Consider the following 57,500-nt stretch of genomic DNA (forward strand, 5'->3'; position numbering starts at 1 on the left):
GATCGGCTCGGGGCCCCCAAATGGATCGGATCGGGGCCTCCCAAAGGATAGGCTCTGGACCCCCCAAAGGATAGGCTCGGGGCCCCCTAAAGGATCGGATCGGGGCCTCCAAAAGGATCGGATCGGGGCCTCTAAAAGGATCGGCTCGGGGTCCCCAAAAGCATCGGATCGGGGTCCCCAAAATAATCGGCTCGTGGCCCCCAAAAGATTCGGCTCGGGGCCCCCAAAAGGATCGGATCGGGGCCCCCAAAATAATCGGCTAGGGACCCCCAATAGGAACACCTCGGGGCCCCCAATTGGATCGGATCGGGGCCCCCAAAGGATAGGCTCGGGGTCCCCAAAAGGACCCAAAAGGATCGGTTCGGGGCCCCCCATAGGATCGGAACAGGGGCCCCCAAAGAATCGGATCGGGGCCCCCAAAGGATCGGCTCGGGGCCCCCCAAAAGATTGGATCGGGGCCCCCCAAACGATAGGCTCGGGGCCCCCAAAAGGATCGGTTCGGGGCCCCCCTAAGGATTGGAACGGAGGCCCCCAAAGGATCGGATCGGGGCCCCCAAAGGATAGGCTCGGGGGCCCTTAAAGGATCGGATCGGGGCCCCCCCAAAGGATCGGATCGGGGCCCCCCAAAGGATCGGATCGGGGACTCCAAAGGATCGGCTCGGGGCCCCCCAATAGGATCGGATCGGGGCCCCCCAAGGGATCGGCACTGGGCCCCCCAAAGTATCGGCTCGGGGCCCCCAAAAGGATCGGCTCGGGGCCCCCCAAAGTATCGGCTCGGGGCCCCCAAAAGGATCGGCTCGGGGCCCCCCAAAGGATAGGCTCGGGGCCCCCCAAAGGATAGGCTCGGGGCCCCCAAAAGGATCGGCTCGGGGCCTCCAAAAGAATCGGCTCGGGTTCCCCAAAAGAAACGGCTCGTGGCCCCCAAAAGGATCGGATCGGGGCCCCCAAAATAATCGGCTAGGGGCCCCCAATAGGAACACCTCGGGGCCCCCTAATGGATCGGATCGGGGCCCCCAAAGGATAGGCTCGGGGTCCCCAAAAGGACCCAAAAGGATCGGTTCGGGCCCCCCAAAGGATCGGAACGGGGGCCCCCAAAGAATCGGATCGGGGCCCCCAAAGGATCGGCTCGGGGCTCCCCAAAAGATCGGATCGGGGCCCCCCAAAGGATAGGCTCGGGGCCCCCAAAAGGATCGGTTCGGGGCCCCCCTAAGAATTGGAACGGAGGCCTCCAAAGGATAGGCTAGGGTCCCCCCAAAGGATAGGATCGGGGCCCCCCAAAGGATCGGATCAGGGCCCCCCCAAAGGATCGGATCGGGGACCCCAAAGGATCGGCTCGGGGTCCCCTAAAGTATCGGATCGGGGCCCCCCAAAGGATCGGCATGGGGCCCCCAAAGGATCGGCTCGGGGCCCCCCAAAGGATCGGCTCGGGGCCCCCCAAAGGATCGGATCGGGGCACCCCCCACAGAATCGGCTCGGGGACCCCCAATAGATCGGCTTGGGGCCCCCCAATAGATCGGTTCGGAGGCCCCTAATAGATCGGCTCGGGGCCCCCCAGAAGAGTGGCTCGGGGCCCCAAATTACAGCGACGCGGGGGTCCCACAAGATCGTCGCGGGGGCCTCCACAGGATCGACGCAGGCAGGGCCCCCACAAGAACGACGCGGGGGCCCCCAGAGGAGCGACGCGGGGTCCCCAAAGGTGCGACGCGGGGCCCCCCACAGGAGCGGCGCAGGGGCCCCCCACAGGGGCGACGCGGGGGCCCCCACAGAATCGGCTAAGGGCCCCCCACAGAGACTCGGGGGCCCCAAAGGAGAGCATTGGAGGGTCCCCAGAAGAGAGACTCGGGAGGCCCCCAAAAGGAGCGACTCGTGGGCCCCCAAAAGGAGCGACGCGGGGGATCCCAGAGAAGCGACGCGGGGGCCCCCAATGGAGCGACGCTGGGATCCCCCACAGGAGAGACGCGGGGGCCCCCAAAGGAGCGACGCTGGGGCCCCCCCACAGGAGCGACGCGGGGGCCCCTAAAGGAGCGACGCTGGGGCCCCCCACAGGAGCGACGCGGGGGCCCCCCACAGGAGCGACGCGGGGGCCCCCAAAGGAGCGATGCTGGGGCCCCCCACAGGAGCGACACGGGGGACCCCCACAGGGGCGACGCGGGGGCCCCCAAAGGAGCGACGCTGGGGCCCCCCACAGGACCGACACGGGGGACCCCCACAGGAGCGACGCGGGGGCCCCCAAAGGAGCGATGCTGGGGCCCCCACAGGAGCGACACGGGGGACCCCCACAGGAGCGACGCGGGGGCCCCCAAAGGAGCGACGCTGGGGCCCCCCACAGAAGCGACGAGGGGGTCCCACACAGGAGTGATGCGGGGCCCCCAGAGGAGAGACGCGGGGCCCCCCAAAAGAGCGACACTGGGGGCCCCCACAGAAGCGACGCGGGGGCCCCCAAAGGAGCGACGCTGGGGCCCAAAAAAGGAGCGACGCGGGGGCCCCCACAGGAGCGACGCGGGGGCCCCCAAAGGAGCGACGCTGGGGCCCAAAAAAGGAGCGACGCGGGGGCCCCCACAGGAGCGACGCGGGGGACCCCACGGGAATGACGCGGGGGCCCCTAAAGGAGCGACGCTGGGGGCCCCCAAAGGAGCGACGCTGGGGCCCCCCACAGGAGCGACACGGGGCCCCCACAGGAGCGACGCGGGGACCTTTACAGGAGCGACGCGGGGGCCCCCACAGACACTCGGGGGAGCCCCCAAAAGAAGAGACTCGAGGGGCTTCTACAGGAGCGACCCGGGGGCCCCTACAGGAGCGACGCGGGGGCCCCACAGGAGCGACGCGGGGGCCCCCACAGGAATGACGCGGGAGCCCCCAAAGGAGCGACGCGGGGGCCCTCACTGGAGGGACGCGAGGGCCCCCACTGGGGCGATGCGGGGCCCCCCACAGGATCGCCTCGGGGCCCTCCACAGGAGTGGTTCGGGGCCCCCCATAGGAGCGACTCGGGGGCCCCCAAAAGGAACGACTCGGGGCCCCCCAAAAGGAACGTCTCGGGGGCCCCCAAAAGGAGCGACTCGGGGCCCCCAAAAAGGAGCGACTCGAGGGCCCCAAAAAGGAGCGACTCAGGGGTCCCAAAAAGGAGCGACTCGGGGGCCCCCAAAAGGAGCGACTCGGGGGCCCCCAAAAGGAGCGACTCGGGGGCCCCCAAAAGGAGCGACTCAGGGGTCCCAAAAAGGAGCGACTCGGGGGCCCCTAAAAGGAGTGACTCGGGGTCCCCCCCCCCACAGGAGCGACACGGGGGACCCCAAAAGGAGTGACTCGGGGGCCCCTAAAAGGAGAGACTCGGGGGGCCCCCAAAAGGAGCGACACGGGGGACCCCAAAAGGAATGACTCGGGGGCCCCTAAAAGGAGCGACTCGGGGGCCCCCAAAAGGAGCGACTCGGGGGGCCCCCAAAAGGAGCGACACGAGGGCCCCAAAAAGGAGCGACACGAGGGCCCCAAAAAGGAGCGACTCGGGGGCCCCCACAGGAGCGACGCGAGGGCCCCCACAGAAGCAACAATAAGATGAAATATTAACAATAACAATAATAATAATAATGATAATAATAATAATAATAATAATAATAATAATAATAATAATAATAATAATAATAATAATAATAATAATAATAATAATAATAATAATAATAATAATAATAATAATAATAATAATAATAATAATAATAATAATAATAATAATCCTTTGTACTTGGGCCTGAGGTCAGGAGTAAAGGTGGTTTGAAGCATCCAGGTAGAGTTCATAGTGAAGGCATACTTAATCAGTTCACTGCTTCAGAAAGACCCCTGCAAGAAGGCACAATCCTAGTCCTCTCTGAGAGAGTGTTTGTGATGTTAAACCAAAAATCTGCTTTGCAATGAAGTAAGATTTTCATATAGTTTATGCAGGATGCAGGGAAAGGGACAAGAATCTTCCTATCTTTCATGCCCAGCCACCTTATTTAGCAGGTGTACATCCATTCCAACATACCTCTCAAGACACATTTCAATTCCCCAAGGCATTCACTTGTTTCCCTCAGTCCACAATTCACCTCCATCTCTACTCCTCCCCTTCCTGCCCACATGTGACCCCAAATACCCAAAACTATCCACTTCCTCCAGCCTCTCTCCTTTCTGCCATCCTCTTCCCTTGTACATCTCATCACCTTACTTTTACCCACATAGATGAAGATAAACAGATAAATATGAATAGAAGAATACCACCAAAAGAGCTTTTCCTACTTAAGATGACAGAATCAAAGCATACCTTACACCCATCCAAAACCCATCGGTCTTCCCATCTTGAAAACCCCATAGATTAAGGGTCATCCTAGTCCCAGCTACACTGCTTGTATCAATGTCAGTGCAGTGAGATACAGCATTTCCACACCAGGACCCAACAGCCAAAGATTGTTTACCCTCACCATTTCATGATATGGTAATCCCTCCCCCTCATCATCATTCAAAGAAATCTATGGAGCAGCCAAGAATTATATGACTTTCATTATATCTTTCTCCATTTACAGCTACTCGCTTGATAAATGAATGATAAATAATTATTGGACAACATTCATGATTAAAGCTATGTTATTTATCTGAAGAATAGCCCCTGGCACTCTCTCTTCCCCGTAGAAGGTGGACAGGATCTTTTGGTATATATATATATATATATATATATATATATATATATATATATATATATATATATATATATATATATATATATATATATATATATATATATATATATGCATCTATATCAAATAATTGCCATATGCTTAGGTTTTATCAAGTTTCAACAACATTAATGTGCCAGGTTAGAAAGAGGGTACAAAAATTACCCTTACTGATCCATGTCTGCCCTTGCAGGTCCCCGGTTGTTCCTCTCCTGCCCAGGATCCCTGGAAGGTTCTCAAGTATGGTTCACAGACTTGTGGAATTACTCCCTTGTTCCATACTTACTTGAAGCTGTGAGGGAAGGACTTCAGCTGTACGGCAAGCGTGCAATGTGGGAAGTAAGCATCAGAGACAACTCTTTTCAAAATTATTGTATTAATCACTCCATTACCCACAGTCTCCATTTGGGCTGATAATTTACTCGCTGAAGAGATCTTCTATTGTCTGAAGGGTGTTAGAGAACAGCGTAGTATAATGTGTTCTGTGTCCTCCATCATGAGTGTGGTTTAGCTTAAGTTGAATGTGAAAAGTCATGTTCATTTTGACCTGAGTCACAGTGAGCATTGAAATTAATTTTAACATGCTAAAATTCTCGACCATCATGACTGTGGTTGAGCTTATCGAAAGTCATGTCCATTTCTACCTCAGTCACAGTGAGCGTTGAAATTAATTTTAACATGCTAAATTCTCGACCATCATGACTGTGGTTTAGCTTAAGTTTAAATATGAAAAGTCATGTTCAATACGACCGGAGTCATAGTGAGCTGTCAAGTTAATTTTAACATGCTAAAATTCTCGACCATCTTGACTGTGGTTCAGCTGAAATTGCATATGAAAAGTCATGTTCATTTTGACCTGAGTCACAGTGAACGTTGAAATTAATTTTAACATGCTAAAATTCTCGACCATCATGACTGGTTTAGCTTAAGTTGAATATGAAAAGTCATGTTCATTTCAACCTGAGTCACAATGAGTGTTGAAATTAGTTTTAATATGCTAAAATTCTTGACCATCATGACTAGTTGAGCGTTGAATATGAAAAGTCATGTTCATTTCAACCTAAGTCAAAGTGAGCTATCAAGTTAATTTTAACATGCTAAAATTCTCAACCATCATGACTATGGTTTAGCTTAAGTTGAATATGAAAAGTCATGTTCATTTCGACCTGAGTCACCGTGAGCTGTAAAGCTAATTTTAACATACTAAAATTCTCGGCCATCATGACTGTGGTTGAGCTTGTCAAAAGTCATGTCCATTTCAACCTGAGTTGCAGTGAGCATTGAAATTAATTTTAACATGCTAAAATTCTCGACCATCATGACTGTGGTTGAGCTTATCGAAAGTCATGTTCATTTCGACCTGAGTCACAGTGAGCCTTGAAATTAATTTTAAGATGCTAAAATTCTTGGCTATCATGACTGTGGTTTAGCTTAAGTTGAATATGAAAAGTCATGTTCATTTTGACCTGAGTCACAGTGAGCTGTCAAGTTAATTTTAACATATTAAAATTCTCGACCATCATGACTGTGGTTGAGCTGACAGAGAGTCATGTTCATTTCGACCTGAGTCACAGTGAGCATTGAAATTAATTTTAACATGGTAAAATTCTCGACCATCATGACTGTGGTTTAGCTTAAGTTGAATATGAAATATCATATTCATTTCGACCTGAGTCACAGTGAGCTGTCAAGTTAATTTTAACATGCTAAAATTCTCGACCATCATGACTGTGGTTGAGCTTATCAAAGGTCATGTTCATTTCGACCTGAGTCACAGTGAGCATTGAAATTAATTTAGAAATGCTAAAATTCTCGACCATCATGACTGTAGTTTAAGTTAAGTTGAATATGAAAAGTCATGTTCATTTCGACCTGAGTCACATTGAGCTGTCAAGACAATTTTAACATGCTAAAATTCTCAACCATCATGATTGTGGTTGAGCTTATTGAAAGTCATGTTCATTTCGACCTGAGTCAGAGTGAGCCTTGAAATTAATTTTAAGATGGTAAAATTCTTGGCTATCATGACTGTGGTTTAGCTTAAGTTGAATATGAAAAGTCATGTTCATTTCGACCTGAGTCACAGTGAGCATTAAAATTAATTTTAACGTGGTAAAATTATCGACCATGATGACTGTGGTTTAGCTTAAGTTGAATATCAAAAGTTATGTTCATTTCGACCTGAGTCACAGTGAGCTGTCAAGTTAATTTTGACATGCTAAAATTCTCGACCATCATGACTGTGGTTGAGTTTATCAAAAGTCATGTTCATTTCGACCTAAGTCACAGTGAGCATTAAAATTAATTTTAAAATGCCAAAATTCTCGACCATCATGACTGTAGTTTAGGTTAAGTTGAATATGAAAAGTCATGATCATTTCCACCTGAGTCACAGTGAGCTGTCAAGACAATTTTAACATGCTAAAATTCTCAACCATCATGACTGTGGTTGAGCTTATCGAAAGTCATATTCATTTCGACCTGAGTCACAGTGAGCATTGAAATTAATTATAACATGCTAAAATTCTTGGCTATCATGACTGTGGTTAAGCTTAAATTGAATTTGAAAATGCATGTTCATTTCGACCTGAGTCACAGTGAGCGATGAAATTAATTTTAACATGCTAAAATTCTCGACCATCGTGACTGTAGATTACCTTAAGTTGAATAGGAAACGTGATGTTCATTTCGTCCTGAGTCACAGTGAGCTTTGAAATTAATTAACATGGTAAAATTCTCCACCATCATGACTGTAGATTAGCTTAAGTTGAATAGGAAAAGTCATGTTCTTTTCGACGTGAGTCACAGTGAGCGTCAAAAATAATTTTAACATGGTGAAATTCTCGACCATCATGACTGTAGATTAGCTTAAGTTGAATAGGAAAAGTCATGTTCATTTCGACCCGTGTCACAATGAGCGTTGAAATTAATTTTAACATGCTACAATTCCCGACCATCATGAATGTAGATTACCTTAAGTTGAATAGGAAAAGTCATGTTAATTTCGACCTGAGTCACAGTGAGCTTTGAAATTAATTTTAACATGGTAAAATTCTTGATCATCATGACTGTAGATTAGCTTAAGTTGAATATGAAAAATCGTGTTCATTTCGACCTGAGTCACAGCTAGCGTTGAAATTAATTTTAACATGGTAAAATTCTCGACCACCATGACTGTAGATTAGTTTAAGTTGAATAGGAAAAGTCATGTTCATTTCGACCTGAGTCACAGTGAGTGTTGAAATTAATTTTAACATGGTAAAATTCTTAACCATCATGACTGTAGATTAGCTTAATTTCAATAGGAAATGTCATGTCCATTTCGACCTGAGTCAGAGTGAGCGTTGAAATAAATTTTAACATGATAAAATTCTCGACCATCATGACTGTAGTTTAGCTTAAGTTGAATAGTAAAAGTCATGTTCATTTCGTCTTGAGTGACAGTGAGCGTTGAAATTAATTTTAACATGGTAAATTCTCGACCATCCTGACTGTAGATTAGCTTAAATGAATAGGAATAGTCATGTTCGTTTCGACATGAGTGACAGTGAGCGTTTAAATTACTTTTAACATGGTAAAATTCTCGACCAACATGACTGTAGATTAGCAAGTTGAATAGGAGAAGTCATGTTCATTTCGACCTGAGTCACAGTGAGCGTCGAAAATAATTTTAACATGGTAAAATTGTCGACCACCATAACTGTAGATTAGCTTAAGTTGAATAGGAAATGTCATGTCCATTTCGACCTGAGTCAAAGTGAGCGTTGAAATAAATTATAACATTGGAAAATTCTCGACCACCATGACTGTAGATTAGCTTAAGTTGAATAGGAAAAGTCATGTTCATTTCGTCCTTAGTCATAGTGAGCTGTTGAGACAATTTTACCATGGTAAAATTCTCGACCATCATGACTGTAGATTAGCTTAAGTTGAATAGGAAAAGTCATGTTCATTTCGTCCTGAGTCACAGTGAGCGTCGAAAATAATTTTAACATGGTAAAATTCTCGACCACCATGACTGTAGATTAGCTTAAGTTGAATAGGAAAAGTCATGTTCATTTCGTCCTGAGTCACAGTGAGCTGTTGAGACAATTTTACCATGGTAAAATTCTCGACCATCATGACTGTAGATTAGCTTAAGTTGAATAGGAAAAGTCATGTTCATTTCTTCCTGAGTCACAGTGAGCGTCGAAAATAATTTTAACATGGTAAAATTCTCGACCACCATGACTGTAGATTAGCTTAAGTTGAATAGGACAAGTCATGTTCATTTCGTCCTGAGTCACAGTGAGCGTCGAAAATAATTTTAACATGGTAAAGTTCTCGACAACCATGACTGTAGATTAGCTTAAGTTGAATAGGAAAAGTCGTGTTCATTACGTCCTGAGTCACAGTGAGCGTCGAAAATAATTTTAACATGGTAAATTTCTCGACCACCATGACTGCAGATTACCTTAAGTTGAATAGTAAAAGTCATGTTCATTTCGTCCTGAGTAACAGTGAGCTGTTCAGACAATTTCACCATGGTAAAATTCTCGACCATCATGACTGTAGATTAGCTTAAGTTGAATAGGAAAAATCAAGTTCATTTCGTCCTGAGTCACAGTGAGCGTCGAAAATAATTTTAACATGGTAAAATTCTCGACCATCATGACTGTAGATTAGCTTAAGTTGAATAGGGAAAGTCTTTTTCATTTAGTACTGAGTCACAGTGAGCTGTTGAGACAATTTTACCATGGTAAAATTCTCGACCATCATGACTGTAGATTAGCTTAAGTTGAATAGGAAAAGTCATGTTCAATCCGTCCTAAGTCACAGTGAGCGTCGAAAATAATTTTAACATGGTAAAATTCTCGACCACCATGACTGTAGATTAGCATAAGTTGAAAAGGAAAAGTAATGTTCATTTCGTCCTGAGTCACAGTGACCGTCGAAAATAATTTTAACATGGTAAAGTTCTCGACAACCATGACTGTAGATTAGCTTAAGTTGAATAGGAAAAGTCATTTTCATTTCGTCCTGAGTCACAGTGAGCGTCGAAAATAAACTTAACATGGTAAAATTCTCGACCACCATGAGTGTAGATTAGCTCAAGTTGAATAGGACAAGTCATGTTCATTTCGTCCTGAGTCACAGTGAGCTATTGAGACAATTTTACCATGGTAAAATTCTCGACAACCATGACTGTAGATTAGCTTAAGTTGAATAGGAAAAGTCATGTTCATTTCGTCCTGAGTCATAGTGAGCGTTGAAATTAATTTTAACATGGTAAAATTCTCGACCACCATGACTGTAGATTAGCTTAAATGAATAGGACAAGTCATGTTCATTTCGTCCTGAGTCACAGTGAGCTGTTGAGACAATTTTACCATGGTAAAATTCTCGAACATTATGACTGTAGATTAGCTTTAGTTGAATAGGAAAAGTCATGTTCATTTCGTCCTGAGTCACAGTGAGCGTCGAAAATAACTTTAACATGGTAAAATTCTCGACCACCATGACTGTAGATTAGCTTAATTTGAATAGTAAAAGTCATATTCATTTCGTCCTGAGTCACAGTGAGCGTCGAAAATAATTTTAACATGGTAAAATTCTCGACCACCATGACTGTAGATTAGCTTAATTTGAATAGGAAAAGTCATGTTCATTTCGTCCTGAGTCACAGTGAGCGTCGAAAATAAATTTAACATGGTAAAATTCTCGACCACCATGACTGTAGATTAGCTTAAGTTGAATAGGAAAAGTCATGTTCATTTCGTCCTGAGTCACAGTGAGCTGTTGAGACAATTTTACCATGGTAAAATTCTCGACCACCATGACTGTAGATTAGCTTAAGTTGAATAGGAAAAGTCATGTTCATTTCGTCCTGAGTCACAGTGAGCGTCGAAATTAAATTTTAACATGGTAAAATTCTCGACCACCATGACTGTATATTAGCTTAAGTTGAATAGGAAAAGTCATGTTCATTTCGTCCTGAGTCAAAGTGAGCGTCAAAAATATTTTTAACATGGTAAAATTCTCGACCATCATGACTGTAGATTAGCTTAAGTTGAATAGGACAAGTCATGTTCATTTCGTCCTGAGTCACAGTGAGCGTCGAAAATAATTTTAACATGGTAAAATTCTCGATCACCATGACTGTAGATTAGCTTAAGTTGAATAGGAAAAGTCATGTTCATTTCGTCCTGAGTCACAGTGAGCGTCGAAAATAATTTTAACATGGTAAAATTCTCGACCACCATGACTGTAGATTAGCTTAAGTTGAATAGGAAAAGTCATGTTAATTTTGTCCTGAGTCACAGTGAGCGTCGAAAATAATGTTAACATGGTAAAATTCTCGACCACCATGACTGTAGATTAGCTTAAGTTGAATAGGAAAAGTGATGTTCATTTTGACCTGAGTCATAGTGAGCTGTTTATACAATTTTACCATGGTAAAATTCTCGACCATCATGACTGTAGATTAGCTTAAGTTGAATAGGAAAAGTCATGTTCATTTCGTCCTGAGTCACCTTGAGCGTCGAAAATAACCTTAACATGGTAAAATTGTCGACCACCATGACTGTAGATTAGCTTAAGTTGAATAGGAAAAGTCATGTTCATTTCGTCCTGAGTCACAGTGAGCGTCGAAAATAATTTTAACATGGTAAAGTTCTCGACCACCATGACTGTAGATTAGCTTAAGTTGAATAGGACAAGTCATGTTCATTTCGTCCTAAGTCAGTGAGCGTCAAAAATAATTTTAACATTAATCCATTACTATATATCTCTCTTCCAGGACATTCACAGCTCCCAGGTAATTGGCAACAGCTAGTAGATTAGCTCATACATCTTACATACAATTCAGGTAATTGACTACCCTGTCATCTCTTCCTTCTCCACCATTTCTTCCCATTGGCATGGCTCTAATTTCTAATTCTTTTAGTCTCGCTTCTGTCTCTGCTTGAATCCTTTCTCTCTCTAACTCTAGTTGAATCTGCATTCTGTACTTTTCCAATTCCAGTCTATCACTTGGCTGCACTTTCTCTCCTCAGTTTCATCAACTACCTCGGTAACTCCCTTCCCAGCTAGTGCTGCAATAATTTTTCTGTATATCACATTTCAAACTACATGTCACAGGTATTTCAAACTTAGCTGCTGTCTGTCGTAACTCCTCTACTGTACATTGGTACAGATGATGGAGGTCATGACTATTCATAATCTCTTCTACCCTCTCTGCCATTTTGATTTCACCTGAACCAACTGCAGATGGCTACTAACTGTCTTTGCTGTGGAGAATACTGTGTGGAATCTTTGGGTGGTAATTGGCTGTTGGTTGATCCTTGTCTCTGTCTCTCCTATCATGTCATGCCACATCATAAATCTCCAATCCCGACGGGCCCCCATTCCTGTCACGACTCACCTCCACCTTATTGAAGTGCTCTCTAGTACAGCATTTCCCCCGTCTGGGGTATTGGCCCCCGTCTGGGGTATTGGCCCCCGTCTGGGGTTTTGACCCCGTCTGGGATATTGGCTGCATGTCATTGTGGCAAAGTAGCATGCAGTTGATACTTTAGGGTCTATATGGGGCGCTCCTACGGACCAGAGCCACACATCATTTTGTCTGTGATAGAGGAAAACTGTACATAGAGAAATAATGACACTTTTATACTACGACTGTCCCTCCGTTATGCTGTCCCCCAACCCCTTGTTACTGTCCTGTACCATTTCTCTGAATATTAATTTCCTGTTTTAGCCTACCTACCCTGTGGTGGGGGAAAAGAATACTGCTACTAAGTATTTCCACTTGAGTCGTAAGAGGCGACAAAAAAGGGACGGGGGATGGTATTAGGAGTCCTACTACCTGTAGCCCTAAAAGGGGACATTCCTAAAAAAGAAAGTAAAGGCATAAGAGGGTCTGGGAGCTTTCCAACCAGTACCCTAACGTTTGGATCTTTTAATGTGCGTGGATGTGGTACAGATGAGAGTAAAAGGGAAGAGATAGGCAGTATGTTTGTGAAAAGAAAGATGGATGTACTGGCTTTGAGTGAAACTAAAATGAAAGGAAAGGGCAACTGAGTTTGGAAGTGTAGCTGGGAGGTACTCAGGAGTGAAGAGGGGACGAGGGAGAGAAAGGGTGGCTATACTAGTAAGTGAAGAGATAAGTAAGCGGGTAGTGGAGTGGAAAGACGTGTCATCAAGGTTGATGTGGATGAAGGTGAAGCTGGGAAAGGAGATGTGGGTTTTTGTAAGTGCGTATGGGCCTGGTAGTGAGAAGAACGTAGAGGAAAGGGAGGCGTTTTGGGTAGATATAAATGAGTGCATAGAGGGATTAGGGAGAAATGTCAATGTAGTTCTATTGGGAGACCTAAATGCTAGGGTAGGAAATGAACCAATTGACGGAGTGATTGGGAAGTATGGAGTTCGAGGCAAAAATCGTAGTGGAGAATTGATGGTGGAGATGTGTCTTGAAAGAGAGTTGATGATAGCAAAAACAGTGTTTAAGAAGAAAGTCAAACATAAGTACACATGGGAGAGGGTGGTGGATGGAAGGGTGGCAGATAGAGCGTTGATGGACTGTGTAGTGGTGACCAGGAGTATGGTAGGAGTAGTTAGGGATGTACATGTTCTAGGGGGAGGGAGTGGGGGAATGTCAGATCGTTTCCTGGTGGAGGGTGGGTTCAGAGTGGCGAGTGGGTGGAGAGGGAGGAGGGGGGTAGAGGGTGGGGGGTGCTTAGAGTGAACTGCTTGAATGAGGTAGAAAAGGAGAATGAATATAGGAAGAAGTTGAGAGAGGAGTGGGAGAGAGTGGAGGGTGGAGTGGAGCTAGGAGTGGAGGAGGAATGAGGATGGTTCAAGGAGGGAGTCATAAGGTGTGCAGGGATGGTGTGTGGAGCAGGGAGGACGGGAGGAGGTAGAGGGGGTGCGTGGGATGAGGAAGCAAGGAAGGGTGTAGAAGAGAGGAGACAGTTATTCATAGATTAGCTGCAGATTAGGACGAGGGAATCATATGAGAGGTGCAAAGTAAAGAGAGAGGAAGTTAAGCATAGGATAAGGGAAGCAAAGAGGAGAGCAGATGTGAAATGGGGAAAGAGTATGACAGGGGATTTTGAGAGTAATAAAGGGATGTTTTGGAGGGAAGTTGGGAGAGGAGAATCAAGTGGAGAGGAAAAGGTGGGAGATGCAGATGGAGGGATGATAATGGAAGAGGGGACAGTGAGAGGAGGGTGGGCGGAGTGTTTTGGGGAGTTGCTGGGTGTGAGGGAGGATGGGGAGGGAAAGGTAGTTGCAGTGTGAGGCGCTGGGAAAATGAGAGTGATGAGTGAGGAAAATGGAGAAGTGGGGAGGGATGGTGTGAGGGCGGCTGTTGGGATGATGGGAGTGGGTGGGGCACCTGGATTGAATGGATGCCATGCAGAATGCCTGAAGAAGGGAGGTACAGTTGTGGTGGACTGGCTGGTGAGGTTATGTAATTTGAGAGAGGGTGGAGTGCCGGAGGACTGGAGGGGTGCCTGTGTGGTTCCGCTTTACAAGGGAAGGGGGGACGGGTGTGAGTGTAGTGGTTACAGAGGGATCGAGTTGTTGAGTGTTGTTGGGGAGGCTTATGGGAGGGTCTTGGTTGAGAGGATTGGGAGGGGGGCGGAGGGAGTGATTGGTGAGGGGCGGTGTGGTTTTGGGACAGGTAGGGGATGTGTGGATCAGATTTCTGTGGTAAGACAGATATGTGAGAAAGCTGTAGGAGGGGGTAAGGATGTTTTTTGGGGCTTTTGTGGATTTGGAAAAGGCTTGCGACAGGGTAGACAGGAAGACACTGTGGGAGGTACGGCAGATATATGGGATATGAGGAAAGCTGTTAAGAGCAGTCAAGAGTTTTTATGAGAGTAGTAGAGCTTGGAGGTAGAGCTTGGAGGTAGAGGTGGAATGGGCGGGGCGATGGGGGGTGAGGTAGTATGTGTGAGCAAAACTTGACGCAGCCCGAGGGGTTTTCTCCCCGTCTTCTCCTTTTATGCATGGGGGGACGGAGAGGGGGGGTGGCCGATTTAATGAAGCGGCCTTGCTGTGGATGTGCTGTGTCTGGCGACACTGCTTCCGACCCAGGGCAGTGGACAAGGTGCAGGGATGACCCGTCATCCAGGAAGTGCTAAGATAAGAGGGAGGGTGGAGGGGTGTGGAGTGTATTCAGGGATGGAATGGGTGGGAATGATTTTATGCCTTTTCCTTTTTGGCTACCTCCCTAGTAAGGGGTAAAAAGCCTTGGTATATGTATGTAGTAGAGCTTGTGTTAGGATTAGAAATGGAGAGAGTGAATTGTTTGAGGTAAAGGTGGGACTTCGTTAGGGGTGTGTAATGTCGCCCTGGCTGTTCAATCTATACATGGATGGGGTGGTGCGAGAGGTGAATGCAAGGGTGGTGGGTCAGGGGTTGGAGATAATTAAAGAAAATGGAGAAAAGTGGGAGGTGAGCCAGCTGTTGTTTGCTGACAACACTGCGCTTGTAGCAGGATCAGAGGAGGGATTGAGGAAGTTAGTGACAAAGTTTGAGAAGGTGTGTGAAAGAGGGAAGCTGACGATAGATGTGGGCAAAAGTAAGGTGATGAGATGTACAAGGGGAGAGAGTGACAGCAGACTGGAAGTGAGCATTGAGGGTGAGAAACTGGAAGAAGTGGATAGTTTCAGATACTTGGGTGCGAATGTGACAGGAAAGGGAGGAGTGGGGGTGGAGGTAGAATGTAGATTGAGAGAAGCGAGTAAATGCCTTGGTGGTTTAAAAAGTGTAATGAGAAATCGACATCTGGGAATGGATGCTAAGAGGTTATATGAAGGAGTGATTGCGCCAACAGCAATGTACGGGCAGAAACATGGAACATGAGAGAGGAAGTGGGAAGAAGTTTGAATGTGTTTGAGATAAAATGTCTGAGAAGTATGATAGGGGTTACTAGGCTGGATAGAGTGAGAAATGAGGGGGTGAGGAGGAGAACAGGGATGGAAAGGGAGCTGGGAGATAGGGTTGATGAGAGAGTATTAGGATGGTTTGGACACATGGAAAGAATGAGTGGAGAAAGATTAATAAGAGGTGTGGAAGGCGGAGGTGGAAGGAGTGAATATGAGGGAGCGTCCTAGGATGAGATGGATGGATGGGGTGAAAGGGGCTTTACAGAAGAGAGGAATGTCTGTAGAGGAAGGACGGGAGAGGACAGAAGATAGGGGTGAATGGAGAAGGGTTGTGTATAGATGAGGCTGTGATGCATGAGGGGGAGTGGGTGGAGAATGGGGGGGGGGGGTGAGGAAGTATGTATGAGAACAAAATTGACGCAGCCCGAAGGGATTTCTCCCCGTCTTCTCCTTTCCTGCATGAGGGGACGGAGGGGCGGGGGATCGCCGAATTTATGAAGCGGCCTTACTGTGGATGTGCTGTGTCTTGCGACACTGCTTCTGACCTAGGGCAGTGGACAGGGTGCAGGGGTGACCCGTCGTCCAGGAGGAGTGGAATAGATTGGAAATGAAATGGGTGGGAGTGATTTCTATGCCTTTTTCTTTTTAGCTACCCACCGTGTAAGGGGGAAAAAGCCTTTGGTATTATGTATGTACTAAACATGCTATATTCAAGCATGTGGATATGAATCCCCATTAGGTTAACATGAGATACATGTTACTCGTTCAGTAGTTAGAGAGACCAATCTTCTCTCTTTAGTTTGAATCGACATTCACAAGTTCCAATAATGGAACATACATCACAAGAAATTAAAGTAAAAACATCCTTGAATTTTCATACACTAATTAGAATGTAACACTAAAATATATAACATATACGCAGATATGTTTATCTTTTGAATTACTTCAGTTTTCTTTTGCTACGAATACGTATGCAGGAATGAAAATGGAAGACAGAGCACAAGAGAAAACACAACACAACAGGGGTGACTATCGTACGCGATACGGTGAAGTATGTGGTCATTGTATGGATGTGTGTTAAGTTGTAGATACACGAGTAATATACCGACTTTTTTTTTCTTGTCTGACAATGATCAGCGAGTCAGCAAAACATTGCAGGATGTAGAAACATTCTACTTTGTTGCTCCTACCTAACTGCCTGCTACAGACTCCTACCCTCCCCTCCAATTCACACACAAGAACTTTGGCAAAAACAATGTGAAGAACACCAATAACCTATTCAAAGACTATCAGACCTAACATATATTCATGGTCTTCTTCACATCAATATAACCAACAGTTTGACACAGCTGTGATATAATTGAAAACATGTCTTTCTTGTCTCCTTCATGTTCATCTAATGACCAAATACAGTCCTCCCACCTACCTTTATAGCACAGTTTTCACTTACTCTCTTCAAATAATTGTATTCACATTGCATTGCCTGATGTATAATGATGCATCACGTGCATTATAGAATATAATACTCATAACCACAGAAATCCCAATCAAGCCTGCTCACAGAATACAGTGGTCACTCGGCTACAGCTACAAAATTAATGTAATCAGGACACTGACACATACATCCTCATGTACCCACTTGTGTGTCTTGATGCTTACATAGTCATTTTATTCAAGGGCTTAGACAGATTTAATGAAAATACTCCACCCCAAGCTACCCCACTTAATCACACTAAACCTCATTTTAGAATTAACAAGCTTGTTGGCCGAGTGGGTTAGGGCGTTGTTACTTGTGCCGAAGGTTGAGGGGATGGCAGTTTGAATCCTGCCACTGGCAAAGTTGAACCAATGGCATGGTTCATTAAATTCCACCCTACAAAGTCCTCTGTAAGGGGCACTGTCCTAGCCTTCCGATGGGAGGAGTTTGCGACATTAAACCACATCAATCAACAAGTACCTTTATCTTTTCTTCCCAAATTATGATTATCCCATACCAGTGTACCTGATGTGAAATCCCAATATTCCCATAGCTTAGAACTACAGTGAGTCCCCCTTATATGGTAATTCTTTATCTGGTAAATTCAGTTACGGTATTTGGTAATTACTACCCTCGATTCCATTTACAGTAAGAAAAATTCAGATATGATATCCACTCGTGTTTTGAAGAGGAAAAAGCAAGGAGAAGGTATGTCTGCCATATCCTATCATTACATGTTATAATGGGTTCAGTATACGGTAATATAAATTTTCGGTAAGGTTTTCAGGAACTCATATGTACCGTATAACGAGGACTTACTGTACTATGCCCCAACATACAGGATATCCATACCAAACTAGCTAATTCAGCAGAGACTTTATGGCTTTTGACCTGTGGGCATGAGAGTTGCTATATTGGTAGGTAGCAAGTAGCTGGATCCAAGGTCATAAACCTGGAATCCAATCAAATTTGAGGCTTTGGCCATGCTTAGGATGTTTGCCTCTACAGGTCACACATTCGTCTTAAGCAAATCCTTGATAAGCGGTATGGTCCTCAACCTGAGGGTGAAAGTGGTCAAATTGGAGCAAACTGCTAACTTACCCAAAATATATCCCACGAATTTTTACCAAAATATCAAGGTCAGCTGTTAGGCTACAACTTACCTCAGCATTAGAGAGCTGTGCTCATGGCCTCTCAAAATTGTCAAGTAGCTGAACTCAAAGAGACTGGTGAGGCCCCATTAAAATTGAAGCTTCAGTAAAAAAAATTATTGCTTCCTCTGCAGGTTTTGTGGTTTTTGACAGATAAGCCAGAAGGTTGCCACAATGAAGCAACTTGTGAAATGACCCACAAAATTGTTAAGAGGAACACCTTAGGCTTTTCTACAAAACTCTTAGGTTGCATAAACTGGTCCATAGCATACTGGATACTACTACAGGAATGGGAAATAATTAGTGTCCGTGCAAATAAATACCTTTTATTATGAAAGCTTTGTACATGTATAGCTTTGTTACACTGCTTCCATGCATAGGTTTGTACCTTAATCCACCCACTAACACGTACAGGTATTCCTTGTTTTATGCTCATTTGGGGTCCACAGGCTTGATTTGTAAAATTTCAAAAATTTCCACTTTTTTATTTACACACCGACTGCTAGCAACTTACAACTTATGATACCATTTCCCATTCCAAATCTTTCCTTAATCTACTTATCATAGTGTCAAGTCTTTCTGATACTGCGTACAAATCCAAGCTAGCAAAGTTTTCATATTTACTACTCTCAACAGCCTTAAGTATTTCCTATGGTTCATCGTACTTCACCATACATACAATATTTTGTTACCCACTTACAAGGGGGTAAGGGCCTTTTGGCATGTGTATGTATAAATCTACAAGGCAATTATGTACTTTATATGTATATACCTATTATAGAAGTTACTCGATATATGAGGAGTCACAATGGGAAGGAAAGTTGTTTTTTTTTCTGGACGAGTACAAGATAGGTATAGCGTGGGTGCATACACTTGGCCACTGGCTTATAAAGGGTAATGGTCCTTTGGTATATGAATGTGGTATGTGCATCTAAGCCATAGCATCTGGAACTGACTATTCTGTTTTAATACTGCTTAAATGCTGGTATTGAACATACAGTAACAAGGAATTAAGTTATGTTTTGTGAAATTTATTTTTCTTTTCTGTAACAGCCTGAATTATAAAAGACCAATGTCTCTTTTGCCAACCTTACTGCAGTGTGGACGGTAATTCTCACGTCATTTTAAAAAATGAAATTCACTAAAAACTTAAAAGACCAATTCCAGATGCACACTAACATATGCTATTCATGTTATATAACTGCTTTGTCAAAGAAAAGTCTTCTTTGGTATCATGGCTTTGATTCTCAAATTATGTTTACCCATTCCAATGTAAACATTCTGTTTGATGGATATTTCAATTTACAATGCACTATTTCTTTCTGGTCCTCATCCTGCACAAATCAAAGAATACTTGCAACCTTTGGGGGTGGGGTGGGGTGGATTAAATAGTTCATTATAATTCAGGAAATCTCATAAATATATATATATACAATTTCCAGTTGGGGTTAATGATGGGTATACTAGTGGTGGTTATGAAAGACGGATATCAGAGATATTTCGCCATCTTCTTCAAAGCCCATCAACACCCTCAATCCCACCAGGATATGATGACAGTCTCTGGATGGAACCCCAGATCCTTCTCTGTCCACTTGAGACAGCATCTCTATTTTTTTACTTAGATGACTGCTGAATGCTTCCCTCCATTCCTACTACTACAAGCCAATGACAGAACCAATCATATATTAATATACCACAATAGTCCAACATTTTCTTCCCATAGGTCTATAAGAAGGCCTAAGGATCACTGCCAGCTACTGAGGGGCTGTGGGTTTCCAGTCAGTGAAACTTGAGAGAAAAGTTATTTTATAATCTTTCAGTATAGTTTCAGAGATATCAACTTTGCCAATGATCTGTACAACCACAAAATTCTATATCACCTTAAATAGACTGGTTGATGCATGTGAAGCATGGAGATACATCATACTATCCATGTTATAATAAGCATAATGCAATTTAATATTAAAATAGGGTATAAAATCTCTCTACATATAGTATTTATGAAGCAATAACAATATTTTTTTCTGAGGACATTGCACTGTACATTTTTCGTTTATTTTTTGCACTAAATTACAGAAACTTCCTTTGCTCTTATTCTAGATACCAGTAAAGTAATAGCAATAGACTAAAGTGACAAACTACATCTGCAGTAGTCTGATTGTCAGAGAGAAAATAAATATTATGTGCAGAAAACTACAATTAAAGTCAATGGATAATAGTTTATCAAAATTAGTTATGAGATTATACTAATATTCCAACCACACTGTTCCCAAGCCTTGCTTATTGAGGAAGCATGTGCATACAAACTGTACTCATAAGCTGTGATTCTCACACGTGATGTAAATTATAATGTTAAATGAAAAAATATATTTAATAATGCCACTGTCAATCTGGGATGTGATGCACCAACTCTCTCAGTTTATCAAATGTGGTGAAAAGGTTTCCTGGCTGCCTCAAACCTGGGGAAAATAATCTAGCATTAGATTTTTTTTATTCTTCTTCTCTGTTCTTTCTGTTAAATTACAGAAGATGACCTGGCTATAATGCAAATGATAAGATGTATACATACCTGTTCCATTTGCATTTCAAATGGTTCATCCTCGGAACCTAAAATACTTTCTATGTTGTACAATGATGCATGAAGCATGATAATAAAGAAGCTGGCTCCTGTTTGATAAGAAAAAAAGAAAAAGAAAATGTACTTCAGCTAATACTCCTGTAGACATAAATTATTTCTGTTACAGCAATACACAGATATTGATTTACTTTACTCATCAGCTGATGTTGTTACATACATCATTATTTCTCTGTTATCTAAGATAATTTAATGATGGAAGTTTATCCTGATTGTTAACCTCTTCAATATGAGTTAAACTCTCATGAACAGAATCAGCTGCCTGATGTACGATGATTCATTGATGTGCCACAATACTTGTGTTACATACATACATACATATACCAAAGGCTTTTCCCCCCTACACAGGGAGGGGGGGGCTAGCCAAAAAGAAAAAGGCATAGAAATCACTCCCACCCACTCCACTTCCTATACATTCCACTCCCCTCCACCCTCCCTCCCATCTTGGCACCTCCTGGATGATGGTCATCCCTGTATCCTTTCCACTGCCCTGGGTCAGAAGCAGTGTCACAAGACACAGCACATTCACAGCAAGGCCACTTCATGAATTCGGCAACCCCCCCTCTCTGTCCCTCCATGCAGAAAAGGAGAAGACGGGGAGAAATCCCTTTGGGCTGCGTAAAATTTCTTCTAATACTTCCTCACCCCCCATCCCACACCCGCTGCCCCTCATGCATCACAGTATCATCTATACACAACCCCTCTCCATTCACCCCTATCTTCTGTCCTCTCCTGTCCTTCCTCCACAGACATTCCTCTCTTTTGTAATACTTGTGTTATAAAACATAAAAGTTACAGCTGTATTACTCATTCTCTTTCACTCTGAATATTGATAACCACAGAAAACGTGATCAAGCCAATTAACAGAATATGGTGGTCACCCAGCTACAACTACAAAATAAATATAATCAAGACGCCGACGCCGGCACCCTCGCGTACCCACTCACACCTCATGACGCCTACGTAGGAGTCATTACACTGTAGGGATTAATAACATCTCGTTACCTGACCACATTCAAACCAAAATATGGGTGGTGGATGGGAGCGGAATAGATGAGTGGGCATGTGCCTTGACTAGCTACCTTCCATATAAGGAGGGAGGTCCCTTGGCATAGAAATAAGTGATTCATGATTGATTCAGTTTAACATCTCAAACTCCTCCTATCACAAGGCTTAGGCGGTGTCTCTTATAGAGGACTTGGTACCATGGAATTTAATGTACCATGCCCTTGGTCCAACTTGCCAATGGCAGGGTTTGGACTGCTATCACCTTGACCTCTACCACAAGTAGTGACATTATAACTCGTTTAGCTAACAAGCGTCCAATATAGATCCACAGTACAAAACCAACCTCATATCTATACATACCTGTACATATCAGCGGACCTTATCTCCCTTATAATGGTGATGGTATAAAAGCAAATACTGGCCCCACACATCTGAAGTTCACTGTTACATCTATCTTGGCCTCTTGGAGATGAAGTCATCTCTGTCCCCTACCACATTATTCAGGTCAAAGGCAATGTAGCGAGACACTACTTCCACAACAGTGGTTGGCAGTTAAAACTGATTACCCACAATGCTACATTATATGGGTGGGAGTGGGTACATGCCTTCTGGCTTGGCTACCTCCCTTGTTAGGGGGAAAAGGCCCCTGGTATATACATACATACAAGGGAGGTAGCCAAATAAACAATGACATAAAAACCACTCCCAACCCATTCCATCCCCACATACTCCACTCCCTCTTATCTTGACTCCTCCTGGATGACAGGTTATCCCTGCACCTTGCCCACTGTCCTGGTATATAGACTATATGATGACCCCCCCTCTCCTCATACACTTGGAAAATTAATGGATCAGACAAGAACATTCCTTCAGACCATGTCATTCCATCATCCACCTACGGTGTAGAGACTTCTTGCATCCAATAATCCTTTCACCCCAATCCACCCACCTCCTTCTTGGTCTTCCTCTTAAATGTGGATGCTAAGAGAGCTATTGCACAGCACATAATAAAGAGTGCTAAGGTGATCTGGGAATATGGAGAAAATGAGTATAGAAAGACTCAAAAAATACCTGGAAAGTAGGAGTGAACTTTACATGATTAAAGTTATAACTTCTAGAGGAAAGAAAAGAAAATTTGGAAAAGCAAAAGAGAGAGAGAGAGAGAGAGAGAGAGACAAACTTAATCCTGTAAATGATATCTACATAAGATACATTTCTTTAGTTTACAGATACAAAAGAGAGACAAACTTAATTCTGTAAATGATTTCTACTTAAGATACATTTCTTTAGTTTACAAATACAAAAATTACAGTTTCATTCCCGTCTTACCAAGAACCCAGAAGAGGACAGCCCCAGCTCCAGCCCAGTAAAAAACTGGAAGGGAGATGATTCCCATAACGGCATACTGGTGGACAAGGGGTACTTCGTGGCCTCCAATAACTAACTTTTTCTCAGCATTCTTCAGGGATATAATATGGCATCCACCCAAAGCGGCAGCTATAGCAATTAAGAGTAGAGGAGATGTAATGCTGAAAATAAAATAAAAAGTCTTAGTATTCATCATACAGTGAATAGTGAATAACAAGAGTCTTCAAAGAAAATAATAAACAAACTTTGTCAGGTCACAGCAAGACCTTTCATCATTGAAGAGCTTATATGAAAGGGACATTGCTTTTTGAAAGGAGTGGGTTGGGTGTATGTTTTGACTCAGCCACCCCATTGATAAGGGGTACCTTTTTAGGTCTTCCTGTGGTAAAATACAGTAGTTTATAAATCTTGAAAATGGGCCAAAGTAAAAAGAGACCATCTGGATTATAAGATGTGAAATTAAAAAATCATAAATGTACATACATACATATACCAAGGGCTTTTTCCCTCTTACAAGGGAAGTAGCCAAAGTCAAAAGGAATAATTCCACTCCTACCATTCCACTGACCACCCACCCCCCTCCTACTAACCATTCCTCCCTCCCTCTCATCTTGGCTCCTCCTGGATTATGGGTCATCCCTGCATCTCGCCCACTGTTCCAGGTCAGAGGCAATGAAAGATACAGCACATCCTGAGCACGGCCACTTCATTTAATCGACAACCCCCCTATCCATCCCCTCATGCAGAAAAAAAGATGGTGAGAAATCCTTTCGGGCTGCAGCAAAGTATCATTCACACATAACCACTCTAAACCCCCCTATCCCCCACCCACTCCCTTCCATACATTACAGTATCATCAATGCACGACATGGCGTCAGGGATGACCGGTATGCTTTTAGCCCTGCTGGGAGTGGTCTTGCTTATCAACGTAGCTGCAAGTGGTCAACCTTCATACGTTGCAGTCGGCATTCCTGGTTACCCTCCGCTCCTCTCTAACATTGTGGTGAGAGACAGAAGCTCTAGGATATCTTTTAACCACCATACTCTGTGCCAGTTCCTTCCCCCGCCTACCTCAACAACAGAAGGCAGAAAGTGGCGTCGGATTCGATTGGGCAAACAAAGGGAAAGTTCTCATATAACACCAAAGAGAAAAATCAACACTTCCAAGCTTCTGGTGTCCTACGCCCTCCTTCTCTGTGGTGATATACATCCCTGTCCTGGCCCAGCTGCAACGAGAGTCCCAAAACACCCATGTGTAAGCTGTCTAAAAGGAGTCCGTCGCAATAACAGAGCCATCAGCTGCAAGTCATGTGGGGAATGGACTCATATCAAGTGTTGTGGAATTTCTCTCGTAACCTACAATGCTGCCTTGGTGAATGAGGAAATTCTCCACTTCACTTGCAATGGGTGTACACTCAAAGAACTACCAGGACCCATGTCCGATGGTGAGGTTGACCCTACACCTGTTAACCCCAATTGCTGTGCTTTGTCCCAGTCAACACCCAGGGACGATTTCAACTGCTTCAACAAGTGGGGCCTCCACTTCGTGCACTTGAATGCCAGAAGCCTTCTACCTAAGATAGACGAGTTCCATCTACTAGCGCGGCGGTCCAGGGCAGCAGTCATAGGTATCTCCGAAACTTGGCTAGACAGTACCATCTCCAACTCGGAAATTGCAATTCCGGGTTATAGTGTTGTGCGTAATGATAGAAAGAGGACCGGAGGAGGGGTATGTACTTTCATATGCAATGATTTAGCATTCAACTCCCGTACAGACCTTATGAGTAACGAGGGGCTCGAAGCTGTGTGAGTAGAAATATTACCTAAATTGCATCCCATCTTATGTGGGGTCTGTTACAGACCACCGAAACAGATGTCCTTCTATAGCACATTAGAATCTACCTGTTTCAATTGGGTCAATATGCCCGACCAAGAAATTATCCTAGGTGATTTTAATACGAATCTGGCAAGTACAAAAAATTACCTTGTTAAAGCAATGAGAGACTTGCTAAAATCTCATGGCCTGACACAACTGATTGACGAGCCTACTAGATTAACAGGCACATCCAGGTCCATCATGGATCTTATCCTGGTCTCCGATTGTAATAAGATAATACAGGCCGGTGCTTGTGATTATGGTCTTAATGACTACAAGCTCATATATTGTACTAGGAAAGCTAGGAAGACAATTTTCAACAAGCACAACACAGTGAAGCTTCATTCCATGAAGCATTACTCACAGGAATATTTTGTAGATGAACAGGGTAGGACAGACTGGTCGCCAGTACTAAACTGTACCAATGTTTATGAAGCCTGGTCTAATTTTAAGTACACATTTCTTACTATTATTGACAGAGTAGTGACTCTCAAAGAGATATGAATAAAACAGAGGACGATACCATGGATGACTAATGAAGTACTGGGTTTAATTAGAGATAGAGACAGATTTATTGTTAGATTTAGTACATACATACATACATACATATACCAAAGGCTTTTTCCCCTTACATGGGGGGTAGCCAAAAAGAAAAAGGCATAGAAACCACTCCCACCCATTCCATTTCCTATATATTCCACTCCCCTCCACCCTCCTCCCTCCCTCTTATCTTGGCACCTCCTGGATGATGGGTCATCCCTGCATCCTGTCCACTGCCCTGGGTCAGAAGCAGTGTCACAAGACACAGCACATCCACAGCAAGGCCGCTTCATAAATTCGGCGACCCCCCCCTCTCCGTCCCCTCATGCAGAAAAGGAGAAGACAGGGAGAAATCCCTTCGGGCTGCGTCAATTTTTTTCCCATACATACTTCCTTACCCCCCATCCCCCACCCACTCCCCCTCATGCATCATAGCATCATCTATATACAACCCCTCTCCATTCACCCCTATCTTCTATCCTCTCCTGTTCTTCCTCCACAGACATTCCTCTCTTTTGTAATGCCCACTTTTACTAAATCTACTTCAAAAGAAGTAGATTTAGTAAAAGTGGAAATTAGGAGGACTATAATGGTTTTCTGTACTATAGGAATCAGATGAAATATTGGAAGGAAAAAGCCAAAGCTGATTATTGTACTAACATGGTGAACCAGAACAAACACGATCCAAGGAAGCTTTGGCAAACTCTGAAGACCCTAGAAGTTCACACAAAGCCTAGTAACAAAGTAGACAGGATAGGACTCATGATAAACGGCGAGCTTAACTCTGATAGGAATACCATAGCCAACCACTTCAACTCCCACGAAAGGACAGAGTCCACCTGGCCAGACTGCGGTGCGGCCACCACCCGGCACTTCTAAGCTACCAGAAGAGGCTGGATGACCGCATTGTGAACAGCTGCCCAGGATGTAACACTTCACCCCATACCATACAACACATAATGGAAGACTGCATTATACACAATCATGCACACAAACAACACAACATACACTCTATTAAGGATTTGTGGGAAAACCCAGTTTCGGCTGTGGCATTCCTTGGGGAGACGGGACTGCTCGAACTGACAGTCTAGGGAACAACAACAACAACAACTCCTTTTTCACAACCATAGCCACTAAACTAGTAAAATCCCTCCCAATGGGTTCTGGGAAGTTTGGGCTGGGGTACGTTCAGGAGTACTATAAAGACAAGTCCACAAAGTGTTTCAAACTACATAAGACCACTCAAAAAGAAGTGTTTAAATTACTGGCTAGCATAAGTGCCAATAAGGCTACAGGGTTAGACGACATTCCTGCGAGGTTTGTAAAGGATGGAGCCACAATTATAACTCCTCCAATAACCCACATAATAAATCTGTCTATCAGTTCAGGATTTATCCCAAGCGACATGAAAAGGGCTCGGGTAACACCTCTTTATAAGAAAAACACAAAAACTGAGACAGGTAACTACAGGCCTGTTTCAATTCTAGGTATTATTTCCAAGGTTTTGGAATGTATCATATACAATCAGTTAGATACCTACTTCAGGGAATGTAATCTACTATACTTCATGCAATCTGGTTTTAGAACGAATTACTCAACAGACACCAGCTTAATATACCTTTATGATCTGATAAAACAGGAATGCAACAGAGGTAACTACACGGGTTTAGTTTTGTTGGATCTACAAAAGGCATTTGACACAGTGGACCATGATATTTCATTAAAAAAAAAATTCAAGCATTAGGAGTGGCGAATGTTGGCCGGTTCAAGTCCTACCTTACAGGTCGCAAACAACTTGTACAGGTAAATGGAGCCTGCTCAGGTGAAAGAGAGATAACTTGTGGTGTACCACAAGGTTCAATTCTATGACGCTACTGTTCTTGGTCTATATTAACGACATGCCAGGTGCAGTGAACTGTAAGTTACTGCTATATACAGACGACTCTGCACTAATTGTCTCAGGTAGGGACCCAGTTGAAGTAGAGGAGGCACTGAGTGTCGAACTGTCATCAGTCCAGGACTGGCTCATAGATAACAGGCTGTCTTTACACCTCGGTAAAACGGAAAGTATTGTCTTCGCATCAAAACCCAACCTCAGGAAACACTGATGTACAGGTCAGATGTGGGGTTAATGTCTTGGAGTCAAAACAAGAGGTAACCTATCTTGGAATACCCTTAGATCAGTCCCTCTCAGGGAATGCCATAACGGATAAGATTGTATCCAAATGTTCACATAAAGTCAAATTTTTGTAAAGAAAAGCCAGAAATTTTGATTTGGAAACAAAGAAGCTTCTGGTCTCAGTCTTCTTACAGCATCACTTTGATTACGCTTGTAGCTCTTGGTACAGTAGTCTGAGCAGAAAAACTAGTCTCGGTTACAGGTTGCACAAAATAAGATCATTAGATTCATGCTAAATCTACCTCAACGTAGTCATATTGGCATAGAAGAATTTAGCAAGGTAGGAATGTTACCTGTAAAATTTCGTGTCCAGCAGTTGAAACTAAACCAGGTTTACAATGTCGTTCATAATTCTGCTCCCACATATGTGAGCTGTAATTTTATGTTATCGACTGAGAACCGAACCCGGAACAGTCAAGGGTCTTTTATTGTATCTTATGCAGGTCCCTTCACCAAAAACAGTTTTCACTTAACAGGTGCTCAACTATGGAACTCACTACCTGTGTCCATTAAGAAGTCAAATAGCAAGGTTACCTTCAAGAAAAAAGTCAAGGATTACTATATGTCTCAGCTATGGACAGAGAACAGCCTTGATTTTATGTACTACTAGCTTAGTGAGGGATACCCAACTCCATGAGTAATACCATCTAAATCTGCGTTCACTCATAACTGTTCTGACCTTCCCCCCCTTTTTTTTGTCCTTCAGAAGTTTAGTTTAGTATAACAATGTTTGATGTTACAAAGTGGTTTCCACCTTTATTTTGCTAGTCATAGTATGGTATATGTCTCAAGTAGGGTCCAAGAACAGTTATGATTTGACCATAATACAAGCCTAGTGAATCAGGGCACCAGGCAACAAGATAATTTGACTTTTTCCTTGTTATTTTACTCATACAAGTACTGGTCCCCTGTACCCTACTTCTGGTGCTTCAGGTTATAATGTACTACTTCCTAGTGCTCATACTAAGTGCCCACTCCGTCCTGAGATTCAGGCAGAAATTTATAATTAATTAATAGGTGACCCTAGCTGCAATGTATCATTCAGTATAACATGTTGATACAGCTGTAGAATACTGTAGTATATCATTAATGGTACTACTCTGATATAGTACTCACTCATACTGTTTTGTTACAATTTAACATTATATTGTTGTTCCTTTGCTTAATGCAATGTTCCTTATTGTGACGGTGCTCAATTTTTGGTCTCAATATCCTATGTGTTACAAACATTTTAGTAATATTAGCAAAACTATAACAATGTTTATGTGTGATATGTGTTCTGACTGGTATTACTCATGATTGTCTCTGGTCCCCTTAACCCCCTATGTATGTTGTCTGTGTGACTTAGTGTAGAATAACAATCTAATGAGGACCACAATGGAAATAAGCGTACATGCTTTTTGTGTTATCCTCAGCAATTTGCAATTATTATTTTGAACTATGTGTTCTTGTCATTATCTGCACTTCATGTATATTGATTCTTTGCCAAATAAAGTCTATCTATCTATCTATCTCCACTCACCCCTATCTCTCCCTTCCTTCCTCAACAGACACCCCTCTTGTTCAATGTCTCTTTCACCCCATCATACATACATACATACATATACCAAGGCTTTTTCCCCCTTCCAAGGGAGGTAGCCACAAAGGGAAAGGCATAAAAACACTCCCACCCATTTCATCCCTAAATACACTCCACACCCCTCCCACCCTTCCTCTCATCTGAGCACCTCCTGGATGACAGGTCATCCCTGAACCCTGCCCACCGCCCTGGGTCAGAAGCAGTGTCGCAAGACACAGCACATCCACAGCAAGGCCGCTTCATCCAATCGGCGACCCCCCCTCTCCGTCCCCCTCTGCATATAAGGAGAGGACGGGGAGAAATCCCTTCGGGCTGCGTCAAAATTTACTCACACATACCACCCCACCCCCCACCCCCCCGCCCATTCCTCCTCATGCAGTCACAACATCATCCATATACAACCATTCTCCACTCACCTCTGTCTTCCGTCCTCTCCCTTCCTTCCTCAACAGACACTCCCCTCTTCCCCAAAGCCCCCTTCACCCCATCCATCCACCTCATCCTAGGACGTCCCCTCATGTTCACTCCCTCCACATCTGCCTTCCATACCTCTTTTACTAGTCTTTCTTCACTCATTCTTTCCATGTGTCCAAACCATCCTAATATTCTTTCATCAACCCTCTCTCCCAAATCCTTTTTCACCCCTGTTCTCCTCCTCACCTCCTCATTTCTCACTCTATCTAGCCTAGTAACCCCCACCATACTTCTCAGACACCTCATCTCAAACACATTCAAACTCCTTCTCTCTTCTTCTCTTATGTTCCACGTTTCTGCCCCATACAGTGCTGTTGGCACAATCACTCCTTCATACAGTCTCCTCTTCGCATCCATTCCCAAATGTCTATTTCTCATTACACTCTTTAAACCACCAAGGCATTTACTCGCTTCTCTCAATCTACATTCTACCTCCACCTTCACTCCACCTTTTCCTGCTACACTTGCACCCAAGTATCTAAAACTATCCACTTCCTCCAGTCGCTCTCCCTTAATGTTCACTTCCAGTCTACTGCCACTTTCACCCCTTGTACATCTCATCACCTTACTTTTACCCACATTTATCTTTAGCTTTCTTCTATCACATACTCTCCCAAACTCTGCCACCAGCTTCCTCAATCCCTCCTCTGACCCTGCCACAAGCGCAGTGTCGTCCGCAAACAACAGCTGGCTCACCTCCCACTTTTCTCCATTTTCTTTAACCATCTCCAATCCCTGACTCACTACCCTAGCATTCACCTCTCGCACCACCCCATCCATGTATAAGTTGAACAGCCAGGGCGACATAACGCATCCTTGACGAAGTCCCACCTTTACTTCAAACCACTCACTCTCTCCATTTCCAATCCTAACACATGCTCTACTACTCACATAAAAACTCTTGACAGCTCCCAAAAGCTTTCCTCCTATCCCATAAATCTGCATAACCTCCCACAGTGCCTTTCTGTCTACCCTATCATAAGCCTTTTCCAGATCCATAAAAGCCCAAAAAAACATCCTTCCCCTTTCCTATAGCTTTCTCACATATCTGTCTTACCACAAAGATCTGATCTACACAACCTCTACCCGTCCTAAATCCACACTGTTCCTCACCAATTACCCCATCATACCATCTCATTTTCACTCATCTCATGTTCATTCCATCTACCTCTGCTTTTCACATTTCTTTTACTAATCTTTCTTCACTCATTCTTTCCATGTACCCAATACTCTTTCATCAACACTCTCTGCCATCTTCTTTTCCATTCCTACTCTCTTCCTCATCTCCTTGTTTATGACTCTATCCAACATTGTAACTCCTACCATGCTTCTTAGACATTTCATCTAACACATTTAAACTTTTCCTCTCTGCATCTCTTAAATTCTATGTCTCTGCTCCATACAATGCCATTAGTACAATCAATTTCATATAATCTCCTTTTTACATCCAATCCCAGATGCCTATTTCTCATAACAATTTTTAATTCCCCAAGGCATTTACTTGCTTCTCTCAATCTACAATTTACCTCCACCTCGACTCCCTTTCCTACCACATGCAGCCCGAAATACCTAAAGCTATCCACTTCCTCCAGCCTCTCTTCTTTTAAAACTTACTTCCAACTCAACGCCATCCCTTGTGCATCTCATAACCTTGCTTTTACCCACATTTACTTTCAACTTTCTCCTAACGCATACCTTCCCAAACTCCGTCACTAACTCCCTTAACCCCTCCTCAGACCCTGCCACAAGTGAAGTGTTGTCAGTAAACAACAACTGGCTCACATTCCACTTTTCTCAATTTTCTTTAACCATTTCCAGTCCCCTGCCCATTACCCTCGGCTGTATCTCCCGCACCACCCTATCCATGTACCCACTGAACAGCCATGGTGACATGACACATCCCTGATGCAGTCCCACCTTTACCTCAAACCGCTCACTCTCTCCATTCCCCATTCTAATACAGGCTCTATTACTCTCGTAAAAACTTTGGACTACCCTTCATTTTACTTTTTTTTAGGAATGTCCCCTGTGGGGCTACAAGAAGGATGCCTAGTCCCAATTCCCGTCCCTTTCTTCTCGCCTCTTACGATCCAAGTGGAAATACTTGGTGGCAGTATTCTTTTCCCCCACCACAGGGGATGTCCTAGGATGAGGTGGATGGATGGGGTGAAGGGGGCTTTGGGGAAGAGGGGAATGTCTGTTGAGGAAGGACAGGAGAGAACAGAAGACAGGGGTCAATAGAGTATGGTTGTATATGGATGATGTTGTGATGCATGAGGTGGAATGGGTGGGGGGATAGGGGGTGAGGTAGTATGTGTGAGCAAAATTTGACACAGCCCAAAGGGATTTCTCCCCGTCTTCTCCTTTTATGCATGGGGGACAGAGAGGGGGGGTCACCGATTTAATGAAGCGGCCTTGCTGTGGATGTGCCGTGTCTTGCGACGCTGCTTCTGACCCAGGGCAGTGGACAAGGTGCAGGGATGACCCGTCATCCAGGAGGTGCTAAGATAAGAGAGAAGGTGGAGGGGTGTGGAGTATATTCAGGGATGGAATGGGTGGAAATTATTTTATGCCTTTTCCTTTTTGGTTACCTCCCTTGTAAGGGGGAAAAAGCCTTGGTATATGTATATGTACCCTTCACAGCTTTCCCCCAATCCCATATACCTGCAAAACCTCCCACAGTGCATTTCTGTCTACCATATCATAACCCTTTTCCAAATCCATAAAGGCCCATAAAACATACTTAACTTTTCCTAGAGCTTTCTCACATATTAGGTACATATGATTAGGTAAATACTTGCATTCTAAAGGTGTAACAGTGATACACTCCATTATGGATCTGTGGGAAAATCCTTTTTCGGCTGTGGCATTCCTTGGGGAGACGGGACTGCTCGGACAGACTGTCTGGGGAACAACAACAACAGATTCCTCTCTTCCCCGAAAGGCTAGAGTCTACCTGGACAGACTGTAGACAAGACATCATCCAGCCCTTCTAAACTACCAGAAGAAGCTGGGTGACTGCATCGCAAATAACTGTCCAGGGTGCAACACTTCACCCCCATGCTACACAACACATTATGGAAGACTACATTGTACACAATCATACAGACCAAGAAAATAATATACACTCTACAAGGGATCTGCAGGAAAACCCCATTCCAGCCATGGTGTTCCTCAAGGAGACTGGACTGCTTGGCCACACAGTATGGGGAACAACAACAATTCTAAGCAAGTCCACAAATCAGAAAAAAATGGATACCAAAAGATTTTATCCAATGTTGAAGTGATCTCTGGAAGGTAAGAGATTAACTTGACTCTCAAACCATTTACCTTGACCAAAGAATCTTAACAGGAGATCAAGGAACCTCTAGGGCTCTAGAGACTTGTATGAGGATCCTCAAGATAGCATATGCTAGATGATTTCATCCAGTAATGAAATGATTTTCATGAAGTTAAAGTAGAGTACTGTAGCCTATAAGCATGGGTTCCATGAACACACAGGTTAAAACCCACAGCCACAGTGCTTTAATTTATTCTTTTGTTGGGCCAAAACCAATGCTGCTACTTTAAAGCTACATTTTGCTCTGTGCAATTATCAATCAATGATGTTCTCATTTCATACTAACTGGGCATCTAAATTCTTCAATACAAGGGCACATTTTATATATTTTGTCTTGAGCTGGAGGAGCCTGACCCAAATGAGGACCAAATGTATTGAGACCCATTCAGGCTTGGGTCTACCAATTTGAGGATTAATATTGTCTGGCAGCTAATACAAATCTAGTGTACTATGCTATTGAAGAGGTTGAAATGAAAACATACATACATACATACACCAAGGGATTTTTCTCCCTTACAAGGGAGGTAGCTAAAGTCAAAGGCATACCCTTCCTTCTATTACCTCTCGTCCTCCTTGTTCCACACACCATCTTTGCACACCTTGAAAAATCCCCATTCCTCTTCCACTCCTAGTTCTACTCTATCCTTCACTCCCTCCAACTGTTCTCTCAACTTCTTTTTGTACTCCTTTTCTTTCTCATTTAAGCAGTTTACTCTAAGCACCCCCATAACTTTTGTTCTTTTCCTCTTTCTCCATCCCTCCACTATCAACTTACCTTCCACCAAAAAATTAACAGATATTCCCCCACTCTCTCCCCTACGAATATGTACATCTAAAACTCTCCCTACTCTTATCCTGGTTACCATTATATAGTCCATTAATGCTCTATCTACCATCCTTCCATCCACCACCCTCTCCCATGTGTACTTATGTATAATTTTTTTCCTCAACACTGTGCTATAATCAAGTTTCTTTCTAGATACATCTCCAACATCAACTCTCCACTACATTTTTTTCCTGGCACCCCACACTTCCTAACCACTCGATCTATTGGTTCATCTACCCTAACATTGATATCTCACAAAAGATAAATTCCACTAAATTTTACCTATACAGCACAACTTGGATAAAAACTGGAATTTTGTTTAAATAAACTCATAAATTAAAAATAAGGAAGGGAAACTACTCACAGAGGAAGGCGAAGTGGACGAGAGATGGAAGGAATACTTCTCAGAGCTTCTAAATCCAGCAGAAGTGGAGAGACCAACAGATGAAGAAGTTATTCAGAGAACAGAACAAAATAGTGTAATAACAACAAATGAAATTAAAGATGCTATCAAAGCTATGAAAAATGGAAAAAGCCCTGGAAGTGATAGTATACCACTCAAACTACTGAAGGGAAATGAAGATAAGTGGCTAACCAGAGTTTTTAACGTTGCCTGGAATGAAGGTAGAGTGCCAGCTGATTGGGGGAAGGCAATTATTTGTAAAAATTTTAAGAAAGGTGATCGCACCGAATGTAGGAACTATAGAGAAGTATCACTGCTGTCACAAGTGGGGAAGATACTGTATATGAAAGAGTACTAGAGAAGAGATTAAGAATAATAGTTGAGGATAAGCTGGAAGAAGGACAATATGGATTTAGACCCCAGAGAGGAACAATGGATGCAATATTCACACTGAAGATGATGATAGAAAAGAACTGGGAGTGGGACCAACATGTGTACATCGCTTTTGTAGATCTAGAAAAAGCATTTGACAGGTTACCAAGGAATGAAATATGGGATACTTTAGAAGACCCAACATATATGAAAGAACCCTCATTAATTAGGGCTATAAAGAGCCTTTACAGAAATAATGTCAGTGCGGTAAGGACCCAGCTAAGAGAGGATAACTGGTTTGACGTAACTGAGGGTGTAAGACAGGGTGGTGTGATATTTCCTTTACTGTTTGTGCTGTGCATGGACAGGAGCATGAAGAGGTTGAGACTTGGGAGAGAGGTAACTACATTGGCATATGCGGATGATATTGCGATAATCACAAAGTCTCGTACAAAATTGCAGGATACCCTGAATGCATGGAATGAAGAATTGAAAAAAGCAAGAATGATAATAAATGCAAATAAAACTAAAGTAATGATGGTGGCGAGAAAGATATTGAGATAGAAATAGATGGAATACAATTGAAACAAGTGGAAGACTTTCAGTACTTGGGAGTTCAAATAAATGAGAGGTGTTATATAGAGAAAGAAATAACAAGCAGAATCGAAAAATATACAAATAATCTAAGATTAATGTATCCACTACTAAAAGACAGACTCATACCATCAAAAGTTACAGTTATCATATACAAGACGATACTAAGATCAGTATTAACATATGGCTCAGAGACCTGGACACTAACAATGAGATTAAAGAGCAAGATACAGGCAGCAGAGATGAGAATGTTGCAATTGATAAAGGGAGTAACAAGAAGAGATCGCTTAAGAAATGAGGATATCAGAGATGAACTGGACATTGAATCAATATTAGAATTTGTAGAAAGAAGTAAACCGAGATGGTATGGACACATCATGAGGATGAGTCAAGAAAGGTACCCTGCTAAATATCATCAATGGAATCCAAGAGGGAAGAGGCTGGTAGGAAGACCCAGAAAGAGATGGAGAAATGAAGTGAGGGAAGCAATTGAAGTGAGAGGATCAACAATAGAGTGTGTGGAAGAAGAGGAACTTTATGAGGATCGTACCTGGTGGAGAAGTTTCGTGAGGCAACACAACTGACAGGGCACTGGCCCTACCTGGTGTATGGTGAGAAGGTGAGAAATTCATAAATAGTGGCATGAAGTTTTCATAACTAGCACAAATCCAAGAAAAAGAAAAAGGAAAAGAAAGGAGGGAGAGAGAGAGAAAAACTGATCTCAAAATTATGTACTTACAGGCAGTAGATGATGAGTACGATGAAAACAAATACGTAGTTTGACTGGAAATAGTCAACATTCTTAGCAATACGCTTGGTCCATCTCTGAACACTTGCTGGTGCCTGAAACCATAACATGAATGTACAGACCCATCATGATTGACTGATGATTTGGTTTAATGTTGTGAAATCAGGAGGCTACGACAGTGCCCCTTACAGAGGACTATGTACAGTGAAATTTAATGAATACTGCCCTTGGTCTAACTCACTGGTAGTTGCTTGCTTGGCCATGAGGATTAGAGCTTCACTACTTGCAGTGGAGCTCGAGGTGATGGCTATTTGAACTTTACCACCACAAGTTGGACCAAGGGCATGCTTAATTAAATTCCACACTACAAAGTCCTCTGTGAGGGGCACTGTCATAGCTTCCAGACAGGGGAGTTCGTGACAACCAAATCATCATCACAGACACATCAAATAGTCAAAGAATATTTTAAAAAATTCCACTTCCTAAACAAGGCAGTGAACAAGTGGAACATGTTACCAGTTGTTGTTGTTGTTTTGTGTCAATCATAACAAAACAGCAATATAGGAACCTGATCACACTCACAGGCTCTCAACAGAATTACATTTTTTATGTTGTGTTCTTGTGTGATGGCTATCTCAGTACTCCCTTCCTCTATATTCTACCCTGTTAAAACCCTTAACATAATTGTGGGTCCTAGGAATGCAGTAGAAATACCCTTATAAGACATACCAGCTATCAAAGAGCTAACCCCGACCCCCACCCACATGAAACCAGGGAGAAGAAAGAGATATGGCAGAACTATTTGTGATGCTGTGCACATAGACTGACAAACATGAATTCAAATCTAAATATAACTGGAAATTAAGAATATAGATTAGGTTGGAACTGTACACCATTATGAGACTAGGTATGTTAAATTGGAGCGTTGTAGATGGAACCCAACAACAAATGTTGTTTCTTTCCTGTACAATTAGGTAAATACATACATAGCAAGACCCCACATGCATAGCTCCTTTCTTGTGGGTAAATATAGACATGGGAAAACTACAGTACAAGGCAGTGGCAAAATATTATTTTTTTTTAAACATGTCTTTCTATATAAAATATTTCTCATTCACCTTGAATTTGCCTGTATTAACAAAGAGCGTCCAGGGTCGAACATTATCTCTTCTCTTCTGCAGCCACTCCTTCGCAGCTGGAGATGCCATCTGCAGTTGCACGGGCAACTGCATTATCCAACTGAAATGAACACAAAATGTTATCAACCAAATCTATCTCAAATGACCATTAGCTGAAAGAACTTAAAACTAAGGTCATATCCATTCACAAGTACCCATTATCCCTCATCCCAATATCATTTGAATCCACATTGTCCTTGATGTGAAGTTACATGAACCAATAAGCAACAAATATGATAGCACAATTTTTTGCCACGGCACAAAAAAGCTACAAAAAAAATATATAATAAAATAAATAAAATAAAAATAGAAATAAAGAAAAAATAAATAAATAAATAAAATCATAGTGAACCATAACAGCCATTCTGAATTAAAAATTTGCACTGACACTTTTATATAGCCAGAATGATACAACACACCAACCCACAACACCTACTGTAAAATGCAGTTGTCTATATGTAAATGACAATGCACTACAAGTTACTAAGGAAGTAAAATTCTCACCAATTAAAGTGCATTTTCAAATAATATCAAAGACCTTCAAAATAAGTCCATGAATATTATACAGTGTATTACCAAAAGTTGATTCCTAATCCAATGAGCTTCAGAAAATAGGCAAACTTTTTCCTTGTACATCCAAGCTAAAAACTTTCTCAAGTACACCTTCACAAATCAACACTGTTAAGTCAAGCCTTTCACTATGCACTCACTTTCTGATTTGCAAACTTTTTGTTAAATAATCCTGCAAAACAAAGCAGAACAAAGGTACTGAGTTGGTGATCAATACTAGATACCAGTGACACTTACCACAAACACCTGTGACTGGCACAAGTGTTTTATTCAGCACCATCCTGTAAAATCAGCACAAGTCATCACCAATGACTGTTGCACACACACGAACTGAAATACCCTACATTGTAAGCATACCCTTTGACAAAGTCTATCTATATACTATCTATATACTGAGAGTTTTCCCCTTATAAGGGACTTAGCCAAACCAGAGGTACATATCTATCCCCACCCATTTCACTCCCTTCCACCCCTACCATCTCAGAATTATTATTTATATATATATATATATATATATATATATATATATTATATATATATATATATATATATATTATTTTTTTTTTTTTTTGTGGTGGTGTAGCTTTTGTGTGCTTTGGCAAAAAGTCAATCTGCTTAAAAAGACAAAGGTCTTTTTGTACATGTATATCAAGTAGAAAATTAAATTCAAAATATTTAAAGGTGAATGCAGAGACAAATAAAGAGAGAGAGAGAGAGAGAGAGATAAAGAGAAAGAGACAGAGAGGATACATATGTATAAAAGAAACAAATTGCACAATAATGAAATATGTTTTATGGTAAGTTGGACAATAACTCAAGTCCAATAGGTAAGATAGAAATATTAGTGGCAGATAATCTTCATGTATTTCTACATATTATTATTAGACCAATTATAATATGTAGTACCAAAATGTCAGCTCACAGCCTTGTGTGTGCCCATGTGTGATTTACCATGGTCTTGGATCATGTGTTGGACTTATGATTGACAGCTATACCCTCCAATTTGAGAGATCAGAGCTCATATATGACCAATCTATGGTGTATTTACCTAGTTGTATTTACATACATATACTAAAGGCTTTTTCCCCCTTACATGGGGGGTAGCTAAAAAGAAAAAGGCATAGAAATCACTCCCACTCATTCCATTCCCTACATATTCCACTCCCCTCCACCCTCCCTCCTATCTTGGCACCTCCTGTCCACGGCCCTGGGCCAGAAGCAGTGTCGCAAGACACAGCACATCCACGGCAAGGTCGCTTCATAAATTCGGCGACCCCCCCTCTCTCCGTCCCATGCAAAAAAGGAGAAGACAGGGAGAAATCCCTTTGGGCTGCATCAATTTTTTTTCTCATACATACTTCTTCATCCCCCATCACCCATCCACTCCCCCTAATGCAACACAGCATCATCTATACACAACCCCTCTCCATTCACCCCTATCTTCTGTCCTCTCCCGTCCTTCCTCTCTTTTGTAATGCCCCTTTTACCCCATCCATCCATCTCATCCTAGGACACCCCCTCATATTCAATCCTTCCACACCTCTTTTACTAATCTTTCTTCACTCATTCTTTCCACGTGTCCAAACCATCCTAATACTCTTTCATCAACCCTATCTCCCAACTCCTTTTCCACCCCTGTTCTCCTCCTCACCTCCTTATTTCTTACTAAATCCAGCCTAGTAACTGCTACCACACTTCTCAGACATTTTATCTCAAACACATTAAAACTCCTTCTCTTCCTCTCTCATGTTCCATGTTTCTGCCCCATACAGTGCTGTTGGCATAATCACTCCTTCATATAACCTCCTCTTAGCATCCATTCCCAGATGTCTATTTCTCATTACACTTTTTAATCCACCAAGGCATTTACTCGCTTCTCTCAATCTACATTCTACCTCCACCCCCACTCCTCCCTTTCCTGCCACATTTGCACCCAAGTATCTAAAACTATCCACTTCCTCCAGTCTTTCACCCTTAATGCTCACTTCCAGTCTGCTGTCACTCTCTCCCCTTGTACATTTCATCACCTTACTTTTACCCACATTTATCTTCAGCTTCCTTCTTTCACACACCTCAAACTCTATCACTAACTTCCTCAATCCCTCCTCTGATCCTGCTACAAGTGCAGTGTCGCCGGCAAACAACAACTGGCTTATTTCCCATTTTCTTTAACCATCTCCAATCCCTGACCCACTACCCTTGCATTTACCTCTCGCACCACCCCATCCATGTATAGATTGAACAGCCAGGGCGACATAACACATCCCTGACGAAGTCCCACCTTTACCTCAAACCATTCACTCTCCATTTCTAATCCTAACACAAGCTCTACTACTCTTGTAAAAACTCTTGACTGCTCTTAACAGCTTTCCTCCTATCCCATATATCTGCAGTGCCTCCCACAGTGCCTTCCTGTCTACCCTGTCATAAGCCTTTTCCAGATCCATAAAAGCCCAAAAATCATCCTTACCTTTTCCTATAGCTTTCTCACATATCTGTCTTACCACAAAAATCTGATCTACGGTACACAACCCCTACCTGTCCTAAAACCACACTGTTCCTCACCAATTACTCCCTCTGTTCCTCTCCTAATCCTCTCAATCAAGACCCTCCCATAAGCCTTCCCAACTACACTCAACAAGCTGATCCCTCTGAAACTACTGCACTCACACTTGTCCCCCTTTCCCTTGTAAAGTGGAACTATACAGGCACTCCTCCAGTCCTCCGGCACTCTACCCTCTCTTAAACAAACATTAAATAACCTCACCAGCCAGTCCACCATAACTGTACCTCCTTTCTTCAGACATTCTGCATGGCATCCATCCAGACCAGGTGCCTTACCTGCTCTCATCATCTTAACAGCTGCTTTCACTTCATCTTTCCCTATTTCTCCTCCATTTTCCTCACTCATCTCATTTTCTTAGCGCTTCCCACTGCAACTACCTTTCCCTCCCTATCCTCCTTCACATTTAGCAACTCCCTAAAATACTCTGCCCATCTTCCTCTCACTGCCTTCTCTTCCATTATCATCTCTCCATCTGCACCTTTTACCTTTTCTTCTCTACTTGATTCGCCTCCTCTTCCTCTTTTAATTTCTTTCCAAAACATCTTATTATTACTTTCAAAATTTTCTGTCATACTCCTACCCCACCTCACATCTGCTCTCCTCTTTGCTTCCTTTATCTTATGCTTAACTTCCCTTCTCTTTACTTTGTACCTCTCATATGATTCCCTTGTCCCAATTTATAGCCAATCTATGAATGCCTGCTTCTTCTCTTCTACACCCTTTGCTTCCTCATCCCACCACTCACTACCTTCCTTCTACTTCCTCCTGCCCTCATTGTTCTAGACACCATCTTTGCACACCTTATGACTCCCTCCTTGAATCATCCCCATTCCTCCTCCACTCCTAGTTCTACTCTATCCTTCACTCTCTCCCACTCCTCTCTCAGCTTCTTATACTCATTCTCCTTTTCTTTCTCATTTAAGCAGTTCACTCTAAGTACCTCCTTACCTTCTGCCCTTTTCCTCTTTCTCCACTCTCAATTTACCTTCCACCAGAAAATGATCTGATATTCCCCCACTCTCTCCCCTTAGAACATGTACATCCTTAACTCTTCCTACCATACTCCTGGTCACCACTATATAGTCCATTAACGCTCTATCTGCCACCCTTCCATCCACCACCCTCTCCCATGTGTACTTATGCTTGACTTTCTTCCTAAACAATGTATTTGCTATCATCAACTCTCTTTCAAGACACATCTCCACCATCAATTCTCCACTACGATTTTTACCTAGAACTCCATACTTCCCAATCATTCCATCTATTGGTTCATTTCCTACCCTAGCATTAAGGTCTCCCAATACAACTACATTGATATTTCTCCCTAATCCCTCTATGCACTCATTTATATCTACCCAAAAAGCCTCCCTTTCCTCTACGCTCTTCTCACTACCAGGCCCATACGCACTTACAAAAACCCACATCTCCCTTCATCCACATCAACCTTGATGAAACCCCCTTCCACTCCACTACATGCTTACTTATCTCTTCACTTACTAGTATAGCTACCCTTTCTCTCCCTCGTCCCCTCTTCACTCCTGAGTACCTCCCAGCTACACTCCCACTCTCACATTTGCCCTTACCTTTTGTTTTAGTTTCACTCAAAGCCAGTACATCCATCTTTCTTCTCACAAACATACTGCCTATCTCTTCCCTTTTACTCTCATCTGTACCACATCCACACACATTAAAAGACCCAAACCTTAGAGTACTGGTTGGAAAACTCCCAGACCCTCTTATGCCTTTACTTTTTTTAGGAATGTCTCCTTTTGGGGCTACAGGTAGTAGGACTCCTAATCCCATCCCCCATCCCGTTTTTTGTCACCTCTTACAACTCGTGGAAAAACTTGGTGGTAGCATTCTCTTCCCCCACCACAGGGTGAAAAAAAAAAAAAAAAAAAAAAAAAAAAAAAAAAAAGGAAACGAATATTCAGAGAAATGGTACAGGACAGTAGTTAATGAATGGAATAAACTTCCTGCACAGGTAGTGCAATGTAGTTCAGTTCGAAGCTTTAAGAATCATTTAGATAAACACCTAAGCAAGATGGTGTAATGATTATAATTTATTTCATATTATTTGTTTTTGTTTTGTTATCATTTGTCTGTTTGATTCTCATTTATTATTAGTTATATGTCAATTCATTATTGTTTACTATTTACCTGTTTGTTTATTATTTAACTATACACATGCATTTAATTACGTATTTTATTTGCTGTTTACATTATTATAGTTTTTAGTTATTAATCTGTTATTATTATGATTTTTTCGCATCCGACCTAGATATGGACCAAAAGGTCTCCTGTCGGCATGTTCCGTCTTTGTAATCCTTTGTAACAAGGGGTTGGGGGACAGCATAACGGAGGAAAAGTCGTAATATAAAAGTGTCATCATTTCTCTATGAACAGTTTTCCTCTATCACAGACAAAATGATGTGTGGCTCTGGTCCATTGGGGCACCCCATATAGACCCTAAAGTATCAACTGCATGCTACTCTGCCACAATAGCATGCAGCCAATACCCTAGTTGTATTTTACGGGAAGGGGAGCTATGCTCTTGGTGTCCCGTCTTCATATCTCGTTTTATCTAGACTGTTTTTAAATTCGTGTATCATTTTTACACACACCACATTCTCATCTAACTTGTTCCAAACATCTATTACCCTGTGGGGAAAGCTGTTCTTTTTCAGGTCTTTCTTTCTTGATTTTCTTTCCATGTCCCCTTGTATCTCTACTATCCCATTTTATTAGATCCTCACTATCAATAATTTCTATGCCTTTCATGATTCTATAGTTATCAAGTCTCCTCTCTTCTTTGCTCTGTCTGTAGCTCAAGTTTTGCTAGTCTCTCCTCATATGATAGTTCTGAGTGCGTTGGCGCCAATTTCGTAATTGCTCTTTGTATTCTTTCAAGTTTTGTTATACATCTTTTTTGTAGCTGGTGACCACGTCGTTGCTGCATACTCAAATCTTGGTCTTATTAAAGTGACTGGTATTTTCTTCACCATTTCTTCATCCAGGTATGTAAATGCCACTTTGATCATTCTTATTAAATTTAAGTTTCTAAAAAAAAAAAAAAAAAAAAAATTATATACTTCTCAGGGGACATATTATTCATAATAATAACTCCCAGGTCCTTCTCATTTTCTATTTTTTTAATTTCTTCCTCTCCCAATTTATACGATACCACTATTCTTTTTTTGCTTCTTCCAAATTCCATTATACTACACTTCTTAATATTGAATTACATCTCCCACTTCCTACTCCATTCCCATATTCTGTTGAGATCACTCTGTAGCAACTTACAATCCTCTACAGTGTTCACTTTTTTCAACAATTTTACATCATCTGCAAAGAAGCTCGTATAACTTTCAATTTCTTTATCCATATCATTAATATATATAGCAAACATTATTAGGGTCAGAACTGTTCCTTGTGGAACTCCACTTATCACTTCATCCCTATTAGAATGTTTGTCTCTTATCACCACTCTCATTTTTCTTTCATGCAAGAAGTCTTCCATCCACTTCAGCAGTTTGCCCTGTATTCCTCCTGCAGTTTCTAATTTCTTTAGCAATTTCTTATGTGGTACCTTATCAAAAGCTTTTTTCAGGTCTAGAAATGCACAATCAGCCCATCCATCTCTTTCTTGTATTACATCTGTTAGCCTTGAATAGAAACACATTAAGTTTGTGATGCATGATCGTCCTTGTCTAAATCCAAATTGCCTTGAACTTAGTATGTTGTTTCTTTCCAAATGCCTTACGCATCTAATTTTGATCATTCTTTCACAAATTTTAGCTATCATACTTGTAAGAGAGACCGGTCTATAGTTAGTAGGGTCTTCCTTGTTTCACCCTTTACATATTGGTACTATATTTGCTCTTTTCCAATCTTCTGGAACTTTTCCTTCTTTCAATGAACTGCTTATTAGTCTATGTATTTTGTCTGTTAGTTCATTACTGCATTCTCTCAAAATCCAGTTTGCCATTTCATCTGGTCCATGTGATTTTCTGACATAGAGATTACTCAAGTGATTATTTCTTTCCTTGTTACTTCTATCTCTTTCATAGGGGGGACTTCCTCCTCCCACTCGACATCTGTATGTTCCCCCTCATAAACACAGATTTAAAATGCTTGTTCATAATTTCTGCTATTTCTATTTCCTCTGTGTATTCAACTCCTCCTTGTCGTAGCTTCTCTAATTCTTGTTTGTTTTTCAGTTTGCAGTTTTCCAAATCTATAAAAAGTTTTGGTTGATCTTGACATTTCTATATGACTTTTTCATGTTCTCTCTTTTCTTCTCTGCACACATGTACATATTAATTTCTATAACTAGTATATATTTTCCATTTTTCAGGTCTTTTGTCTTCCATTTTATCCAAGCTTTATCCCTTTTGTCTCTTAACTCCCTACATCTTTTGTTGTACCAACACTTTACATATTTTTCTTGCTTTTGTCTTGGGACATACTTTTCCACTCCTTTATCAATTTTTGTCAAAATATTTCATTTCTCTTGTACTGTTGTTTCCTCCATGTGTATTCTTTCCCAGTCTGTTTTTTGAAATAATACTCCTTTTTCATCAAAATTTGTTTGTTTTTTCATACACCAATCTTCCCTTTCCATATTGTTAATTTTTTTCATGTATTTTTCCTCATTTAGTTCCAGTTCAACCAATATGTGGTCACTTTTACTTATTGGTGTCTTATATTCAATCTTGTCCACTATTTCAGGTTCTGATGTGATTATTAGGTCCAGTCTCAATGTTTCTTCCTCATTTCTATACCTAGTATTCTCTTGTATCCATTGTGTCATTGTATGTTCCATAATCATATCAAGTAGTACATTTCCCCATACGTCATCTCCACCCTTCACTGTCATATCTTCCCAGCAGATTTCTTTACAATTAGTCACCCATTATAACTATTCTTCCTCCATCTTCCATTATCTTATTTAGTTTTATTCTTGTGTCCTTTAACATATTTTTGTGTTCTTTCTCATCCCACGAAGCCGTTTTAGGAGGGACATAATTTACTACAAACTTCCTGCTCTTCCCATCCTTGTCCTCCACTTCTATCATAATCATCTCTACTCTATTCTTTCCATATGTGACATTCTTCACATTTATATCCTTCTTAGTCAGGAACATATCTCCATCCCCTTGTTTTACCTCTCTGTTTCTAATCCAATAATTATATGCACTATGTCCTATACTGTTGGGTGGTAGTGGACCTTTCAATTAAGTCTCTACAATTCCCATTATGACCGGTTCTTTTTCCTTCTGGTAATCATTCAGTTCGTTCAAGCCTGTTATTAGGCCATCTATATTTGTGTAAGACACTTAATTTTCTGCTACTTCCATCCTGTTTTCTGTTTCCCTTCTTATTTTCTCTGCTATGAACCATTTCCTCACTTTCATATTCACTACTCTCCAATAGAATTTCTCTTTTTCTGACTGTTCTTTTCTCGTTTTTTTTCCCCTTAGCTTCTAGTCTTTTTGTTTTCTCATCTCTTTCCTCTTTATTCATTTCTCTTTTTATCTATACCTGTTTATATTGATCACTGTCTGCTAGTTTCCCTGTTTTTGCAAAGATATTCTCTGCTGTCATTTGTGACTTGAATTTAACCTTAATTGGTCTGGTTTTATCTGTATTGTATTTCCCTAGTCTATATATTTCTTCTATTTCTTTCCTTGTTTCATCTTCTTGAACTACTTCTAATATCTTATCTACTTTTTCCTTTTCCTCCTTTATTCTTGTAGTCTTATTTGGATTATACTTCTCTTCCATCCCTAATATAATTATACATTTCTTTTTATCCGCTAAGTCTCTTACTATATTCTCCTTTTCCCTCATCACTTTAATAACTGTGTCCTTAGTTTGTTCTTTCATCTGTTGTTTCACTATATCTAAATTAAATTTTATTGTTCTCTTGTACTTTTTTCCAACCACTTACCTTTTTTGCTATGGACTCTTTATTCTCTTTAGTATTCATCTTTAATTCCTCATTCTCATCCTTTACTTCACTTAAATGTCTTTTTAATTCTTCTATTTCTTTAGTTAGGTTTTGATTCTCCTTCTTTAGTTCTTCCAGTTTATCAACTCTTTGGGTAACTACCATTAATTGGTTAAACCTAACCTCCCATGTTTTGTTCATTTTTTTTAGTTTCTCCTCTAGATTTACTAGTCAGGGAAGGTTGTCATTTCCTCCCTCATTAAATCCATGGAAATAATTATCTTTACCTTCAAATGTGCTGCTCTTTTCTATATTTCTAATTTTTACTAATCTCTTCGACTTCACCACTGTCGCCTGCCCCTCTTTTGTTGACATGCTGTCTGACTTCCTGGGCCCATTCATCCCCTTCCTCATTCCCTTCCATTTTCCTCAGTTAATCCTTCCCCTTCTTTTTCTTCACCATCCCACTACACCACAAGCTTTCCCCTTCCCTATTAATACAACACAGGTACTCCCATCATTGAGATCCATGAAAATTGTAGATTTTTCTGGAGTCCAAACTTCGTTGTCACTTCAACCGACATGTGTTTGTGTATGTGTGTGTGTATATTTTTTTCTCTTGAGGTATGTAATGATGTAACATTTTACTCACTAAGCAAGGCTAACATATTAAAAGTTTCTGATGCTCTTCGCCAATCTCACTAGAAACATAATGCATACAGTAACGACTAAAGATAATGACTGCACACTGATGATATGGATTCATCAGCATATAGGTCAGGTCATCAACTTTTGGCAAGCAAGCCAAACATGGCAAGTGACAAGGTTGACCTTGGTACGTCAACTGGTTTTGAAATCTTGTTATCCCATCGAGAAATAACATCACTAATTCAGATAAACAATTTGTGACAACAAGAGATCAAACTAAAACCAAAGTGTCTAGGATTTAAAATTTACTGACGTCCCCACTGTAGCAAAGCAATGCATATGAATTGACATTAACTTGTGCACTAAGACTAAAAAGCACTGTTGACATGCAGGATTTTACACACTTCGTGGTGCAACGATTAGAGTTCTCACCTGCCACTACAGTGGTCTGGGTTCAAATCCCGCCCAGGGCTGAAATAATTTCAGTATCGCTGCACTGTGGGTTGTTACTCCAACTCTTGTGAGCGAGGAGTTGGGGGTGTGTGTGCATGCAAGGTCACAGTATTACCCATAGATCAGTCATACGAGCTCTGAGATCTCATCCAAGATGTTAATATGTCGATCATGAGTCCAACACGTGATCCAAGATGAATCACATCAAAGAAACTAGCATTATCTCTTCCGAAGGTTGCTGATCCCTGATCTAAGTGAACACATGCTGTTTAGTGGTCCCATCCCTAAAATGTCCTAATTTATGAACAATTTTATATAAATACTTCAAAACCTGGAACATTTCTGGCCCTAAGTATTTCAGATAAATTAGTTTCAATCAAAATAAATTTATTTTTATATTGTATTCTGGGGGCTGTTTTTATGATATGGTGTTCTATGTTTTTTTTTGTTTTTTTTTAAGTGCATACCAATGCAATATTGCAGTAGAAAATTAAATATTTATTTTGTAAATTATAATACATCAATGTAATACACATTTTTCTTGGCAGAAATCAATAACAGAAAAAGTTTTTAAAAGCAATACATAAATAAACATAACTATTAGCTGTTTTGAGTGCTTGAGACATCATCTTTGTTTTGATAGATGCAGAGGTCCAAGAAATTAGAGTATAATAAATTCATCTATTCTAACCTAACCTAACCTATCTACCTAATCTAACCTGCACTTAGTAATACAGTATCTGTAATTCTAAAGGTCATCAGGGTTATCGTTGTTGTATTCAACCTCCAAATCTATTAAAACAAAGATGGCGTCTAAAGGAATTGGCAAGACTTTGTTTACGTATAGCTTTCAGCAATTTTTTTTTTATTGATTTCTGCCCAGAAAAATGTATATTATGTTGATGTATTATAATTTACAGAATCAATATTTAATTTTCTAATGATATATTGCATAGGTGGGTACTTCTATAAATACCCATTTCTTTTATATGGTGTGAGATATGAACTTCAAAGAACTAAGGTTAGGTTTGGGTACCATAAGTCTGGTTTGGTTTGGATATCTTAAGTCCCGTATTGGATAAGAATTACATAAGGCTTGAATTTACCAAATACATTACCTCCATATGATATGAACAAAGATACTATGTAACTATTCAATTTAACATGAGAACATTTAATAGTAATAGTATCCAATTTAGAGTTTTGTTATGATTAAGGGTATTGTTCCAATATCACAAAAATACATTTTTCATTTCTCTCGAATTTACATTTTTAAGATTTTTTTCCTACGATTAGACTTTATGTTGAGCTATTGGACGTCAATTTCATGTTAAATATCTGTGTTTACATGATTCTCAGATTTTATCTGATCAAGATCTTGGAAATGCAAACGATACACATAAACTTTGAAATAAGATAACCATACTGAGAACTAGAAATAACAGAGCAAATTACACCAGTGACCAGATATATTCTGGTTACTGATTGAGGCCAGAAAATAAACGCCGCAAGTAAGAGTGAAAATAATCTAATAAACTAAAACTTATGGGACAACTACATTGGACTGTTCATTCATTCCATAAAAATTCTTACCTACCCAGAGTTTTTTGACAGTTGGTGAGTTGACCCCATGCCGTACCATGATGATGTTTCCCATGAGTAAGATTGAATTCCTTTTTCAATCTTTGAAAATTTATTACTTTCTACTGCATGATGTTCTCATAGCCTCACAGACCTACCTTTTTTTCTCGTCTCGTTGTGAAAGTAACGGTGCCTCAATTTCCCCAGCGATGTCAATCTCCACGTCGTCAATGTTGTTCCTCTCCGTCATGTCGATGATTCCTGTGAGATGTTTACACTGTTGAAATCCTGTAAGGAATCACAGAGTCCTACCCTTAGGGTGAATAAGTGTTTACGTGGCCGATCCTGTTATGTTATGACAGATGTAAGACTTGAAACCCTTGATGATCAGCTGCTCACTTCGTTTATACCCGCGGAATTTAATATGTTTTATACGAGATACAAAAGTATATTTTTTCTATATCTATTTACTTTTGTGTCTCATCTAAAATTTCAAATTTTGGTTACAAGAAGAAATGAAAGAATCTAGAGCCCACAGATTAATATATATTGCAATATTTAATGTGAACCCTGATAAAGGCTGAATTGTGTGTTATCTAAGTTGTACGTAATATTGTTGATAACGAGCTGTCAGCTACATTTAATTATGCTTATCTTTAATGATGGTTAAGAGACGTATAATCTGGTACTTACGACAGGTGCCTTACAGTGATAACATACTTGTCATATGAATTTTCAAAAGAATTCTCACTCTGGCTCGTGACTACTCCATCATAATATTACAATGGCTCACCATTCTTGCGTTAAAATAAATGTGTGGATTTGCGTTCAGGCTTAGATGGGTTGTGTTCTATGCTGTTCGGTTCGTTGCCTTTAGATGCAAGTTCCAGGAAGTTTCTTGTCATTTTCTAATAAATTCAAATCTCATGCAACGTATCTTCTAGTTAATCGCCGGCAAAGCTAACGTGCAATTTCAATTAATCTGCAAAGATCTTAGTGGAAGACATAACATTACTAGCAATTAAGTTTATTTAGGTATATATCAATAGAAAAGGAAATGAAGAAGGAAAGAAGAAGAAAAAGGCAAGATCGTAGCCTTGGGATACCCAACTGGTGATCATCCTGGTGCCACTCATAGTATCTGCAATCACAGTATGATACGGTCCTTCATTGATGCATTAGCTTAATTAAGGATTAACGGAAAAGTATTTCACTGGGTTTCTAAGCAAGTAAGCAATCCAGTACCTTTCCATTGATCCCTAATTAAGTTAATGCATCAATAATGATGTAACAATTATAGTCAAAGGCTATAGAATAATCAAATATGATTAATGAATAGCTTCATCATTAGCCATCACTAAAGTTACATAATTATATATTCAAATTAACTGTTCCTTAGTAATCTGCCAGGGCGACAACCATATTAGTTTTCAGAAACCAAATTACTGTTTTTTGAAAATTTGCATGCAAATTTCAGATGGATTTTGTCTAGGGATCCACAACAAACTGATGGAAATTGGTTTGTAATTAAGTAGGTGTGCCCTAGAATCTATTTTGAAAATTGGAATATCAAGTGATGTTTTTTTTTCTAGGATGCAGGTAAAGTAGAATGTGATATCTAGAAAATCAACATTTAGTGTGTATGGCAATAGGTTAAAACAATCTTTATGAAAATAACGGTCCAAATCATCTGGTACCATAGCTAAAAATGAATCCAGTTGAAGAACTACTGCAAAAATATTATACTGTGTAATCCCTGGGTCTACTATCTCACAATAAAAAAAGACTGACGAGGAAATGATTGACAGGTACCACGTCGCTATAGATAGAGAAAAAGGCTACTGGAAATGTTTTAACCATGATCTCAGAGTTATTCGTAATAAGTCCTTTATTGTTTTCCAGATGCTCAACATCCAACCTACCTTCTTTTTTATTCCTGGCTTGGCCTTCAGGCCAAAAATTCCATAAATCAATCATCTCTTATTCTTGATCTATATATCAAACACCTTAACTGGGAGTAGGCTTACTTACCGTACTTAGTGAAGACTGTTCATATTCACTTTGATGCTGAATGGCAAAAGCTTTGTAGAACAAATTCGTCTGCAAATGTAATTAAGAGCATAAGAATGAAGGAGACTGCAAGGGACCTAAAAGCCTACACTAGGCAGTTCCATGTCCATTACCACCTGACATCCCCATCCATAAAGTTGTCTAATCTTTTCTCAAAACAACCAATAGTTTCAGCTCTCACTAATTGGTTACTAAGTCTATTCCATTCATTGACCACTCTACCGGTAAACCAGTTCTTGTCTATTTCCATCTTAGATCTAAAATTGATCAGTTTAAATCCATTACTGCGAGTCCTGCCCCGTTGTCTTAATATGGTGACCTCGTTGGCGTCATCCTTGTTAAAGCCTTTGATCCACTCGAACACCTCTATTAGATCACCCCACACTCTGCGTCTTTCCAGGGAGTGTAAGTTAACTGTAAAACATCTTTGATTTCAGCTGCATTTCTCCTCAGCTGCAAACGAAGTAATTTGAAACATCTTGGAGAGACCTGATAAGTGGAGTATCACAGATCTCGGTGCTGGGGCCTACAATGTTCTTGGTGTAAGCTGCAACAACGTCATAATGAACGGAATATGCAGTTACTCTGACCCATTTACTTGAAACTTGCGGATCACGTAAAGAGTTTGTAATTTTCCGAGGAAGATAGAATATGAATGAATGACTTAGTATTTGCTATTTATTGAAAACTTCAAGCCCACCTCCACTTATAACGCTCTACAGGCCCCGTGGATGAAAACAATGGTGTATGAATCCAGCTACAATCTATCCTACTCCTAATTGATGGCGAGATATTCCTTACCATAATACTCATGAAATAGAATATATTTTCAGTGTTTTCTTGAATTGCCTTAAGTGCATCTGGTAGAATACTATAATTCTGAAAGCACAATTCTTGAAGGCTTAAAAATTCATATCTAAAATGTACCAAAGCTCATTTAGTCTACCTCGTTGGCTTTGATGTCATACCTGATGTGATGAATGAAAGTCGTTCATTAATGTTTCCTACTGTTCAATGCTTGCTGTGTCATAATGCAGATCTTTAAAGAACATAAGAAGGAAGGAGACTGCAAGAGACCATAAGGCCTACACTAGGCAGTTCCGTATCTCTCACCACCTGTCATCCCCATCCATAAAGTTGTCTAATCGTTTCTTAAAACAACTGATAGTTTCAGCGCTTACTACATGGTTACTAAGTTTATTTCATTCGTCGACTACCCTATTAGTAAACCAATTCTTGCCTATTTCCTTTTTAAATCTAAATTTGTCCAGCTTATAACCATTACTGCGAATCCTGCCCTGTTGTTTTGATATGATGACCTTGTTTGCATCACCCTTGTTAAAACCTTTGATCTACTTGAACACCGCTATTAGATCACCCCGCACTCTGTGTCTTTCCAGAGAGTGTAAGTTAAGATGCCTAAGCCTCTCCTCGTAACTCATGTTTTGTTTGGAAGTCAGAGCAAATCTGATATCAATGATGTTACATGGTGAAACATCCTTGATCAGCCTAGCAACTCTATTCAAATGAAGTTTTCTCTATTGATACTTAAACAATTTATAATAGACCGACTTACAATAATCTAATCTGGTTAGGATATCTATGGATTAACATTACCAATAACCATATGATGTCCCTTTTATTATAGTTCCTTGTGGATCATCCCTGTTTCCCGTCCCACTGCCCGTATCAGATGCAATGCAGCAAGGCACAGCACCTCCACAGCGGATGGCAAAAACGGAAACTGGTTTACCTGTACCTGGCCACAAATGGGACAGGAATGTATCAGTTATCTCGATAAACGTATTTGCAACATATGTGCTGTAAATTTATGTTTGCAATGCGAATTTACAGTATATGTTGCAAATGTTTGCAATCAAATTCGTGTTGCAAAATTATATTTGCAATGCAAATTTATTTGTTGCAATTTTATATTTGTAATGTAAAATAATTTGTTGCAAGTTTATATTTCAAATAGATTTTTTTTGCAGTTTCATGTTTGGAATGCAAATTTATTTGTTGCAATTTTACATGTGTAATGTAAAATTGTGTTGCAAAATTATATATGCAATAAAAATTTATGTGTTGCAATGCAAATTTATTTGTAATGTAAAATTGTTTTGCAAAATTATATGTGCAATACAAATTTATGTGTTGCATTTAATTCATTGTTGCAACATATTCGCAGCATGTGTTGCAAATTTATATCGCATATGCACCTACTGTGCTGAATTCTATACATGTAAGGATATTGTCACGGTTTATATAATACAGTTTTATTCAGCTGAGAAATATTTGGATAAGAATTAAATTTCCTTGTATAGTATTGATATAATTTCTCTGTTTGGCAACAAGGACCACAATAGAAAAGCTCACACCTTTTTTTATTGTGTTATCCTCGGCAATGGTAATTGTAATTTCGAACTATGTGTTTTTTTTTTACCTGTGTTGATGTATTTTATTTATTGCCAAATAAAATTATGTAGACCAACATAATGTGGTGAGGCTATCTCTAAAGGTGTTTTGTATATGCATATTTATACTTTCTTGTCGAATAGAAAATAGGTGAAATCAAGTAATTGATAATTATAATATCAAAATAATGGAATCTCTAATTAACTTTTTGATCTACCTAGCTATTTTACTGTAGTAGCAAATACGCGCTATTAGCATAAGAAAATAAGTATCGCTACGTGTGCAAATCATAAATGACATAACACGTGAAAATTACTGGTCCTTTATGATTTATGAGCAGGGGAATCTAAGTGTAATGTAGTAAAGTAAAAATAAAAAACGAGAAAAAATCCGGCCCCACATATTTTGAAATATCGCAAATAGAAATATCACGGCAATATTTAGGATATGATGTAACACAAATGGAAGACATTGAGGTCTGCGTCACAAATCCATTTTCTTTGGTGCAATATATCTCCATTTTCTATGTTTTTACTGTCTCGTGTTGAAGGTAGCACAGCCAAAGGCTTTTTAGAAAATATATTTAGTCATACTTCCTCATACTCTAACTTCCTTCTTTAATTTAGAATGCGTGGCGTTCAAAATCGAGGAATGACACGTTGCTGGGCGTCGACTCTCGAATGTGATCACGTCATCAATTTGTTTCAAGCCGTCGACTTGTTTGTGTGGATGAAGTAATGCAAAATTATTGCTAGTAAACATCGCACAACAGTGCCGATATGCAAATAAATTTGACATTTGACCAGCATTGCTGTCGGTATGGCGATATTTTGAAAATACCTATGTTGACCCAAAATAACATAGGCCAGTCAATAATAATGATTATAGAAAAAAGAACGAATAAAAATTGTACCATAAAGACAGCTGACATAGGTTCGTCTCCGTACTGATCAGTCGTTTTTGTTTTGTTCCATGTAAAAAAAAAATCGTCGGTACTTATGGTAGTAATTTCGTCATTATTGTCATGACGTCAGCTACATCTACACCTTGGGGGTAATATATAGTTGTTGCTGATATTGTTGTTATTGTTGTTGCTGGTCATTTACTAGAAAAAAAGATCCTGCACCCAGGTTCTCATTATATTTTTGTTACTGCTGAATTAATATCATTGTATGTATAAAAGTAATTCTCATCGTAAGAGAGCAAATGTATATAGAAACACATGAGTCAATTAGGGAGAGGGTAAAGACGACAGTATTGCTGACATTACCTGGTTCTCATTGACCTTCAGTCAATATAATCTAATGAACAAAGGTTTATCAGCAATTTTATACTGACTATGTTTTCTCAAACCTGCATTTCCTACACTCGAAAATAAATTATGTACAAACTTAGATTTCGACAAACATGCATTTCCTAATCTTCGAAATACAGTCAAACGTAGTTGTGTCGAAGATGATGTCATAACGTGAAGTTTATTATTGATAAATTTGCTGGGAAAATCATAACACACAGCTGGCGTCACTGAGCTTGAGACTAAATTAATTACAATCGATGGTGACATATGGCATCTCTTGAGGCAGCGTGTGCAGATTAAGAATCTTGCACCAAGATGTGTTTGGAAAATCTTTTTCTAATTATATATGAATATAGAATGTTAATTTAGCTGTTTAAATGCGATAAAGCTAAGATAGGGGAAAAATTATTGTGGGGTGGTTTCTGGCCCTGTTCTAACAATCTATATGGTTTCTGATCCTGTTCTAATAATTTATATGGTTTCTGATCCTGTTTTAACAATCTATATGGTTTCTGATCCTTTTCTAACATTTTATATGGTTTCTGATCTTGTTCTAATAATTTGTATGGTTTCTGATCCTGTTCTAACAATTTATATGGTTTCTGATCCTGTTCTAACATTTTACATTCTTTCTGATCCTGTTCTAAAAGTCAATATGGTTTCTGATCCTGTTCTAACAATTTATGTGATTTCTGATACTGTTCCAACAATTTATATGGTTTCTGACCCTGTTCTAGCAATTTGCATGGTTTCTGATCCTGTTCTAACAATTTATATGGTTTCTGATCCTGTTCTAACAATCTATGTGGTTTCTAATCATGTTCTAACAATTTACATGGTTCCTAATCCTATTCTAATAATCTATATGGTTTTTGATCCTGTCCTAACAATCTGTATGGTTTCTGATTCTGTTCTAACAACTTATATGGTTTCTGACCCTGTTCTAACAATGTATATGGTTTCTGAGCCTGTTCTAACAATCTATATGGTTTCCGATCCTGTTCTAATAATCTATATGGTTTCTAATCCTGTTCTAACAAATGACGTGGTTTCTGATTCTATCCTCTCGTTGTTCATCTAAAACGAAAAACGACAACTCAGTAAATAAAACACTGAAATCCATTGTAAATTATTTGAATTACTTGCAGGATAAGTTCCTCTCCCCCCCCACTCTCTCTCTCTCTCTCTCTCTCTTTCTCTCTCTCTCTCTCTCTCTCTCTCTCTCTCTCTCTCTCTCTCTCTCTTCGAGATTGATATCTGGAAATATGAACTGTAAAGAACTAACTCGAGTTTATACGATTTAAAATAACAATACTAATATATTGACATCAGTTAATACGTAGTTGTCTTTAATGTTTCATTTTTGGAATTTGTCGTTTACTCTTATCATCTATATCTATATCTATCTATATATATATATATATACATACATATATATATATATATATATACATATATATATATGTATATATATATATATATATATATATATATATATTTATACTAATCTTCGTCAGATGAATTTTTCTGTTTTAATTAGTATTTGAAGTATAATTTAAGGGAAAAAATATTTACACTCGCCATTTAAGTTTTCATCAAGTCATAAAATACATATTCTGTATTGATTTATTACTTTATCGCATTTGATGCCGTGGAGGTTCTGTGTCCTGCTGCATTGCATCTGACCCAGGCGGTGGGCGGAAGTCAGGGATTGCCCTTTGTTTGCTGAGAGCTGAGATGGAGGGGGAAACGGTGTGGGATGGATGTAGAATGGATGTGGATGTGGGATGGATGTAGGGTGGATATGGATGTAGGGTGGATATGGATGTGGGATGTATAAGTGACTTGGCTGGCTATCTCCCTTATAAGGAGGGGGTAGCCTTATGGTATATATATATATATACATATATATATATATATATATATATATATATATATATATATATATAACTATAAAGTAATGTCGTAACACATTCGTAAAGATTCAACAAAAACCCACTGTGTTGGATAAGAAGAAATGAAATAAATGAATTCCATATATTTCGATCACGGACTGTGATCCTCTTCAGTGGAATACAGAAAGGTAGAGCAAAAGGCATGTCTTATATACAATAAAAATAAGGGACAAGGGTAGGACTCAGGTAGCGTCTAGTGCTTTGCGGGGCAGGTCACCCGCCTTCACCAACGATGGTAACAATTTGTTGACTGCCCAGGTGGTAATGCAGTCAGGTGACCACTGCCCATATGATATATTAAAATTTGGAAATTTGTTAATCAAGGATGATTCTATTATTTTTCTTTTAAAACTGCATTTAGAATTAAAGATAATCTTTGCCTCATTCCAATCCATATGATGGCCTTCATACATACATGCATACATACACACACACACACTTAGACAAGGAAGGCCATCATATGGATTGGAATGAGGCAAAGATTATCTTTAATTCTAAATGCAGTTTTAAAAGAAAAATAATAGAATCATCCTTGATTAACAAATTTCCAAATTTTAATATATCATATGGGCAGTGGTCACCTGACTGCATTACCACCTGGGCAGTCAACAAATTGTTACCATCGTTGGTGAAGGCGGGTGACCTGCCCCGCAAAGCACTAGACGCTACCTGAGTCCTA

General features: G+C 40.8%; 1 protein-coding gene across 4 annotated transcripts; it reads right to left on the bottom strand.

Annotated features, from left to right (window-relative positions):
• Positions 1 to 18,503: 18,503 nt before the first annotated feature.
• On the bottom strand, positions 18,504 to 49,445 carry LOC143029054 (prenylated Rab acceptor protein 1-like). Of its 4 annotated transcripts, none has more exons than XM_076191399.1 (6): positions 49,243 to 49,445; positions 37,254 to 37,374; positions 36,127 to 36,230; positions 23,166 to 23,365; positions 20,763 to 20,860; positions 18,504 to 20,652 (listed from the first exon to the last, which is right to left on the bottom strand). In XM_076191399.1, the coding sequence occupies exons 1-6, from the start codon at positions 49,332 to 49,334 to the stop codon at positions 20,647 to 20,649; spliced, it is 621 nt and encodes a 206-aa protein (XP_076047514.1). In that variant the 5' UTR covers positions 49,335 to 49,445; the 3' UTR covers positions 18,504 to 20,646. The 4 variants fall into 4 exon arrangements, with proteins under 4 accessions (XP_076047514.1, XP_076047515.1, XP_076047512.1 ...); XM_076191400.1 differs by lacking the exon at positions 49,243 to 49,445 and adding an exon at positions 49,101 to 49,234; XM_076191397.1 differs by lacking the exon at positions 49,243 to 49,445 and adding an exon at positions 38,024 to 38,178.
• Between the last annotated feature and the right edge of the window lie 8,055 nt (positions 49,446 to 57,500).

The sequence above is a fragment of the Oratosquilla oratoria genome, chromosome 10 (assembly GCF_046742065.1).
Source record: "Oratosquilla oratoria isolate Oo_2021 chromosome 10, ASM4674206v1, whole genome shotgun sequence".
NCBI lineage: Eukaryota > Metazoa > Arthropoda > Malacostraca > Stomatopoda > Squillidae > Oratosquilla > Oratosquilla oratoria.

What these genes read in the sequence shown, in the direction of transcription:
- LOC143029054 (XM_076191397.1), bottom strand. Translation starts at nt 38,163, where the DNA reads ATGGTGCTGAATAAAACACTTGTGCCAGTCACAGGTGTTTGTGGTAAG. An exon ending in AAAAGTTTGCAAATCAGAAA is followed by an intron (nt 37,375 to 38,023) that starts GTGAGTGCATAG and finishes TGTTCATTTCAG; the next exon opens with TTGGATAATGCAGTTGCCCG. An exon ending in TGTCCTCTTCTGGGTTCTTG is followed by an intron (nt 20,861 to 23,165) that starts GTAAGACGGGAA and finishes CTTATCAAACAG; the next exon opens with GAGCCAGCTTCTTTATTATC.